At 51.3% G+C, this 72,089-nt stretch overlaps 1 pseudogene; it reads right to left on the reverse strand.

The window, feature by feature from the left end:
- Positions 1-27,189: 27,189 nt before the first annotated feature.
- Positions 27,190-48,023, reverse strand: LOC123627640 (annotated as a pseudogene).
- Between the last annotated feature and the right edge of the window lie 24,066 nt (positions 48,024-72,089).

Here is a 72,089-nt window from a genome sequence, read left to right on the forward strand (position 1 = left end):
GCAAGTAGGATCTTAGCCATCTCCTTATTTGCCTTATGTGCCTCACCCGCCTGGAACTTCCTATCTCCCTGTCTCATTCTTTCTAACTTTTCTTCCGGCGTCTCCCTATTGTTACAGACTTTTTCCGCCACTTCCAGCAGGTCTTTCAAAGTTTTCTCACTCAGCCTTTCTATTTTCTGCACTTTACGCCTAATGTCAGGGGCTGCCTGGTTAACAAAAGCCATCATTACTGCCGCCTTGCTCTTTTCTGCAGTGGGATCTATGGGAGTGTACTGTCTGAAAGCCTCCATAATCCTCTCTAGATAAGCCGCTGGACTCTCCTCGGGCCCCTGTCGAACAACCCCTACCTTTGCCAAATTGGTCAGCTTCCGTGCCGCCGCTCGGAGACCGGCCATCAGAGTCTGGCGGTAGACCCGGAGACGCTCCCTACCCTCAGCCTCATTGTAGTCCCATGGTGGCCGTTCAAGGGGAAAGGTCTGGTCGATGACTCGAGGATTGGTGGTAGGCCTGCCATCTTCACCAGGGACTAGCTTTCGGGCTTCTCCCTGGATTTGCTCCCTCTCTTCTGTGGTGAACAGCACCTTAAGCAACTGTTGACAATCGTCCCATGTGGGCTGATGAGTGAAAAGGACCGAATCTAACAGGTTAATTAGGTCCCTTGGATTATCAGAGAATTCGCATTTTGAGATTTCCAATTATAAAGATCACTGGTGGAGAAGGGCCAGTACTGATGCACCTGTTCTCCATCCATTCCCGGGGGTCCCACAGCCCTCAAGGGAAGCGCTCTCACTGGTTCAGGATCTGGAGTTCGTCCAGTCTGTTGTCTAGTGCCATATGCCGGACCCCCTGTCGGAGGTCCTGTTCCCTTTTGGGCTGCGGGAGCCGCAGGAGCCACCTGAGCCACTCTGGGATTATAGGGTGGGGGTGTATGCCACTCTAAATCCATTAAATCTGCATACAGGTTAGAGTCTGGCAGTACAGGCCTTGTGGGCTGAGGATCCTGTTCCCCACTCTTCCCCACCTCCTTGGTAACTAAGGCTTGTGTCTTCTCCCTTGATGCTGGCAGGAGGGCCCTTAGCCCAGGTGGCGGATTCTGGACCAAATCCTGCCAGACTGTAATATAGGGGACTTGGTCTGGATGGTTGTGATGGCCATAGACTATCCCTTTTACCTTTTCAATAATCTCAGCATCAAATGTTCCTTCCTGTGGCCATCCTACCCCGAAGGCTGGCCACTCTGTCTCACACAAGGTGATAAATTTCTTTTTCTTTACATCCAAGGAAAGGCTGTGTGCCCTTTCCTTAGCATCTTTGAAACGATCAATGAGGATAGACAGAGGTGTTGTCTGAGTCTGACCCATGCTCACAAGGGTATTGGGGAAGGGAGTCCACTCAGGTGTCCGCCTGGCTGCGTCCCTTGCAGGAACTTAGGCGCGTCTTGGCTAAGGTGTACCCGTATAGAGCCCGGGCCCGGTCACTCCTTTTTAGGGGAGTGAATCACCGTTATGCCGTACGACGTCGCCACAGAACCGCAGGTTAGGACCCACTCAGATTCCGTAGCCGTAGCCGTGGAACCTCATACAGTCACACTTCATTCACTCAGTCAGACAGACAGACTTTACCTCTTAGAAGGGAGGGTCGATCCGGAGCCACGCTAGGACTCCCACTACGACCCAGTAGAAGAATGTAAATGCACACTTCTGTGGAGTACTCCAAGCCTGGGGTGCTACAGTGTATAGACCGACACCAAACACCAGGGCTAGTGAACAGAGGAGGAAGAGCTGCACCCAGAACACTGCACCTTCCAAGACCAGGCGCGTCATAGAAGCGAAAAAACACAGATGAGACGACAAAGTAATGACAACGGGGAGCAAAACAAAGACAGAATGACAGACAGCGGCCCCGGACTTATCCCCGCTCGGGGGTGCCTCCCGCAACAGACAACTTAGCCGGCTACCGTTTGGATTCCTCGTCAAACGGATCCACCTGGTTTCGCCTTTCTAAACACCGTTTCCACCGAGTGGCCCTGGACTTATCTCCCCTCTCGGGAGTGCCTCCCACTGACTACCGAGTGGCCCCGGACTTATCTCCCCTCTCGGGAGTGCCTCCCACTGACTGCCGAGTGGCCCCGGACTTATCTCCCCTCACGGGAGTGCCTCCCACTGACTGCCGAGTGGCCCCGGACTCATCTCCCCTCTCGGGAGTGCCTCCCACTGACTGCCGAGTGGCCCCGGACTCATCTCCCCTCTCGGGAGTGCCTCCCACTGACTACCGAGTGGCCCCGGACTTATCTCCCCTCTCGGGAGTGCCTCCCACTGACTGCCGAGTGGCCCCGGACTTATCTCCCCTCACGGGAGTGCCTCCCACTGACTGCCGAGTGGCCCCGGACTTATCCCCCTCTCGGGAGTGCCTCCCACTGACTGCCGAGTGGCCCCGGACTCATCTCCCCTCTCGGGAGTGCCTCCCACTGACTACCGAGTGGCCCCGGACTTATCTCCCCTCACGGGAGTGCCTCCCACTGACTGCCGAGTGGCCCCGGACTTATCCCCCTCTCGGGAGTGCCTCCCACTGACTGCCGAGTGGCCCCGGACTCATCTCCCCTCTCGGGAGTGCCTCCCACTGACTGCCGAGTGGCCCCGGACTCATCTCCCCTCTCGGGAGTGCCTCCCACTGACTGCCGAGTGGCCCCGGACTTATCCCCCTCTCGGGAGTGCCTCCCACTGACTGCCGAGTGGCCCCGGACTCATCTCCCCTCTCGGGAGTGCCTCCCACTGACTGCCGAGTGGCCCCGGACTCATCTCCCCTCTCGGGAGTGCCTCCCACTGACTGCCGAGTGGCCCCGGACTCATCTCCCCTCTCGGGAGTGCCTCCCACTGACTGCCGAGTGGCCCCGGACTCATCTCCCCTCTCGGGAGTGCCTCCCACTGACTGCCGAGTGGCCCCGGACTCATCTCCCCTCTCGGGAGTGCCTCCCACTGACTGCCGAGTGGCCCCGGACTCATCTCCCCTCTCGGGAGTGCCTCCCACTGACTGCCGAGTGGCCCCGGACTCATCTCCCCTCTCGGGAGTGCCTCCCACTGACTGCCGAGTGGCCCCGGACTCATCTCCCCTCTCGGGAGTGCCTCCCACTGACTGCCGAGTGGCCCCGGACTCATCTCCCCTCTCGGGAGTGCCTCCCACTGACTGCCGAGTGGCCCCGGACTCATCTCCCCTCTCGGGAGTGCCTCCCACTGACTGCCGAGTGGCCCCGGACTCATCTCCCCTCTCGGGAGTGCCTCCCACTGACTGCCGAGTGGCCCCGGACTCATCTCCCCTCTCGGGAGTGCCTCCCACTGACTACCGAGTGGCCCCGGACTCATCTCCCCTCTCGGGAGTGCCTCCCACTGACTGCCGAGTGGCCCCGGACTCATCTCCCCTCTCGGGAGTGCCTCCCACTGACTGCCGAGTGGCCCCGGACTTATCTCCCCTCTCGGGAGTGCCTCCCACTGACTACCGAGTGGCCCCGGACTCATCTCCCCTCTCGGGAGTGCCTCCCACTGACTGCCGAGTGGCCCCGGACTTATCTCCCCTCACGGGAGTGCCTCCCACTGACTGCCGAGTGGCCCCGGACTTATCCCCCTCTCGGGAGTGCCTCCCATTGACTGCCGAGTGGCCCCGGACTTATCTCCCCTCACGGGAGTGCCTCCCACTGACTGCCGAGTGGCCCCGGACTTATCCCCCTCACGGGAGTGCCTCCCACTGACTGCCGAGTGGCCCCGGACTTATCTCCCCTCTCGGGAGTGCCTCCCACTGACTGCCGAGTGGCCCCGGACTTATCTCCCCTCACGGGAGTGCCTCCCACTGACTACCGAGTGGCCCCGGACTTATCCCCCTCTCGGGAGTGCCTCCCACTGACTGCCGAGTGGCCCCGGACTCATCTCCCCTCTCGGGAGTGCCTCCCACTGACTGCCGAGTGGCCCCGGACTCATCTCCCCTCTCGGGAGTGCCTCCCACTGACTGCCGAGTGGCCCCGGACATATCCCCCTCTCGGGAGTGTGTCCCACTGACTACCGAGTGGCCCCGGACTCATCTCCCCTCTCGGGAGTGCCTCCCACTGACTGCCGAGTGGCCCCGGACTCATCTCCCCTCTCGGGAGTGCCTCCCACTGACTACCGAGTGGCCCCGGACTTATCTCCCCTCTCGGGAGTGCCTCCCACTGACTGCCGAGTGGCCCCGGACTTATCTCCCCTCACGGGAGTGCCTCCCACTGACTGCCGAGTGGCCCCGGACTTACCTCCCCTCTCGGGAGTGCCTCCCACTGACTGCCGAGTGGCCCCGGACTTATCCCCCTCTCGGGAGTGCCTCCCACTGACTGCCGAGTGGCCCCGGACTTATCCCCCTCTCGGGAGTGCCTCCCACTGACTGCCGAGTGGCCCCGGACTCATCTCCCCTCTCGGGAGTGCCTCCCACTGACTACCGAGTGGCCCCGGACTTATCTCCCCTCTCGGGAGTGCCTCCCACTGACTGCCGAGTGGCCCCGGACTTATCTCCCCTCACGGGAGTGCCTCCCACTGACTGCCGAGTGGCCCCGGACTTACCTCCCCTCTCGGGAGTGCCTCCCACTGACTGCCGAGTGGCCCCGGACTCATCTCCCCTCTCGGGAGTGCCTCCCACTGACTACCGAGTGGCCCCGGACTTATCTCCCCTCTCGGGAGTGCCTCCCACTGACTGCCGAGTGGCCCCGGACTTATCTCCCCTCACGGGAGTGCCTCCCACTGACTGCCGAGTGGCCCCGGACTTACCTCCCCTCTCGGGAGTGCCTCCCACTGACTGCCGAGTGGCCCCGGACTTATCCCCCTCTCGGGAGTGCCTCCCACTGACTGCCGAGTGGCCCCGGACTTATCCCCCTCTCGGGAGTGCCTCCCACTGACTGCCGAGTGGCCCCGGACTTATCTCCCCTCTCGGGAGTGCCTCCCACTGACTGCCGAGTGGCCCCGGACTCATCTCCCCTCTCGGGAGTGCCTCCCACTGACTGCCGAGTGGCCCCGGACTCATCTCCCCTCTTGGGAGTGCCTCCCACTGACTGCCGAGTGGCCCCGGACTCATCTCCCCTCTCGGGAGTGCCTCCCACTGACTACCGAGTGGCCCCGGACTTATCTCCCCTCTCGGGAGTGCCTCCCACTGACTGCCGAGTGGCCCCGGACTTATCCCCCTCTCGGGAGTGCCTCCCACTGACTGCCGAGTGGCCCCGGACTTATCCCCCTCTCGGGAGTGCCTCCCACTGACTGCCGAGTGGCCCCGGACTTATCTCCCCTCACGGGAGTGCCTCCCACTGACTGCCGAGTGGCCCCGGACTTATCTCCCCTCTCGGGAGTGCCTCCCACTGACTGCCGAGTGGCCCCGGACTTATCTCCCCTCACGGGAGTGCCTCCCACTGACTGCCGAGTGGCCCCGGACTTATCCCCCTCTCGGGAGTGCCTCCCACTGACTGCCGAGTGGCCCCGGACTCATCTCCCCTCTCGGGAGTGCCTCCCACTGACTGCCGAGTGGCCCCGGACTCATCTCCCCTCTCGGGAGTGCCTCCCACTGACTGCCGAGTGGCCCCGGACTCATCTCCCCTCACGGGAGTGCCTCCCACTGACTGCCGAGTGGCCCCGGACTTATCTCCCCTCTCGGGAGTGCCTCCCACTGACTGCCGAGTGGCCCCGGACTCATCTCCCCTCTCGGGAGTGCCTCCCACTGACTGCCGAGTGGCCCCGGACTCATCTCCCCTCTCGGGAGTGCCTCCCACTGACTGCCGAGTGGCCCCGGACTTATCCCCCTCTCGGGAGTGCCTCCCACTGACTGCCGAGTGGCCCCGGACTCATCTCCCCTCTCGGGAGTGCCTCCCACTGACTGCCGAGTGGCCCCGGACTCATCTCCCCTCTCGGGAGTGCCTCCCACTGACTGCCGAGTGGCCCCGGACTCATCTCCCCTCTCGGGAGTGCCTCCCACTGACTGCCGAGTGGCCCCGGACTTATCCCCCTCTCGGGAGTGCCTCCCACTGACTGGAAACAAAAAGAAGCGAAACCAACCGTGGGGGTGAGGGACGTCTCCTGTCACTCCCGACCGGCGACCCACCAGCGCGTCCGCCTAAGTCTTCTGCCGGTCTCTTTCCAGGGCCCAATCACCTACACCGTACGGATTTCAAGAGTTCCAACTCCTCCTCGGATCCAGATTCTGTTCCGGGGAGGTTTGGGATCCCGGACGAGCCCCCAAAATGTTAGAGCTGGATTCCCTCAGTCCCAGGAACAGAATGACAGAGTCACTGAGGCTGTAAAAGGCAAAGGAGTTTATTGACTAGTTCGAACTAGGGTCCAAGCCCTGAGCACCAATGCAGTGGTCTCTTTCCATGGGCAGGGATCCCGCGCAGCGGGAGTACATGTCTTTTATATTCTTTGCTGGAATTTGTTACAGCCAGTTACCTCTGACAAGGGGACATACGCCCCTCATAAGCTTATTCACGTATTGATCAGGCCTTGGCCCCCTTATCAGTAAGCTATTTGTGGTTGTTTTTCTCTAACTACATTGGAGCTTTTTTTTTTTTTTTTTTTAGCTCTCTATCACAACCAAGCGTTAAGCAAGCAAGCCTTGTATAGAAAAGCGGACTTTGGCTGTTAGCTATAAGTTAAGCAAGCAAGCCTTGTATACAAAAGCGGACTTTGGCTGTTAGCTATAAGTTAAGCAAGCAAGCCTTGTATACAAAAGTGGACTTTGGCTGTTAGCTATAAGTTAAGCAAGCCATCACAGAATTAACTAAAATATTGTTTCAGTCCTGTTCTACACCCTGACCGGTGATCGGTGCCAGCCTGCTTGTCTGTGTGGGCCTGGCTCTAGCCCGGACGGGCACTCGGGGCATGCTCTCTGTATGAATGCACAGATGAATACCACCAATACAAAGTGACATTACCGGGAAAGAAGGCCACACCCAGTGAACCCCACTTTGAAATAAACTAGGAGAATGTTAGCAGAAGAGAGTAGGCCACACGGTCCTGAACAGAGGCTCCTAGAAGGCAGTGGCACTTGATGCCCGACACTGTGTTTGCCATCATGTGCTACTGCCATGCGATGGAGAGCAGAGCTGTCACGTCTCTTGGAATACCTGTGCGCTTTCTTCAGAGGCATCAGACGAGTAGAAAGTGGTAATGGGATGACATCTCTTTTGAGTTTTCAGTGAATTAGAAATCTTTCTCGGAGCTTTTGACGTCCCTTTAAAAATACTAACATCAACAAGGAACCACCAACATGGACGAGCCCAAAGAAAATTTCTAATGGAGAATCGTGGCATTTTAGAGCTAAGATGAGCCTGTCCCAGTGTCTCATTCTTCACCCTAATTTTACCAAAGAGGGTCAACTACTCGCTGCCAGCTAGAGACAGAGAGTCCCCCGGCTCAGTGTTTTGGAGAATCTCAAGCTTCAGTTGCCATCAAAGTCATGTGTATATGACACCTAAAGGCTGCACCGTCAGCCAGAGCTGCAGAGGAGACCGAGAGCAAATTCACACGTAAAGACCACCTACTACCAGCTCATCACTGCTGATGCTGGCCCCGAGCTGGGCATGCCCACACTGAGCTGCATGTCAGTGTGTCAAGTTATTTGTTTGGTATCGTCTAAATTAGTTCTGCCATGCTGATACATTGACCTGATTTGTGCTCGAATGCCTTCATGATCGCAGGCCTGGCTGACAAGTGCTGTGTCAAAGTGTTGGGTCTGCCTCGGTGTTCCCTGGTCCTCAGTTCCCAGCCTTGGGGACGAGTCCTGGTATTGAGTTGAGCCAATGATGGAGTGATCATAAACACAAAGCCATCCCACACACACAGCGTGTATTGCAAAGCGAGAGTACGTCTCAGAGGGAGGGATGGGTCATTCTCCATGAGTGGAGAAAACCGGAAGTCTTAGCACACACTGTCTTTCATATGCTCACTAGTGTGTCCCGCTCTCTCCTAGGTGACTGACAGGCTGGGGTTACATAACAGGTTGGGGTTATATAACAGTTTCCTTTCTAGACATGCTTCTTCCCAGAAAACTTCATCAGAAACCTACCAGGGTTCAAAACTATAACGGTAATTAGATTGTAATGAGTCCTAGGTCAGTTGAAGTCACTAGGAGCTCCTCACTGCACTTGCTCCCTCCAGGAAAAAGTTCTCTGGTCACAGGTATCTGATACTACAGTTTCTTTTCTGCGTTCTGATTGGTCCCCGCTCTCCACCTTTAGCCACTTCCCCTGCCTGCCTTGCCCCCTGTTTGCCTGCCACACAGACCTAACAAAAGCGAGGACACACAGGTCTGAGCCCTGCTGGCCCTGGGGTGGGGGCCTAAAGGAGGTCTCAGATTTGTATTTACACTGTCAGCCCAGTAGGCAGCGTATGGAGACACGGTGGTAGGAGAGCTGTAATATTTATGTTACATTATATTTACTTAATATATAGCTATAGAAATATTTATTTCCTATAGTTATATAAATGTGTTACATATTAGTTTGATTTAATATGAAATTACATTTCATATTATATGTATATATACACACACAGTTCGTGATGGGGTATACTTTCCCTGAGCTCATCTATTTCATATCTCATGGGCCTTTTAAAGGAAAGTAATCTGCCATTTTAAAAAAATTTTTTTAAATTATTGATCTTAAATCAATAATCTAAAACTTTAATGTGGATCTAAAATTCCTTGAGGACAAAAGTTTGGAAGAAATTGTTCAGCACGAGAATTCCACTTGCATTATTGAAGGACAACATACCCATTTACAAAGTCAATGCATTTTCATCTAAAACGCTGCATGCATTCCAGAAAAAAAAATACGTCCTGGAGAAGCAGTTTCTTTTTTGCAATTAATTTTATCTTTCTCTGACTGTTTTTGGTTGACTAATCATGAGAAATCTCCCCTCGATGAGGGAATTCTAACTTTGATGGGGAAAAGAAAACTCCCAATTTCTCTTTAAGAGGAAGCCTGTGCCTCAGACGTGTAATCACCTTCCTGGAAGAACAGCATCTCCTGATTAGTGGATTTTTTTAAACTCAAAAAATTAGTCTTTTAATGTTTAAAAATCAAAACTGTTGCTAGAATTTATAAAGTGAACATATTTTAAAGATTACCTTTGTACGTTAAATGTCAACGTGGAAAAAATGTTATGATGGAGCTAAGCGTTGATGTCATAAAATTGAGTTTTTTACATTTAAAAATATATCTGTGGGCTGGAGTATTTAATGTCAGGGAGGCCTCTAAGGTGTTCCCCAGGACAGCAGAAGGTGTGGTCCAAGCCCTCTAACAGCAGCCCTGAAGATGCTCCATATCTCGATCAGTCAAGTATTCAAAGTCTGAACCCTCGAATATTGTGCACTACATGCAAATTATACTCCAGTCAAAAAGAAAGAAAGGCAGAGTGAGTCAGTGAGTGGAGCAGAGCCAGCTGCTCTCCCTGTCCCAGAGGCCCGAACTGTGCCCAGCTCTCGCACAGGGCTCTGAACTAGCCGGGCTCAGCTTTGGACGAGGTGCCTGAAGATGGGGGCAGTGGTCCGAGCTCCTCCTCACCTCCATGCTTGGTGCTGAAGGTGGGTGCTCATCGCCCCTCCTGACGTTCCCCTCACGTGGAGTGGAGCGCTCAGTTGCTTCCACTCATTGGATCACACCTCATCACCTGGTTGAATTTGGAAAGACAAACTGAAGGTACCTGGCTGTCCCCTCCCTCCTTCTTGCTCCTGGGAACAAGATGCTCGAAGACACATGCGTTCCGCTGCCCAGCGGTAAGTCCTGCAGAGGCAGACCTCCCGCCGGGACCACCTGTGACATTGGCGTGGCTGGGCAGGGAAGCCTAAGCTATGCCTTCGTTACTAGTCGCCAGCCCAGCAGACGTACTTCTCAGTGAGTTGCAGCCTCGGGCGGAATGAACGGGGCTGATGAGGAGGCTCCACAAAGACCCAGCGCTGAGCAGCACAGACTCAGCCCTCTGCTTCTCCAGGCGAGCCTGGGGCCCTTGCTTTCAGCCTCGCGAAACCTGGTAGAATTATTATGTAAAAGTATTGGCTGGTCTTTATTTGCTCACTTTTAAATGTCTTTCATTTCGAAGGAAAATCAAACCCGTTGTTGGGGTCTGAGAATGCTAATTCAGCCTGGCAAGGTGCCTCAGGCTTGTGATCCTAGCACTCTGGGAGGCTGAGACGGGAGGATCCCTTGAGGTCAGGAGTTCCAGACCGGCCTGAGGAAGAGCGTGACCCCCATCTCTACTAAAAATAGAAAAATTAGCTGGGCGTTGTGTTGTGTGCCTGTAATCCCTGCTACTGGGGAAGCTGAGACAGGAGGATTGCTTGATCCCAGGAGTTTGAGGTTGCTGTGAGCTAGGCTGACACCATGGCACTCTAGCCCAGGAGACAGAGCAAGACTCTGTCTTTAAAAAAAGAAAGAGAGAGAGAGAGAGAAAGCATGCTAATTTACCACACTCCTCCCTCTTAGGGCTTTGCGAACTGATACGGAAACCAGATGCAAATCAACAGATTGGCTTTATTCCTGGTAAGGCTGGATTAAAAATCTCGGCTCAGACCCAAGGTCCAAATGGACCCAACCTACCCGTAGCCACCCACCCGAGGCAGGCCAGCCGCGGGCCTCCCTGGCGAGGGCAGCACCGGGCCCCTTGGGCTCGCCCCGTGGAGGGGAGGAGACAGGTGCATCCGTGGCCAGCCTGTTCAGAACAGCTGTGAGAGACAGAGCACCCCACGGGGAGGAGTGGTGATCTCCACCTGGTGCCCCTAACCCTTAACGGGCAGCAAGACTCGTCATCTATGCTGAGTAGTTAGACGGGTGAGGAGGAGAAGGAAAAATGTTCCTTCCAATACTTCCGGAAGGTCAGAAGTTTCCTTTCCCTGGGCCAAGGCAGGGGCAGGTGGGGACAGGGAGGATAGGTCCTTTTTGGTAGGTCATTCCAGTAGGTCACTGAGAATGCTGTCATGGGCCAACCTGTCCTATTGAACTCGGACACCCCTGATGACCTGCTTTAAATTTAATCACCTCTTTACAGGCTCTGTCTCCAGGAGCAGTCACATTCTGAGGTGCTGGGGGTCAGGGCTTCAACTTGTGAATTTTGAGGGGTACACCATCCAGCCCACAGCAGCCATGAACTTGAATATATATATTATATATGTGGTTATGGGGTTTGAATAATAATTTGAGAGATGCCTTCTCTCCAGTTTAAATGTTCCTTCATTACCTCAGGATCCAGTTAACTTTATCTCCAGATAAACATGTGATATTTGCAGCCTCCAAGCTCTTAAAAATACGTAAATCCCCTTCCGTTTTTAGAATTCTAAGCAGGTTCTTGGTGAGCCTCTCTCTAGTATCAATAAAGAATTGAACTCTGGGCCTAGAATTTTCCAGCAGTCCCTGGCATGTAGCATAAGCAGAGGATCTTGTTCAACAATTCTGGGACACAAGAGGACTCGTTGGCAAGCGTTCACACTGGGTGACTTGACTCCAGGGACAGAGGGGAACAAGGGCTGGCACTACGCGGGGCTGGGAAGGAAAGTTCTGTCAGAGTCCACCGCCCATTCCTAGGGGTTGGATGGGGAGCAGTACGCGGGTCTGTCACCAGAGGGCCTCACATCGAGCCTCGCAGCCGGCCGGCCCCCCTTACATGGGATCTCCGCTGCCTTTTAGAAAAGGACCGTCAGTCCCGCCTTGCAGATGATAACTTTGCATAATATGTAGAAGCATTTAGATGGTCAAGGCAGCGGGACTATGAATCCTTTCCTTTGTAATCAGAAGTAAAATTAGGACTTTTGTTTCCCCAGCTCTGTAAAATGACCATGGTTGACATTGCAGGAGTCACCTCTTTTGAAAGGGCTGCATTGTCCCCACGTGTCCCTGGATATAGAAGACTGAGGGTCTATCTCAGTGAATTCTTAAGTGTCCAGGGAGGCTCGGGGACTGTCATTTTAGAAGGTTCCTACTGGCTGAAGCTCTGTGCACACTGTACATTCTGAGCAACGGGCATTTTATACCCATTTTGAAGATAAAGATAACTGAGGCCCAGAGTGGCTGAACTGCATGCAGATGGTGGAGTTGGGGTTTGAGCCTAGGCTGCTTGGCCGCAAATCTCATAAGCTGTGCTGTCACCCCCCAGGATACCCTTAGATCAATCCCAACCCTCTGGGCAATTTAGAAAGCTCTGGGGACCTTTATAATTGGCAGTGCATGGCCCCACCTAGAGCCACAGATTAAACTGGCCCAGGGGCAGGCCATCACTGTCACCCCTGGAGAGATCTGAGTGCTCCCAGGAGATTCTAAGGAGCAGCCTCTGGAGAACCACCGCCTCGGATGAAAAGCACGTGGGAAGGTCAGAGCTACAAAACGTGCCCTCAGCAAGGCGCGTGGGAAGTCATTCAGTAGAAACTTGCAGATCAGCTTGGCTTGGACAGAAACACCAGTCCCTGCACTGGCCTGGTTTGAGGGGTGAGGCCAAACCTTGGTGCCCCTATCAACTGCTCAGAACACACTGAGCCTGCCCAGGGACTGAGACTTGGGGCTGTGTTCCAGTCAACGAAAGGATGTGATTGAGTAGCTAAAATGTGCCAGGTGCTGGGCTGTTTTGGAGGGGACACAAAAAGAATAATTGCTCCTACCTTGTCCTTTGGAATCAGAAAATCTAGCTGTGGGGACACAGCCCAGCTTTAAAAAAAAAAAAAAAAGGCAAATATACTCCAATGTGTGGTAAGATCCAAGTGAGTGAAGGCCAGAGGAGAGCTGAGGTAGTCAGGGAGGGCCTCCAGGAGGAGGTAAGACTGAGGAGCAGAACGGACTTCAAACAGGATTCAGGATGTGGAGGGCTTTTCAGGAGAGGGCCAAAGAGCGGGCAGGCGCGAGTGCTAGCCAGGCTGAAGCCCAGGGCTGAGGGCAGTCACCCAGGGCACCGTCCTCTGTGGGCGTGGCCACGGAGGGCAAGGTCATTCAGGGGTGAGGACACCAAGGGCGTGGTCCAGCAGGAGCCCCGGGGGTCCGGTCAGGTTTGGGAAGCGGCGTGCAGATGTCATTCCCCAAGCACAGAGGCCGTTGGAGGTGTTGGGTAGGAAAGACCCACGAAGAAAGAGGTCTGGACAGAGATTCCTCAAGTGTGTGCCCACCTCAGCTGTCCTAGTGTCCCCAGCCGTAGGGTCCCTGCAGCCAAGCGCTGGGCCATAGTGACGGGCGGGTGCTGGGAAGGAGAAGACAGGCGTCTGCAGCCCTGTCCGAGTCCCCTGGTCCCCGACACTCTCTCCAAGGCTCCGGTGTGAAGTAGGTGACCCCTTGCCCGGGACAGAGGTATGTGCCGTTTCCTGCTGCTTCCTGGGGCTCTGCAGGCAGAAGGCAGGATGTGGTGGTCGCTCTGCTCTCGGGGAAGCCGGGCTCAAGCGGCTCCAGCCCCCCTTTCCCACCTGAGGCAGGGCTGGGGCCGGGGCCCACGCATGGAATGGTTCTCAGGGTGCGGCGGCAAGGCCTGTCTTTGCAGCAGACGAGAGCCCCTTCCCCCGTCCAGGGAGCGACCCCTCTGGAGGCAGCGGGCTTTCTCCCACCATCCTCCCTTCTCTGGAAACACCCAGATGCCCCGAGTCCCTGCCCCTGCCTGGGAACTGCGGGGGCCGGGAGAGCCCCTGAGCCCTGGCTGCGGCTGCAGAGGGCAGGGCTGGGCTCCTGGCTGCTGCCACTCGGGTGCGTGTCTTCGCCGTTTTCACTTAAGCTGGCAGCGTCTGTGGCTGTTTTGCATTCAGAAGAGCGAGAGCAACTCCGCTGGCTCTTTTTTCCCCACCTGCCGGCCCCAGCCCCGCTGCATCCAGCCGCTCCCTTCGGGCTGTCGCTGCCCCCGACACTAAAGATGGACGAGGGCCCCGTGCCTGACACTTGCCTTGAACTGAGCAGCATTTGCTTGGGCTCCCTGCATCACTGTCGTCCAGTCCGCTGTCGCTTGGTCTCCGCAGGGGCTGCTCTGTGCCTCCGCTGCCGGGCTCCCGATCCAGCCCCACCCACACCTTGCCCTTTGCCCATAATCTCACCCAAAACGGCCTGCCCTCACCCTCGCCCTCTGGGTGCGGGCAGGTTGACCACTGCCTCCCTCCCTTTAGGGGGGACCTTCTAGCCCACTTGTGGGCGTGTCTTACCCCCCCCATTATCCTCTGACTCTTTCCTCCCCAGGGTGTCGCGTCTCCTTCCTAGGTCTCTGGGTGTCCCCCGCCCTCCCGCCGTGTGTGACCTCAGCCACTCCTAGGCTTCACCTCCCACCATGCCTTAAACCTGGCTGCAGCTCTCACCTGGCCCCTCAGCCTCAGACATCTGCACCCCACACACCCTCCTCCTCCTCCTGGTGGCAGCCCCGGGTTCTCCTCTCGGGATCTGCCCTCTGCCCTTCTGTCCAGGAGGTTCAGGGATATGTGATGTGCCCACTGCTCTGAGAAAGGCGTGTGACCCAGAGACGGGCACGGGCCTCAGACCAGCCAGGAAGGAGAAACGCGGCCTCTCGTTAGGACGCACGGCTGGACGTGCCAAGCTGGTTGAATATAAGCTGAGCTGCTGGGGCCACTGCTGCCACGTCAGGGCCCCTGCCTGGGTTTGCAGGCAGCACAAAGAAAGCAGAACCGGGAGATGGACACGGTGGACTTGAACACTAGCCCTGGGGTTTCTGGATCTAGCCGCATGTAAAGCCACTTTCTGGACTTTTCCGTGATGCAGGCTAACACAGTCTCATTTTTGTCGAAGCTGGCATGAGTTGAATTTTTGTCACTTGCTAATAAAGGTACCTCGAACAAGATGGAACCTGCAATCAAGGTCCATTTGCCACCAGCTGCTCAGGCTGGCTTCCTGGCCCCCAGGGACAACGCTGACAGGTTGACCGAGCCTGCATCCTAATCTTCCTTAACCAAGCGGCACTGAGTGTGACCTCTCTGTCATTCCTCTCTTCCCATCCCACTGCACCGTCATTCCCTCCTGCCTAGACGATCGTGATCGTTTCCCCGCTGGCTTTGTGTCACACGTTGCTGCCAGGATGTTGCCAGAGCGCAGCTCTGACACGCTGATGCTCTCAAGAAGCTTCAGTGGCTCCCACCTCCCGCGAGAAAACAGCCTGGGTGCTCCAAGCTCTCGCAGCTCCTCGACTCGCCCTGCATCTCTTCACTGTTGCTTTGGGGTCAGCCAGAGGCCCCACCTTCCAGCCACGGCCCACGCCACTCTGACATGATGGGACACGCGTGGCCAGTCTCCCTGCTCCCTGTGCTCCTTCACGTGACCACATGGGTTGAAATCGTCCCTCCATGAATTTGGTCTACATGTCCCCGGCCAGCAGTGTCCCCACCTCTGAACGCCCTGCGTGCACCAGGCTTGCCACGCTGCTCAGCAATGTCCTTCTGGTGCTAGGGCTACTTGCGGACACCTTTGCTCCGCTGAGCTTCTGGAGGGCAGAGCCTGTGTCTTGCTGGCCTGAGATTTCCTCCCCTGTGGAGCCAGGGTCTGCGCACATCTGCCGGGTGAAGGAAGGGATAGATGCCTGCCTAGGACGCCGCCTGCTCCCAGCCCCACCCCCGGCCTCCAGCAGTCGGCTTCCAGGGGAGCCCCTTCCTCCTCCCCTGCCAGGTCCCCCAACCCTTCTTCCAGACATAACTGCTTCGCACCTCTGAGACTCCTGTCTGCAAACACTCTTCTTGCTTTTCACCCCTCAGTTAAACACACTAAAAATACGTATATAGATAATACATAACAGGAAACTTTGGCATGGTGTAATTTAATTTTAGTAAAAAGCAGCAGTGTGTTTTCTTCCTTTTCTTTGCACCCTCCCCCTGTTTCTCCCTCCCTCACCTGCATGCCCTTCTCCCTGCCCCCTGCTGGGCCCTCTGACCCCCACCCCTCTCTCCCCTACGGTCAGGAAGGGTTCACTGCCACAGCCAGCTTTCTCCAGCACAGTCCAGACCCTCCAGAATCAGGGGTAACTCGGACAGAGGGAGTGAGGTAGGAGAAAAGGCAGGTGGCAATATCTGGAACATTCCAGAGGACCAGCACAAGGCAGGTGTGGGAAAGATCTGCTTGCTGGTGTCGCCCCGTTGGGGACCACTTGTCCCGAGCTTCGAGGAAGGGTGGACGTCCTCCCGAGCATGGCAGGGCAGGGGCACCCGCACAGAGGCACCAAGAGCCCGACACTCACCATACGTAGCTGAGTCCTGGCCTCCACCGGGAGCCTGGGGGCAGGGTTTGGCACAGGCCTTGTGCGGTGAAGCTCCAAGGACGCCAAACCCAACCATTGGCGCTAGCTCCACTGAGCCTCACTAGCTCTGACCATGAAACTCGGTGACTGTTGCAGGAGGGCAGCAAATCAGCTGCGTTCAGATCCAGGACAGCCAGTAAGCCCTGGACGCGAGGTTAGCAGGACGGGCCCCCAGGACATTAGCGGCCAGGCCTGAAACACAGACGGGGTGGGGGCCATAGGTCAGCCCTTGGTATGGAAACAAAATTCTGGGCATGGACAGGGAGGGCCTCAGAGACAGGAGCGTGGACAGTGCCACCAGACCAGCAGGGAGCCCAGGCAGGACCAAGGAGCTCAGGGAGGCTGGCTGGGCTGAGCTCAGGGCTGGCCTCGGCAGTATGACCCAGGCAGTGGCCCAGAGCTTGTCTGTGCTTGGAAGGGGCCCTGTGCTTGGAGTCTAATGCTCTGGGGGCCCAGTCTTGAAACTCTTTATAATATTGTCTTTGGACCAGGGTTTGTGAGTCAAGTGCCACAGGACAGTGGAGGGAGCACTGGGGGATTGGGGCCTCGGCTCCCGCATGGTCCTGCCTCCCTCTCCCTCCCTCCCTCTCCTGCCTCTTGGGCAGCCCACTCCCCCTCTCTTGCCTATCAATTGCAGCCCCCAGGGTGTGGATGTAGGGAGGGTCGGGTGTGGGCTGCACATTCGGGGTTGTGGGCACTTGCACACAAGCATCCCCCACCCCAGGGAGTATGACCTTAGAGAGCAAATACAAAACACCATGACTCTCAGAGAGAAATATAGAAGAAAGGAAAAGGTTGTTTCCTGCTTTTTGAACAAAAGCCCCACATTTTCATTTTGCACTGGGTCCCACACATTATGTAGACAGCCCTGGCTAAGGAACAAGCGAGTATCAGAAGACAGGTGGCCTGAAGCACCTGCTCTGAGACTCAGTGCTGAGGTCCAGCCCAGCCACAGCTTCTTAGAAGTTCTCTTCCAGGGGGGGGAGGGTCTGAGCCAGAGTGGGGTGGGAACACCTGTGCTGATTTAGGCAGGTGAGTAAGGAGGCCCCACAGCGGTGCCTGAAGGAAGGTTTGGGCACATGTCCTAGGACTCAGATTGTTATTCCAGCCCAAACAATGGCCCTAACATGAATGTTTGCAAAGAATTTGCCTTAGTGTTAGCCTAAGGGTGAACTAGAAGTATACCTGAGGGGAGGAATCTGGGATAGTCTTTAACTTCTGGAACCCTGTTTTTCCTGGGCTTTAGCAAATTCTCTGGGAATTTGCTAAATAATGCATATGGCTGGGTCCCACCTCCTGAGATCCTGAATCAGAAGATCTGAAATGGAATTTTTAACAAGCAACCCAGAGAATTCACTTTTAACAGGAAAGTGAGTGGGTGAGATGTCCACACTGAGGCACCTGACAAGGGGGACAAGAAATGGCCTTGGAGGTTCTGTGCCAGCTGATGCCTCATGGAGCAGAGATGAGCCATCCCTGCAGAGCCCTGCCCAAACCCAGAGTGTTGGTGGTGTTTGTTATGCAACTGCAACAGTTGGGAATTCACCAAGTGACCTTGGAAATATATGCACTAAATATATATGTGCCAAGTCACATGTTTCCATGTTTCATAAAATCCATGTGCTCCTAGTTTTCTGTAACTGCTTTCGAGTGGACAACATACACCACCTATGTTCTGGACCTTCTGTTTTAGAATTTTTCTGGTGGGCAATTTCACCCTAACAAGACCACTCATTAGCTGGCTGACCTGGGCAAATCATTTCAATGCTCGTCCCTGCTCTGAAGGGGTAAGGATTTTTTCCTCCCCCTTCCCATTTCACTGGACTTAGGTGAAGACAAGAAACAAAAACTGCAGAACATTCTCCAGTAACACACCGAGAATGAGGAAGGGAAAAAGTGGGGCCCAACTAAACAACAACATTCAATGAATTAAAACAGTATCTGAGAAGTGAGATCACTAACTTCTTTTATTTTCCTGCAGCTCCTAAATTTTCCACACTGAGCAGGCATTTCTTTCATGTAAATTCCCACAAAGGAGCCCTGTCAGGTCCAGGGAAGAGGCAGGCGGGGCTGGATAGCAGCTGCAGCCCCTCGCTGGCCCCTTGGCCTGGGAAGCAAGTGCCACCAGCAGCACCAGCACCGTGTGTGGGACACTAATTCCTGCCCCGACAGCAGGGCCAGGCTGGAGGCAGCAAACAGCAAGCACCAGGGATGTCACTTCCCTATTCAGCTGCGGCTTCCTTCCCGTAAAAGTAAAACGGGAAAGGAGTGACCACTTGTTTCTTATTTAGGATGCTGACTTTGGCAGCCTAGAATTGGTGGGGACTGTTTTGTTGTTGTTAAAGAGCAACCTTCAATTACAAGTTTAAAATAAACCTGGTCATCCTCCCAACTCTGGCTCCTCGCAGAGGTGGTAACGGGAGGAGGGAGTGGCCCGAGAGCCCTGTGCCCAAGGCTCGGCCCCAAGATGGCGGGCAGGCAGCTGGCGCTGGTGCCCAGCAATCAGGGGGCCCGCTCGCTCCTTGGCCCTCTCAAAGCAGCCTTGGAATCCACGAGTGTGAGCAAAAATGCTGAAACCCCAAACAAGACTTTTGGGTGACTCATGTTCAGGAAGTGACCATGTCTCCTGCAGGCTGGAGTGGGAGCCCTGGGAACAGAGCCCGGGATCTGCACACTCTAAATACCGTCTGGGCTTCGCGTCGCTCCTCCTGAGACGGATTCTGTCTTCAGGGGTCAGGAGCCACAGCGGTCTCTGCGGCTGGCGGCTCGGTCCACTTTCTTCTGAACCAAGCTTTGGGGTCCACACCAGAGCTTCTCAGACTTTACTGTGCACACAGATCCCTGTGTTAAAATGGGGGTTCTGACTCAGCAGGTCTGGGTGGGCCTGAGGTTCTTGTTTCTAACAAGCTCCCAGGGGATGCTGGTGCTGCTGGTCCTCGGACCATGCGCGAGTAGCAGAGCAGCGAGCGGCTGGGCCTCATCCTGGGTGCTAGGTCTGCACGGCCAGCTCCCTCAGCCCCTGGCCCTGTGCCCTCATCCACTGGAGGAGACTGTGATGCAGAGTGGGGACGTGTGACGAGCACCAAGTCCACGATGGGGTCCCGGGGCCAGGGGGTGCCCAGTAGGCTGAGTGGGAAGGCGTCTGGATCACAGAGCTGGAGGAGGTCAGGGAGGAGGAGGTGGCAAGGCTCCACAGGCTGCGAGGACAGTGCCTGCAACTCAGGTGATCTCCCACCAGCCCCTCCTGGAATGAACTTGCCCTGTGGAAGCTCTGCTGTGTTCCCATGAGACTCTGCAGAAACAATGAGAGACCCTAACATGCACCTTATGGACATTAACTCATCTAACCCACAAGGCAATCCCATGAGGCAGGTACTATTGCTATTCCCTTGTGAGGGATGGGAAATGGAGGCACAAGGCCATTCGCTGGCCCTAAGAGGCAGAGCCGGGATTTGCACACCAGCCAGCTTGTCCCAGGAGACGTGGCTCTTGGCCATTTCTCTACCCGGCCTCTTGAACACAGGGGCGGGCAGCTGGCTGCGTCTCCAGGCAGAAGGACCTGAGGTTTGGGGTCCCCTTGTCCAGGGCTGGTTCACCCCACCTGCCACCTGGGTAAACTCCCACATAGGCATGCCCTCCTCTGAGCTCCCACATGTACATGCGTGTTGGTTACGTTGTCTTTCCAACACGGGATGTTCTTCCCACTTAAATGAGGCACCCAGAGTAGTCAATTCGCAGAGACAGAAAATAGAGTGGAGGTCGCAGGGGCTGCAGCAGGGGGGGGGGATGGGCAGTTGGTGTTTAATGGGAACAGAGTATCAGTTTGGGAAGATGAAAATATTCTGGAGGTGGATGACGGTGATGTGACAGTGATGGTGATGATGCACGTAAAACGGTTAAGATGGTAACTTTTATGTTATGTGTTATTATTACCCTGAGACAGTGTCTCACTGTTGCCCAGGCTGGAGTGCAGTGGCGTTATCATAGCTCACTGCAACCTCCAACTCCTGGGTGCAAGTGATCCTCCTGCCTCAGCCTCCTGAGTAGCTGGGACTATGGGTGCGTGCCACCACACCCGGCTAATTTTTTTTCCAAAATTTTTTTGTAGAGATGGGGTCTTGCTATGTTGCCCAGGCTGGACTCAAACTCCTGGCCTCAAGTGATCCTCCTGCCTGGGCCTCCCAAAGTGCTGGGATTATAGGTGTGAGTGACCTCCCCTGGCCTGTTATGTGTATCTTATCACTCACACAAGCAACATGTGCTGTTCTAACTTGAGATCAATTGCAAGAGGTAACTGTCCCTTAAAGCTACTTCCAGGAGTGGGGGGTGGGGGGCAGTGACAAAAGGACACATCAGAATGGCCCTGCTGGGGCCGATGGTTGCTTCATGGGTGAAGAGCACCGACTTGGAGTGAAGTGGGTCAAAGTCGAAAGCAGCCCACCACGTACTAGCCCTGGCTCCTCCAGAAAGTCCCAGTTTCTCATCATTAAATCATGGCTTAACGACCTTCCTCAGGATTAGTGTGCGGGCCAGTTGGGCAGTGCGTGTGGGAGTGGTCCGCACAGGCAGGCGATGATACGTCAGACTCGGACGTCTGTCTGTGTTGCCTGCTCACTTTGTGCCCTGCTGTCAAAACCCGGCTGTCAAAAACGAGGGCAGGGCTATCTGGATTCACATTCACTCGGACCGCAAGCCCGTCCTGCTCAGGCGGCGCTGGCTGGCTGCAGCCGGGATCTCAATCCCAAGGCTGTCCCTCCCGCTCAGGGAGTCCCACCGAGGTCTTTTTGCGCTGGCCCTTGTTCCTCACTCACCTTCTCAGGGAGTGGCTGTCAGCCAGCGGTCGCAGCGTTTCCTGGAGCCTCTGCTGGGTGTGTGGACGTCAGGAACGGCAGGCGGGCCCGGGCCTGGACGAGGGCCGGCGTCAGGACTGAGGGGCAGGCCCAGTGGCTGGGGGGGCAGGGATGGGGGGAGGCTGGTGTTTCTTTGGGACCCCACAGACGAGCAGGCGACTCCAGTGCCCCTGCCAGCAGCCACTTGCTGGAAATGGGGTGCCTGCGTGGGGCAGACAGGTAGGATCACGGAGTCTTGTCCTTGGGAACATACCCTCGACCCATTATTTGTCAGGAGGGAAGGCCCCTCTTTTTTTTTTTTTTTTTTGAGACAGTCTCACTGTGTTGCCCGGGCTAGAGTGAGTGCTGTGGCGTAACCCAGCTCACAGCAACCTCAAACTCCTGGGCTCAAGCAATCCTCCTGCCTCAGCCTCCCAAGTAGCTGGGACTACAGGCATGCGCCACCATGCCTGGCTAATTTTTTCTATATATATTTTTAGTTGTCCAGATAATTTTTATTTCTATTTTTAGTAGAGACGGAGTCTCGCTCAGGCTGGTCTCGAACTCCTGACCTCGAGCGATCCACCCGCCTCGGCCTCCCAGAGTGCTAGGATTACAGGCATGAGCCACCGCGCCTGGAGGCCCCTCTTTTAAAAGTTAATTCCTAACACCTAGAGAAAGTCACGTTAACCTCCAAGACTGTGTTCTGCGTGGACTTCTCCGTAGCTCACACACCGTGTTTGATTACTCATCCAGCCTCACTGGCTCAGTTTGAAAACGCACCCTAAATCCAGCCTCTTCTCAGCGGCTTCACCCCCATCACTCTGTTGGAGCCACTCACACTTTGCATGAGTGATAAAGTGCACGTTTCTTTTTTGCTCTGTGGCCCAGGCTGGAGAGTGGTGGCTGCCACCATAGCTCATTGCAGCCTGGAACTCTAGGGCTAAGCGATGCGCCCGCCTCAGCCTCCGGAATAGCTACCACACCCGGCTATTTAAAAAAATTTCTTTGTAAAGAAGGGGCCTCTCCATGTTGTGCAGGCTGGTCTCAAACTCCGGGGTTCAAGCAATCTTCCCGCCTCAGCCTCCCAAAGTGCTGGGGTTATAGGTGTGAACCACCACGCCTGGCCCACCGCCATCTTTTGCCTGCAATACTGTGGCCCTGCTGTGGTGGTCCCTCTCTCTCCCCCCACCATCAGTGTGAGGCCGGCGTCCGCACTGCGCCCTCGCCCGCTGCTCAGGGCACTCCAGTCTCGCTGGCATCCTGCAGGGGCCTTGCTCTCCAGTGTCCCCTCTAGACATCTGCATGGGTGACTTCCTTACTGCTGGCTGTCCTTCAGGCCTGTCTGGCCCTCCTGCCCCCGCCCCCTCATGGCTTCCTCTTCCCCTTGGATGACTCTGACATTATCTTCCTCCTAATCTGTTTACTGTCCATCTCCCACTGTTGGTGCTTCAATTCCACAAGCACAGTCTGTTCTGCTCTGCGCTGTCTCCTCAGAGCCCACGACAGTGCTGGGCACACAGCGGCCGCCCTGCACACGCTGCTGAATAAATGCACGATCAAGGTTAACTGGGTCTCGGGAAGGAATAGACAACTGAAACGTCCCCAAAAGCTCAGTGTCGACCACCGGCCATATCCACTTTACTTCTGACACCTACAAAACAAAACTGATTTTTAAACATAGGCTCCTTTCCCTTTCCCCATCTTCTAACAGGTGAAGTAAACATGAGAGTTCAAAGGGCGGAAGCAGAGAGAGCCACAGGTGGGGCTATCGGTGTTGCTCGGGATTCTTCGAAGGCACTACAGAAACCCAAACCAAGGTTATTCTTAATGATGAGGCTCATATTAACATAAATCACTATCAGAGCCTAAAAATAAATTCTGCAAAATGTGCCCATTCTGCATGTGTCCAACTCCCTCCTCCAGGCCAGCCAAGGAAGAAGCCGACACGGGTTCGAGGGCCTTCACTGCTTGCACCGGCCCTGCCTGCCCTCCGGCCACGTCCACCCCCACCTTGGCAGCCACATGTCCCCCACCCTGCCGGCCAGTGCCTGGCACGAAAGGGTAGTTAGGCTCAGCCCTGCGCAGGGAGACGGGACGCCCTAGCATGAGGGCCTGGGGATGGAATGGTCTGCGGGGAGCTCTGGGGTCTCCGGAAGGGGCAGCTCATTCCCCTCGAGGCCGAGATGGCCCCAGCCCGGCTTCAGTTCCTCGGTGCTGGAAACAGAAGCGATAGTCCAGGGTGACAGCGTTTTTAAGTAACCGGCAGCTTTTAATTCCCTCGATGTCTTCACCTCCTGACTGCCTTCTCTGAGGTCCCCTGCACCACACACAGTGGTGGGGGGAGGGGGGGTTGGCTGCGGGGTTGGAGCTCCAGGGTCTTTGCTGTCTCAGCCGTGGGGACTGCCCCTTGCCTCCCAGTGACCAGGTGGGGATGGTCCCAATTCCATCAGGAAACAGAGTCCATCCACATGGGGGCTGTAAACGGTGCTCAGAGCGGCCAGCAGGACGCCCTCCAGGCTACAGGGCAGTCCCCCGTAAGCTGCTTTTGTTGTCACCTCTGAGTTATTTGGCTGTTTTATTTAATACAAGTCAGGACCTTCACTGTTATTTCACCACAGCCAGTCTCCTGGTGACGGAGGGGTCAAGGGACACCCAACAGAGGGGCTTGGGAAGGGTTAAGGACCACAGGCCCACAACTCTGGTCCGCAGCGACCTGGCACTTAGAAGTACATAGTGTATTACTCGATGCATAATTCCAGCGTATCCACAATTAGCTTCCTCCGTAACCAACTTCCTTCAGTGTTGCCTGAGAACCACTTCCCAGTCAGGGGACATGGGGTTTTGCCCAGTGCTGTTTTGTGACAGATTCCCCCACCGTGGGCTCTGAGCTGTCCCTCCCTGGCTCACTGAAACAGGCCCGCACTAGCAGATTTGTTCTCCCTCCACCTGGTGCTGACTCAGTCCCTTGCAATGGGCTTGGAGGAAGAGCAAGGGGCAAGGTGGACTTAGAGGGAGCACCGAAAACAGAATCGCTGGCTTTAGTGGCTCCTAAACAATGACCGAGAGTGGCCTGCACCACGGTGCTCCCCTCGGTCTCATCTGCTGGCCTTGTGCACCCAGGACGGAGTCTCTTGTTCTGAAGCTCAGATGGAGGCAATTCCAGTCTCTCAAGGCAGCCCCACAACCGCAGCCACTCGCTTGCTTAAGACGCTGCCCCGGTGACGGGGCACCCGGGGGCACCCGGGGTGCCCGCAGTGTCGGGAAGCAGGCCTGTGCGCCCCGGGCGGGCTGCGGTTGGGGACGGGATCACAGCAAATCACAGGACGGCCACGTGACCGGCAATCTGCCACTTTTAAAATATAACATTTATTGCTTAGATGGTTTGATACAGAACAGCTTTCTTTTCATTCTGAATTCGGAAGTTCTATACAACTGAATACAAGAGGAATAAAAAGTACCAAAACCAAACTTGTGATTCTCTGTTCATGTGGCATAAACCAGTTTTGTACATAACATGTAGCAGCAGTTTTTAAGTTCCCTTTGGAGAAATATGAATTCTACACATTTATTATTGTTTCCTGTTTAATGCATGGGCTGAAATCTCTAGGATCAACTTCCTTCTTGAAAGAGAGGAGAGGAAAGAGACGAACAGAGGGTCAGAACACATGATGAATCTTTCTGAAACTGGCATCCGACTGTTACGTAGCTTCCCCAGCGCTGCTTGGAAAACAGCCCCTTGGGGTCTTTTTTGTTTTGTTTTCACAGCCAGGTGTTTCATGTAGTGACTGAATCTCAGCATTGTGTCCATTAATGAAAGAGAAAAAACAAAAGAGAAGAAATTTGCACCTCAAAAAACTTTTCAGAAGATCCATATATATATATATATATTTTTGTAAAAGCCCTGAGAGAAGGAGAAAGAGAATCAAACAAAATGTATAGAAACAAATTAGCTAGACATGCAATCTAAGCTATGATTCACCCAGAGCTTAAACAAATCACAAATTTCACAGTTTAATATTGGGGGAGGGGCACAACAACAAACAAATAATACATTTCTCAACCTCACTAATAAAATATGGCAGGACCCTATTGACTACGAGGGTACAGATGAAGGCTAAATAAAGCTTTAAATCAATAGTGATTATTGCGAGCTGTGCCCCGGCTGCACACGGCCGGGCGCCGATCACTGCTACATCTCACCGCGGCGTAGCGTTTAGTCACGGCTTCTCCCCACAATATTGCGAGTTTAGTGTGGGGAGTTGCAGAGAAAAACAAAACACAAAGAAACCCCAAATAATAACAACAACAAAAATAACAATAACAATCGTAATAATAATAAAAAAAACCTAAGGGATGTATGAACTGGTTTTAACTAAGTAGACCAAGGGATCATTGGTTCTGATTTGCATTCACCTCTACAGTAAATAAAACTTCGTTTTTAAACTGGTTCATACATCCCTAATACAGTGAAAATCATATATACCTCAACCTTTTTCCTTTCATATGCAAAGATATCACTTTCCATTATCTCACGACTATCTACCTTCCTTTGAAGTCTGGTGGGTTGGATTCCAGCCACTAGACACGATGAAGTGGGGTACAGGGGTGTGTGTGGCTCTGTGTGCACAAGTCTCAGTAAAGGAGCCCAAGGGGCTGTGGAGGGCCGGGGGAGGGACGTGGAACAGGGGGACATGGGGCAGAGGGACGCCTGCCTCCCACGGAGCGCACACAGGGAGTCCCCGGCAGCAGGCCGGCTCGGCGTCCTCGAGCTCAGCTACAGTAGGATATATTCTCCTCGCTGCAGGCCCCAGCGAGGGAGTCTATCGCCTGCACAGGATACTCATGGGTCAAAAGAATCCTGCCTTTTTGCACCCAGGGGTTCGGGCTATTTAAGAAACTAGAACAGCACATTTATCTTCAAGCACCAACCCCAAATCGCAGGAAGGTAAATATAAATCTATTTCTCATCTGACACCTTACGTGTGTAGTTTTATCACCAGTAGTGGTATTTCCTCGCTTTGCAAATGACAGTAGCACAGCTGGGTAAGGCTTGGACTCACGGGGCTTAGCAGGAAGACTGGGGATACTTGCTCGTGAGTGACGTGCTCCTCACTGCCTTGCTTTCTCGAAAGCCATCTCTGCAGTGCTCTGGGCACAGCCTGGCTTCTCCACGCCTGCGCCCCAGACGCATGCAGCCTCGCTCTCCCCTCTCTGAGCTGCTCCTTGGCCGTGTTCGGGAGGGGCGCTCACGGCCCCTGCTGGGTACTGCAGTCACGGAAGAAAGGCTTCTCTGAGTGTAGCAGAAGAGCTGCCACCAAGGGGGCCAGCGGCAGCCACAGGCAAAAGTTTATATGGGGACCCGGGGGCAGCGCAGGTCTCCAGGACAAATATTGCCCATTTGTTTCTGCTGAATGCAGAGACCAGGAAACTGATGAACTAAAAATAATATTAATAATAACATTATTAATACATATACCGAAAGGGGAGAGAGGGAAAATCAAATATATGCCATCCATATATGTTTTCCAGAGTCAAGTTGCTGGGGGCAGGGGGGTTAAACTCTTCTCTGTGAATTAAGAACAAATGTCTTGAAACTTGAACAGTAACCACGTCTAATGCCGAAAGAATAGAAACACATACAAGGTTGAAGCTAGAATCTTCCCTGGTTTTGGCTTGAAACCATATTGGAAACCGTCATCAACCACATCCTGTAATACCAAAGACCAGACGACAGCTCCACAACATAGCAAACAGACAAAAAAAAAGGGTCTATTTGAGAAATTATCATCTTATCCACCTCTCTTCTGGTCACTCATGAAATTCACATCATTGTCTTCCAGTTATTGGCGACGGGTATCCAAGGGCATGTTTTTCTTCTGTTTCACAGGTTCTCAAGGACAAGCTCACACACACAACACAAGGGGAACATTAATGCTCAAATGAACAGGTCCTTTCCAGACAACTCATTAAAATATTTGTTTTCTTTTTTAAAGAAGTCATTTTGGAAAAACAACCCCCGCGATGAGGCGCAGGATCCGGTGAGTAGTTAAGGCACTGGGATGGGCACGCGGTGGCCACGCACGCCCGTGGCGAGGCTATGGCACTGGGGAGCGGCCACACTCGCGCGTCTCTCGCTCGCTCCCCGACGGCGGAGGGCACCGAGGAAACCTCGTGAGTGCAGATTCGGACGCTTTGCTCTGCTGGCTTTTGTCTGTGTGCTGAGGGGGACGGGCAGCCTGTCATTCCATCCCCAGGAGCTGCGAGGCACCGTCGCCGGCCAGGGCAGGCTGGGCAGGCCTCTTGCTGCGCGGCTCCAGCGGGTCTTGCGCTGGGGCTGCGGGGCTCTCGGGGTCAGGGTCGCCCCGGCCAGGCTCGGCCGCCCGCCCCGCCGCGGCCTTCTCCCCCTGCGGCTGCAATCCTTGGCTGAGCTGGCCAAGCTCTCCTTCCGGCTCCGGTGACGGCCATGTGGTTGCTGGTGTTGGGAGCCGACTCGGCCTCGTTCTCCGAGACGGGGTTGTTGCCGCTGTGGGTGGACTCGTTCTCACTGTCCTCCTCACCCCGCTCGTCCTTGTCGCTGTCCTTCCCGTGGTGTTTGGCGTGCCTGGCTTTCTGGTGGATCCGCTGGTGGCGAACAAGGCTGTGCTTCAAGGTGAAGGTTCGCTCGCAGGTCTGACATTTGTACGGCCTCTCCCCTGGAGAACAGGAGAAAGAGATTGTGCGTCCGTTAGTGCTAAGGCCACCGGTACCGATGTCCCTGGGCAGTGCCAGGTGGGGATGAGGGCTCCCTCTCCTACTCAGCGAGAGCTCTCTTCTTCCTCTGAACCGGCAAACTGGAGAGGACACATATAGGGGCCACGCTTCTCTCCTGCTGCTCTCTCAACATGAGTTTTCTACAGACTCAGCCGGGAAACCAGAATCCCGGAAGCAGAGGACTCGGGGACACACAGACTGGCTTCGATCACAGCCTGGGAAAGAGTCTAGTGGTGGGACAGGCACAGACAGGAACAGGGGTCTCCGGGGCCTCTGCAGGGACAGCAGCACCGCTGCTGGAGGCAGGAGATGCTCCCCGTGTCTGATGTGGAGCACCCGGGCTTTCCCGAGGGCTCACGCACCGAGCCAGGAGCAGCTGGGACTGCCACCTGTCGAGCCCAGGAGTACCTCTGAGCCACGCATGTAGCCTTCACACCCCAGCGAGGGGCTGGTGTGGGGGCCACACACCTGCTGTGGGCTGTGCTGTGAGGGAGACGGAAGCTGAGACCAAGACCAGGGCCTGGGGCTTATTGAGGAGGGAGGAAGGATATTTCTATCTTTTGGCTTCACAAGCATAACCAGGCCTCCTTTCTCCTGCCTAAACAAAGGCTCCTGCTTTGGGGTCTGCAGCCTGCCCTCTGTGGGTGGTGGGCGAGCCCCGGGAGGAGCACGGGAGCCCTGCTGTGCTTGTGTGGCCGCAGAGGAGCCGGTCACCTCAGCCCGGCAGATACGCAGCCAAGAAAGGAAAAACCACCTGACCCTAACAGATGACACAGTGCCTTCCCCACAGGGGCCTGGGGCAGCAGGCGTCTTTCCTGCCACAAGACTAGCCCTGATGAGACCACGTGGCTCCATGTGCCTAGCGTTCACCTTCTTCTAGACACCTGCCCAAGACAGGGCAGCCACCACCCCATTCTACAGACAGGAAGACCGAGGCTCGGAGGACTAAGGGACTGATCCCAACGCTCTCAAAAGCACCACTGCTGAGGGACCACTCTCCTGCCTGGCTATAGGAGGCCTACACCACTTTCAAGGGCCAAAGGGACAATTCCTTCAACTCCTGGTTTCCCCGGGGCCTCTTCAGAGGGGACACCGGCAACCTCAGTGAGTGCCCTACTGGCAGCCGCCTGCACCGGCTTCCGTCACCGGGGGCCCAGCTCATCTCCCGCCCCTTACCTGCGTGCGACCGCATGTGCCGGGTCCGGTCCTGCAGCGACCAGAACCGCTTGTTGCACACGCTGCAGACTTTCTTCCTCTTGTCTGCCTTGCTGGTCATGCGTCTGGGGGAGTCTGTCTTTGGTTTCTTGTCGTCATCACTCTTCTCCGAGGACCTCTTCTCAGCCGCGCCCTCCCCATCGGAGGGGCCCTCGGCCTGCTCCCCGCCCGGGCCGGCTCCGTGGGCTTCTCGTCGGGCTCAGGGCTGGGCGGTGGCCTCTCCGCCACTCCACCCCCGCCTTCTGCAGGCGGCACACCCTTCTCCTCCCCGGGCTCCTGGCAGCCGTGTGCCTTCCTGTGGCGGCTCAGGGTGCCAGGAACTTGAAGCTCTTCCCGCAGGTGTCGCAGGCGTGCTTCCGGTCCTGCGGGCAGAGCCGCCGCCGCCTACAGTGCCCGCCTCGCCCTCGGCCAGCCGGAAGCCCCGGAGCTTGCTGGCGACGTCCAGGTCCGGGCTCTTGCTGCCGGCCGCGTCTTCCTCCGCCGTCGGCGTCCCCAGCTCTCTCCTCCGGGCCCGCTCCTCCTCTGCCTTCGGGTTCTCCTGGGCCCCTTCTCTTCCCCACACACAGGGGAGCCGATCCCCCCTCGGCTTCCTCCGCAGGGGGGTCCCCTGAGACTTGGCCGAGCCCAGCGGCTCCCTGGGATGGCGGCTGCTCCCTGTCCCTCGGAGGTGAGATCCAGCACGTCGCCTGCCGTGGCCGACGGCTCTGTCTGACTGGCTGTCTGTGTGGGCAAGCACAGTGCGGGAGGAGTTCAGAGGGGATGCCACCAAGGACACGCCTTCCAAGGATGCCACCCCAGCAGCCCCTACCCCAGACCCAGTAAGGACTTCTCTCACCCCACAGTCTCTACACCCCTTACATCCCCGAGGAGGACCAAGACGAACCTGGGCACTTCAGAAAGGCAAAAACAGCCTCCACATCCTCGCAGGTGGGTTCCCAGGGCTGGCTGGGCCTCCACTGCCACACACAGGGACGCTCAGCTGGCCCCACCCCGCAGGAAGGTGTGAGTGACTCAGGCAGCGCAGACAGGGGCTGCGAGGTAGGAGAGGGGTGCATTCCAGAGACTCGCAGCACTAGGGAGGTTGAGGAAGCCAAGTTGTAAGTTATTTTTCCAGTGCAAAGAGATTACACAAACATGCAACATTCACAGGACCACCCAGAATCCTCCAAGCATGGTCTCTGAAGAGTGTCCTAGGAAATGGCCCCAAGCCTGCATTCTGTGTCCCTATATGGCACATACACTCCTGCCTGAGAGCTCACTTCCAGGTAAAGAGTTCAGAAGCTACAGGAGGCGCATGCACACTTGAAGGTTTCCGCTGCTGTCAGCCCCGTGGGGGGGTGGGAACATCACAAAGGGAAGGGACCCCCTGAATGCCAGGGTCAGCAAGGGCACAGGGGCAGGGGAGCTGACCGTGAAGGGCTGTGGGTGGCTTGGAGATGAGGGATTCTGGGTTGCAGGCTCTCTTGGACCCTGACTTCCCACCTCTTGATTCGTTCCTATCTGTCCACTGCCCACAGCAAAATTACATGTGGGAAGTCCACCAGTTTTCAAGGATCCTCTTAAGGGAGGGCACTGTGGCAACATTAATGACACCCAACAGTGTCAAAAGCACTGCCTCGCCTTTTCTTGATTCAGGTTGAACTAGGACTTAATGACTTTTTTTAAATGTGCTGTAGCAGTGAATCCCAAGCTGGCCAGGACCTGCTGTTTAGCTGTAGGTTGAGTGGCTAACTTACTACTGCAGGGGTTCGGGAGTTCCTCGGAGACTCAGCCGAATGGGATTCCTTTTCTTGACAGCACATGTATTAGATGCTATAATATTAGATTCTCCATACGCCAGGCCTGATTACAGGGCTTGGGCCGGCACAGGGTCATGCACCTAACCTGGATTCGCACTTGATGTGACCAGACATAGCACAATGTCAACTCTCATCTATTATTCCTTTTTAATGACCCATTCGCAATCATTTGCCATCAAGGTGGCCATGGGGGCTGGGGTAAGGAGCTGGTCCTGCCTCCTCCCATGGTGTAAAGAGATAACAGCTGCCCTGCCTGGGGCTTCTGGCTTACCTACAACCGTCTGCACAACTTCCACTCATTTCATTTCATTCCTTTTATTCTGACTGCGCCTTTTGGCAGCCACTGTTTGGGTATCAAAGGATGTTTCAGAAGGAAACGTAACTATGGTGTGAATATAAAATTTTTGACAAGAAATGATTTCTGAAAATTATCTGAAAGCTTAAAGAATGTGATTCCTGATAGACGCACACCAATGTTTAGGCCACATTCTAAAGAAAACCTAAATGTTCATTTTCTTGAATCGTTTCAATAGAGAGCATCCATAGAATGGATTTTGGTATAAAATTTACCATAAAAATACAAAATGCTCAATCTATTTGTTGACTTTGTGGCATTTTTTTAAAAAAAGGTTTACTCTCCGGTTACTTTCTCTTTCTCTCAGTATAGTCTATGCTGTTTCCATTAATTTGTTTTTCTCAGCAAAGAACATGGATTATTTTAACTGTTCAGAACATATTTAAAACGATAAAACTCGAAAAAAATCAAAATGAACTCTGAAACGAAATCCAAGTAAATATACTAATCCAACTGTTCCTGCTTTGGGCCTTCCTTTGTGGGAACAATGCAGTGTTCACCCAAGTACAACACAGGCCAACTCACTTCTCTTCGGACAAAGGAGCCTTGGTTGTATTTTACCAAACTCCCACTGGGGGGAGTGTTTTAGCAGGGTAGCCCATGCCCTTCAAGTTCCAAGCAACTCCAAGTGATTTTTTTTTTTTTTTTTGAGACAGAGTCTCACTCTGTTGCCTGGTAGAGTGCTGTGGCATCAGCTTAGTTCACAGCAACCTCAAACTCCTGGGCTCAAGAGATCCCCCTGCCTCAGCCTCCCAAGTAGCTGGGACTACAGGTGTGTGCCACTATGCCAGGCTAATTTTTTTTTATGTTTTTAGTTGCCCAACCAAATTTCTTTCTATTTTTTAGTAGAGACGGGATCTCACTCTTGCTCAGGCTGGTCTTGAATTCCTGAGCTCAAGCAATCCTCCTGCCTTGGCCTCCCAGAGTGCTAGGATTACAGGCACGAGCCACCATGCCCAGCTAACTCCAACTGATTTTTAAAAATTACTTATTTATTATTTTTTAGAGATGAGGTCTTGCTGTGTTACCCAGGCTGGAGTGCAGTGGTACCATCATAGCACCACTGCACTCCTTGAATTGCAGCCTTGAACGCCTGGGCTCAAGCTATCCTCCCGTCTCAACTTCCCGAGCTGTAGGAACTACAGGCACGCACCACCACAGCGGGCTAATTTTTATTATTTTTTATAGAGATGGGGTCTTGCTATGTTGTCCAGGCTGGTCTTGAACTCATGGCTGCAAGCAATCTTCCTACCTGGGCCTCCCAAAGTACTGGGATTACAGGTGTCAGCCACTGTGCCCTGCCCCAACTGAGTTTTATTAGTGACTCTTGTGAACAACAGCCTTCACCTCTTCACATATCGTGAATACGTAACTTTTAAGGCCAGGTCCTATTTAGATACCTACCCTCCTCAACACCCAGAATCCTAAATGCAGGTAGCTGAGCTGATGACTTTTTATGTGAAATGCTATCTTAAAAACATGCATTTCTCCTCTGTCCATCAGTTCCTCATCTGTGCCATTAAACATCTAAGAAAACTGCTAGAGGAAGCAGAAGGAATCCTACTAGACTATAAACTTGAAGCTCCCCCTACAGGACGCTGGAGACTACCCTATTCAGCCCAACAATTAAAGCTTATTGCTTCCTAAACTGAAATGTTCCTCCACAGATGGGGCAGGCAACCAATCTAAATAGTTACCTGATTGGGCAGCGCACCTCGGTGGCAAGGACAAAGGGCGTCCCCCAAGGGCAAAGTGGGCCAGGACACCTCTCTGCCCAGGAGAGAAGAGTTTCAGTTTAAAGCTGAATATTCAATATGGTCCCATTTAAGGGAGACCCACCCACCACTGTGGCATTTGTAGCACTCTTTTGAGGGAAAATCTGGGGACATTTTATTGAACGACCTTATATGACTGAAAAGTCAGACCTACATTATAAAACATGTCAAGGAATTTTAACAAAATGTGATCTAGGCTAGGCATATAAGCCTAGAAAACTCCTCAAGAACTTCCTTGGTCATTTCCTGCCTTTTTAAAAAACATAGTCTTCCTCCAAAGCCTCACTTCTAGCTTCATGGGAGGGAGCCCATATGAAGTCTTCACCCCACCCCCATGAGCTTTACCTGGTTTTAAAATTCCTCCTCGAAATCACCAAACTCTACTTCCCTAACCCCCTTTCTCTCCCTCTGAAATCTCAGGCCTTTTTCTCACCATGGATTGTGGCCACAATTAAACCAAACATTTTCTCTTTGCTGGTTTCGCATTACAACTTTCAGTGACTTTTCTTTTTCTAGAGGATTTGTCCCTTCAAGAAAACCTGTACAATTTCTGGGGCAGGGTGGAGGTGGGGAAGGGCTTTGATGGGATTTGGAAAAACAAAAACTTTTAACTGTGAACTCATAAATACACCCATAGCGTAAAACCTGGTGCTGAGCTGAAGCTGAGACCGTGACTCCGACTTAGCTTTGTGTCTGCAGCTTCAAGGCTGCCCTCAGGTCAGCAGGAGTCCCAGTGAGCTCCCCTGTGGTCAAGTGGCTGAATGCAACATGCACACCCAGTGTGAGCTCCTACACTTTAAAGAATTGTTTGCAAACACGGGAACCCAAGGGCTCCCTTCAACTCCCTCCATTACCAACTGCTTTCCCGCCTTGGCAACTGCTTTGGGAAGAATCACACGGCCGCTTTCTAAACCAGGCAGAGAGAACACGTTCCAGACTAACAGGTAAGATGGTGGCCGGCGGTTAAATTAAACATTAGTAGGACGGTCTGCAGCAAATGTGTGCTCTGCCGGCATCGCTGTGGCTTTCCGTGGGTTGAAAAGCAGATCATCCTCGGCTCATGGAGATCTAAGTCACGGCAAGATTCTGTGGGCATCCACGCTTTTCTTTACTCAAGATCCTGGTGAATTCTGTGGAGCTGGGAGCTGGGGAAGGAGTGAGCAAACTGGCCTTCACTTTTATACCCTCAGAGGGTCTGATCCAGACCGGAGGGCCAGGCAGGCAAGCGCACTCATGATTAGCTTCCCCGGGGCTCGGCGGGAGGCTGGGGAGGGGCGGAGCGTGGCTTCCCCCGTGGTGACGGATGGCCTTCCTGGAGGTGCTCTGTTCAGACGTGCCTGGCTCCCTCCGTAACTGAGGCACGAACAAGAGGGCTGGGGGCTAGAGCCAATGCCCCACCTCTGTCCACACCGACTCCTGGGGCAGAGGGCAGGGTGTCTCCCCAAACACACGCCACCCCCCCACTAAGGACACAATTACACCCCAGGAGAACACAGGAGAATCTCCCTGGCTTCAGGCAACGGGGAGCTTTCTAGGCCTGAAGGGCTGAATCCAGCACTGTCCCTACCCAGCGCCAACTGGGGCAGTGTCTGAGCATCTGTAGCAGGCTGTCTTTTGTTTTGTTGTTCTGGGGGGTGGCAGGTGGAGAACCCGGGCAGTCAGAGAGGACTGAATAGAGGACGCGAGTAAATGCAGAAGCTGTAAGGGAAGGAAAGGCGGCGAAAGACCTGTTGGGCAGCCGTTAATCGCTCTGGGAGGGCTGGAGGGGGAAGCACAGGTCGGCACAGAGAACGATACCCGGATTCAGGGCAAGCAGAGATATATTAAAGAAAGGACATGCAGAGTGCTTTTTCAAACAGGACACAGTTTTGTACCGGGAAGAGAGTTATTGAAAAGAGAAACACTGTGTTCCTTCCTACCCAGGGCTCACACCCCTGGTTCCTGCAACTGCCCTGGCATCCCGGGGGGCCCATCCCTGCTCCTGAGCAGGCTGCAGAGGCTGGGGTTCCCCAAACCTGTGAGCTTTCACATCCCTTTTGGACGTGTTCACACCAAGTGCTAAAAATTGTAGCTCTCCCCTTATATCCCGCCTCCCAGCAGCAGGAACAAAGGCATCTTCTGCTGGGAGGGAGACGTCTTCCCTGGCAGACCTGAAAAGTCACCTAGGGGCACAGCCATTGTTTCCCGAACTCCCTGGGCTTCTGGCTCAAGAGCCAGTCCTGCCGTTCATCCCACTGATCCGACCCAGGACTTATGCTCCCGACCCTCGTCAGGGCCCACCTTTCCGGGCTGCCAGCTCTGGGGCCTACTGGGCAGCCCCACCACGGCTCAGACACCGGGGTTTGCTGCAACTCTTAACTGACCTCCTGCCTCTCCCTCTCTCTCAGTTCTCCATCACCTGGCGGCACTACCTGTGCTATCATGGGATCCAACATCACTCTCTTTTGACTGGGGGATAAGCCCGTTTCTTCTCAGGGAACAGGTGGTAACTCCGTGTTTGCGCAACTGGTGGCATTCACAGTTAGATTTGGTAGAAAAGGAGGCATCGCATTTTTGACAAGGGAAGGGTTTCTGACCTGAAGCAGGAAAAAATATATATATTTATCTGGCTTTTTATTGCAATGAAAAAGAAAAGTCGCTTTTGATTCACTCTCCTGGGAATATTGGCATTTGTTTCCCCCCCCCCACCCTTTCCTTTCAAGAAAATAAACAAAACACATTTTTAAAAAGAATGAGAACACCAATAACTAAAATGGTCATTCTCCCTTCTCCTGAGTGGAAACAGAGTGAGGTTTTGACTTAAGAATACTGCAAGAAAGATAACAATGAAACCAAGATTTGTATGTTTACAGTAAAACAATGGTATTGCAATTAAAAGTATCACACAATAATAAAAGATAAAAGCAAATGCAGGGATTTTAGCAGCGAGAAGACACCTATGTTCTACCACAAAGAGAAAGACGCCCTTCGGTGGTCTCTAGTGTGGTGAGTACACTGTAATTACAGATGCTGGGAGAGCACATGGGACGAGCAAGCTGCCCAGGCCCTCCTGAATATCTTGGGGGGCCACACAGACCCTGCCCAGGGGGCCAGCTCCCTCCTGACCTAGGCGGGCTGTGGCCCTCCCACACTGAGTTTCCCAAGACAACTCCTGTCTGACTTGCCAAGATGTCCTGAAGTGACCTCTGCTCAAGGTCACTGTGGTCCTAGCTGGCAAGAGACAGGAGGTCTTCTCGTTACATTAAAGGCTCTTTGTTCCCCTCGCTTGGTAGTAAATGAGAGACCAGCACAGAACGAAGTCTGCATGAGATCATATGCTCCACTCGACAGATGTGCGTGCAAGAGAACACGCTGGCAGGCCCCGCACCGCCCCCACCCCACAGACCGGCGGACCGCTGCGAGAGGTGCAGCCCTCCCTCCCCTCAGTTTTCTGCTTTGGTCTGCCTATACTCTTTTATTTGGATGCCTTTTGTACTGTAAACACTGGGTTTCAAAATGCAATCGAAGCTCCGCTGCAACTTGTCCTGGATTCCTATGGATGGATGTGAGGGAAAGAGAAAGGACAAGAAGAAAGGGAGGGGGAGTGGCTAAGAAGGGAGGAGGGCAGGGAGGGGAGGAGGAGTGCCGGAGGAGTAGAGGAATGGGGACGGGATGAGGGGCTCCAGGAGAGAGAAGACAGTGGCAAGTCATTTGCTGTATCATCAGGTTCTTCCTCTCACTCCCTCTCCGCAATCACTAGATTCTGGTGTTCCAGTTTCCAATATTACAGGGCAAAAGGTTTTATGTACTGACAAACAGGACTTCAGAGCCGGGGTCCGGTACTGGTGTCTTATAACCTTGAGACTGCCACAATCAAACACGTGAGTCAACAGCTGGCGGGAAGAGTCAACCAGCACAGCTCCCTGGAAACACAAATCACGGGGCCTGCAGACTCCGCTCCAACTGACATCCGAGGAAGCCTGAACCACTGCAAGCGCCCACGGCCACACACCACTGTGCCTGTATGGCAGGGGCCTGGCACCCAGGGTGGCCAGAAGGGACGTTGTCTCAGAAGGAAGGACTAGGCTCGACTGGCACTGCCACGCTGCACAATTCCAAGGGGCACTGTTCATACAGTGTGCGAAGGTGTGGACCCAGCACCTCCGACGTGACAGCTCGGCCACACTTGTGCAGCAGGAGTAGTCAAAGAGCGCTGAGCTGAAAGAGGCTTTAAGATGATGCTTCCAAATCCCCTGGGGGGCTTTTTAAGAATACAGATGCCTGCAACAATTAAAGGGCGAATCAGAAACCCAGATACCTGGTCTGCGTACTGTTGAGGAGCTCCTCAAGGGTCCCTGCACATAATGTGGAAAACCCACCGAATGCTTTAAAACTGCGGTCACCAAGCCCTGGGCGGCAGACCGGTACTGGTGGTGGCCTGTTAGGAATCCGGCCGCACAGCAGGAGGTGATCGGCAAGCGAAGCTTTATCTGTATTTACAGCTGCTGCCCGTCACCTCCTCCCAGGTCCATGAAAAATTGTCTTCCATGAAATTGGTCTCTGGTGCCAAAAAGGTTGGGGACTACGGCTTTAAAGTGTCCCCTCATGTAGTTCTGCAGGTGTTTTCTGCTAAATTTGTAAAAAAACATTCACGTTAAAAAAAAATACATATCATACTTTTCATTGACTAGTCTGTAAAGTATTTCAATGTTCATGGTGCATCTTTCAAATTACTTCTTGTTTTTCATTAAAAGTGGAACGTGGTATTTAATAATTTCAAGTAAGAATAAAACACTTTTCCTTTAACATTTTATCGTTAAAAGTGTTTTATTGTTAAAAGGCAACATTGCAGCTTCTCTGAGTCTGACCAGGTGGAGCGGAAGGAAACCAGGCCTAGAGGAAAACAAGGCAGACACTGCTATGCCAGGATTCTTGATTTCAAAGAAACCGCTGGCTTCTCGCTGCCACCTATTATTACATGATTACTCTATAACTGTCACACCAGTGAATGTGTCACCTACACAACTGGTTAGGACAGTCAGGCTGACATCCTGTGATGAAGATTCCTATGAATGCTAAATGCAGGAGAAAATTTAATGATGCCAAAATACTAAATCCAATTATGAAGCTTCCCAAAGTGTACCCACAATGAGTGACCTGTGTACCCAAGGCCTATGACATCGCCTCCCCTCCACAATGTGAGTGTCAGCACTATCAGCCAGCTAGCTTTCATTCTCACAGGACAGACAAGAAAGGAAAACAGGCAACTTACACTATTATCCAACAGAGGTAAGAGCAAGGGAAGAGTGAACAGCAAGAATACGTGTGCCGAGATCGTGACCTTGGCCACCGAGACCAAGAACGCAGAACTGAAAATGTCACTCTTCACTTTTCAAAGAAAATCAGGGTTAGAAAGCTGGGTTATAACAAGGATGGAAAACCTGGGAGTTACTTCTGTTTTTTTCTTAAAAAGAAGATACAACTTGAGCCTCCCCCCTCCCCCCGCTCGCTCCGCCCCCGCCTCCGGCTTCCTCTCCTTCCTCTGCCACCCTGCTGTGAAGGCGCCTGTCTTTGGGTACTTGCTCTCTGGGTTTGGCAGAGGTGTACATGGGGCTGGGTTAAAATGGCCAAAGCTGCCACTTAACAAAGTTAAAAATAGCCAAATACAACTGGTGTGGGAGGGGCTGTCCACACCCAGGTTTGGACTCCTGGATTTCAACTCCGACGCTCGCCGCCCATCAGCACTGGCAGGCTGGGAGCAGCGCTGTCAACGAGAAGAGCTCGAGGCGGCCACCCCTGAGCAAGTGAGTGAGCAGGGGAGCCCCGAATGGACGTTCCAGGGTCCCAACTCCGTCACCGCGGGACAAGGAACCAGAGCAAACAGGGGGAGGAAGAAAATTGGGACAGAGGCCGGAACGGACTGGCTGTGTTTTCTGGCACTCCCTCCTCCACCTGTGGCCTAAAAGCACATAAGATGCTCCCAGGAGGTAAAGGCAGAACAGTGCACTTTTGTCTCGTGAGGGGGTGGCACGTTCAGGGAGGGAAAGGTAAGGAACCAGGATCTGTCCCCATCAGCAGGAAGCTGCGGGCTGGGAGAAAGCTGGAGGGCAGTGGAAGGCGGAAAGGCAGGTGTGTGTGGGACCGTGGCCAGGGGTGTGAACAGTTGAGGGCCACGCCAGCTTCCTCCTCAGAAACAGTTCCTGGAGCCTGAGCCCGGAGCGGGAAAGGGCTGAGGCCATGCACTCCCTGCCCGCGGCCAGCAGGGGGCCCCTCGCGGGACGCTTAACATCAGCTCTACCTCTCGCTGGCCCTTTGCACAGTGGCTGGACTGCGGATCACGTGTGTGAGACAAAGTAGGGTAATTCCATGAATTTGCTGAGAGGGTGGGAGGAGGCCGACCTCAAGGTATAGACAGTGTGCTTAAATCGCAGTCTAAAACCGGACGCTGCTCAACACTCCTGGCTGGAACTCAGCCAGATGTTAACGCCACACTGAAAAACAAAAAACATCTTCCATGTATAACACCTTTGTTTGCAGGGCGGTTGCAGAGTCAGGGTTGAATTTCCGTACTCTTAACTCACGCCTAGGGAGCCAGGGGTCCGCAAAGCTCTGAGTGACAGCAGAGCTGCCCACCAGGAGGAGGTCAGCTCTGTGGCTAGAGGGGCCGCTCAGATGGTTTCCTCGGCTCTTTCTAGTCCTAACGCTCGATGGATGCACAATGTTCTCACTCACTGGCACAGAACACTCAATATGATGTGATTTCATAGAGATGATGCTGAGATTGTCCCTAGAAACCAAACAGTGAAGCACAGCAGAGGAAATTAACAGAGCCCAGTGGGCACCGGCCTTTAAACAGCGTCTGTGCAGGTGGCTAACAATTCCGCAGTCAGCAGGTCTTGAGGTAGTTAACAGCATTCTGACCCGTGGCAACATTCCTCCTCTATCTCAAACCACTTCCCAACCTTCTGCACTCGGACCTGTGAGGACACAGGGAGGCAGAGAGGGTGCACCCTGTCCACCTGCACATGGAGGACCAGGTGGCCACATGTGCCTTGACCCTGGGGCAGCTGCAGGGAGCTCCACCCTGGCTCGCACTGCAGCTCTCCTCCTCATCCCCAATGACTGCGGCCAGGTTATTCGCCTCCCCACCTAGGCCCCGATTTCCTCCTGGCCAGATGTGGACAGCATCGCCCTCCCAGGACTGTCATGAAGACTGGCTCTTGGCAGGTTTCTTCATCCTACCCAGATAGGGCGTTCAGGGATGGGGCAAAAACATGCACATCTATTAAGGTTATCAGGAACTCTGAAGGGAGAAGAGGCAGAGTGGACTCATATTTACGTCTACCCTATGCCTTCTTACATGAACCTCCCACTTCCCAACGCTACCAAATTTTAAACCAACACTGACATTTTGGCATCAAAAGCCAAGTAATCCTGAGTGCAGCCCAGGTGGGAATGCCCATCAGGCATCTGCAAAGGCACAGGCACAACTCTTGAAAGGAAATCCTGGCCACCCCAGTCCCCTCACGGAGAGCATCCGTTTGCTGGGAATAGAAAGGTCCGAGAATAAGTGGCCTCGTCTGGGGAAAGTGTACACAGTAGCCACTAGGCACAGGCCTCTCGTCTGGGAGGCACAGGGAGAGGCGCTGCGGGAGGACGGGCAAGAGCCAAGCCGGCCATCAGATCCAGACCATCTGCTCTCTGAAAAGCGGTAACAGAAAGACTCACTTCATAGACTTTTGGCAGGCGACAAACAGGTGTCTCCCAAAATGAGTAGCCGAAGAGACTGCTAAGTGGGCCACCTTCTCTTGAAGATGTCTTTGCCTTCCTGAACTGCTGTTGTCATTAGAAGGCTTGCTTTACTTTGTCAGGCTTAAATTATTTCAATGGGAAGAAAATGACAGCCTGAGAAGGCAGTATGTACTTTGCCAATCTATTAACAGAAATCCTGGTTCCCGTGAAGTGAGTTGTCCCTGGACAGGCGCTCCTCATTTGCTACCAATCGACTCCTGGATTCGAGTCTCCACCACACCAGAGAGAAATGCCACATCTATGTGGCAATCTCTCGCCACCAGTGTGGCCTTAGAGAGACCCCAACCCTCCCAGCCATGACTCCCAGCTTCCCTTCCCTCCCCTGGCTCCACTCTGTGCCCCGCCTGCTACTGCACCTTGCATAGCAGAAGCAGCTTTCTATGAGCTTCTCCAAAGCTCCGCAGCATCATCAACCCTAAACGACGTGTTTCCACCTCGACACAGGGAATTCCCACTAGCTTCCCCTCACCATACAGCTGCTGCTGTAAATGTCCGATTCTCTGGGGTTGCCACAGTCAGCAAGTAAAAATCCAGGATGTGCAGTTAAATTTGAATGTCAGATAAACACCAAAAAATTTTTAGTGTAATGACTTTCCATGCAATATTTGAGATAATAGTAAAAAAATATTTGATGTTTCTCTGACATTAAAATTTAACTGTATTTTATCTGGCAATCCTACACCATACATGCAGTGCCATTTGGTTTTAGGCCCCATCTATTTTTTAATATTTGGGTTATAAACTCCAAAAGGGTAAAAAAAATCTTAATTTACCCTTATTTGATGATATAAATCCTATGAGAATATTCAAAAAATTATAATTAAGATGAGAGTTGTTATAGCCATTTGAATATCAGAAGTACCAAGTATAAAATTTTTTTAAGTATTTTCCTATCCTAATCTTCTCTTTAAAAATCAACTTCTAGAAACCAGTGTTTAAACAATATTTTTTAAAAAATTTAAAAATTTTTATTTTTATCAGAGACAAGGTCTCACTCTGTCACCTAGGCTGGAGTATAGTGACACAATCACAGGTCACTGCAGCCTTGACCTCCTAGGCTCAAACGATTCTCCAACCTCAGCCTCCTGAGAAGCTGGGATGACAGGTGTCCACCACCATGCCTGGCTAATTTTTAAAAACATTTTTTTATAGAGACAGGGTCTTACCCAGGCTAGTCTCAAACTCCTGGGCCCAAGCAATCCTCACCAGTCAGCCTCCTGAAGTGCTGGGATTACACATGTGAGCCCCCCAACTCAGCCTGAACAATACTTTTGGGATACCTTTTTGGCAATTTATGTCTGTTACTTAGAATATTATTTACACTTGGGTGTTTCTCCAGAACAGCCGACAATTTTAGTACAAATAAAATTGAAAAAATAATTCTACCACCACCCATCGCTGATTTTCACAATAAACAGGGGAAGGAAGATGCGACCACCTTAGTGAACTAAAAGAAAATGACCAACCTCACAATTTGCAATATTTCTCTTTAAAAATATATGGCAGCCAAAATAATTTCAGAGTGATCAAAACTTAAATAGCTGCACTGAGGACACCAGATGGAATGTCTTGTGTCAAAGCACCGAGCTCATTATGCCCCAATACCTTCATACAAAGTCCCGACTCTGGAGCCACCTCCATGCTTAACCAGTAGAGAATCACACTACCTTCTCCAAGAGGGACGGGTGGATGGATGTGAGTGATCCGAGGGCCTATGACCACTTTCACTGAAAACACCCCAGGCTGAACACTTCCCTTCACCAGCGGCTCTGGGAGGGCTCAGCTCATGGCACAGGCCACTGTGGGTACTAAGAGCACGTGAAAAAACCTCACAGCACCACCAGGCAGCCTGTGGCTTCGGACACTGAGGAAGAAGCGAAGCTCGGAGTGAACGGAGCTGGGAGAAAGCCCCTCACTTTCCACCCCACCCCTCGCTCTCCTGCTGGCTGGAGCACAGCCTCCCCCAGGAAGTACAACTCACCGCCTGGGAGCCCAGCGGGCCCTCTTACCAGTGTGTGTGAGCATGTGCCTCTGCAGGGAGCTGGCCCAAGGGAAGACCCGGGGACAGTGGGGACAGTTGATCTTCTGCAGGCAGTTGGTGTAGGAGTTCCGCTTTGCCCTCAGCAGCTTGTCTTCTGGGGGGCTGCCCTGCTCTTCATCACTGGGCCCGTGGTGGTCTGCGGCCACCTCATCCTGAGCATCCTCCTCTGCAGTCTGCAGAAACGGACTGAACCTGTTGGTGTCCGTGGTGGCCAGCATCTTCTCAATGCTGGTAAACTCCCCGCTGGAGTCTAGGTCCACCCCACCACTGTTGGCTCAGGGTCGGCTCCTTGTCCCCCTCTTGCGGCCCCTCTTCTTTGATGAGCCACCTGGCCCCTGCTCTGTGGGTGAGGCCACCTCCGGGCTGCTGGCGGGAGGGGGTGGGTCGGTGGACTCTTTTGGGCTTGTGGCGGGGGCAGTGGTGGCTTTGGGGGCAGAGCCTCCTGAGCCATCCAAAGCCATGTTACTCCCAGTGCTCGTGGGTCCCGGGTCTGTCACCTTGGTTTTCAGCAGGGTAGGGGCCGAGGACACGGATGAGATGATCTGGGTGATGGAGGCCAGTGGGGGCAGCTCTTCCGTCATGGGGGGCTTTGGCAAGAGCAGAGGGGGCTTCGGCCGCAATGGCCGCAGCAAGGCTGGGCTGCTCAGGAGGGCTGAGTTGCCCAAGAGGGGTGGGCTGCTGACAGGAGCTGAGGAGTAGACGGGCACAGCCAGCTGAACGGAGCCCGGAGGGGCTGAGCGTGGGGATCCAGGGTGGTGGCTGTTGTAACAGCCGCTGCAGGGCCTGCAGGGCTTTCCAGTACCCCACTGGGTCCCAAAGTCGCTGGCAGGGAAGGGCAGACTGCTGGACAAGGAGAGGGCTGCTCGCCGCTCCCTGAGTCCTGATCCGGCTTCTTGGCTTCACTGGGAGCATCTGTATCCTTTTCTCCCTTCCTGAGGTTCTTGCGGATGGACAGGCCGGTGGGCGCCAGGGAGCAGTCATAGGGGACCAGGGTGGAAGGCTCAGGAAGGAGGAGACGTTTTCCTGCTTCACTTGGACCAGGGCCAGGCCCTTCTGAGAAAAGCCCAGGGGCTCGTTGAAGTCCACGGCACAGCTGCTGGGGGCTCCGACTTGACCGGGACGTGAGGAGACAGAGGCTGGGCGGGGCGCCCGTGAAGAAAGCCATCTTGGGGCTCTGGGAAGGCCACGAGGGGCTTGCGGTCCCCAAAGGCAGTGCAGCCTCCCTCCTCGCCCCTCCCCGAGGCGTCGGCCGACGGCGCCTCCACGGGGCCCAGGCCACCATCGGCCGCCAGCACACAGCTCTCGATGTCGTGCTCGGGCACGTGCAGGTGCTACCTGAGGATGTGGTGGATGCAGTTGCGTTTGGCCGCGAACGCGGCGCTGCACTCCTTGCACTCGAAGGGTTCGCATGTGGATGCGCAGGGCGCGGCAGTGCTCCAGGTCCTCCCCGCGCAGCCGGCACACGGTGTCCGGGGCGCAGAAGGCGTCCGCCAGCTCCGCCGCGCTGCTGCTCACGTACTCGATGTTTTTCTCGATCTCCTTGCGGGTGGCCTTGAGGTGCTTCTTGCATAGATGCCGCTCGCAGGTGGCCTTGACAGTGAAGGGGTAGTGGCAGGTCTTGCAGATGTAGGGCCGCTCCCCACTGTGAGTGCGCAGGTGGCGGATGAGCGCGGCCTTGTCCGCGGCGATGTAGTCGCAGACGTTGCACTGGTGCCGCGAGATGCCCAGGTGGGAGCGCACGTGCGCGAGCAGCGCCCCGGAGAAGGCGAACACCTGGTTGCAGAAGCGGCAGGGGCAGAGCACCTTGCGCATGGCGGGCGTCTTCTTGCCACCGGGCGCTGTCACGATGGCCTTGAGCTACCCCTCGGTGATCTCTTGCTTGATCTTGGCCTCCATGCTCAGCGGCGGCACGGCCTCGATGATACTGTCCTGCTCCAACTGCCTCTTCATCTCAGGCTGGCCGGGCAGATCCACCGGTGGCTGCTGCAGGAAGAGCTGCGTGGCTGCGTTTGGCGGGCCCCGGACTTGGACTGCAGCAGGTGCGCGTTGGAGGTCGCTTCCACCGAGCCTTTGAAGAGCTTCAGGGGTGGCGGCGGGAGGCTGGGGCTGATGCAGCCAGGGCAGGCCTGCTGGGCATTGATGAGAGGCGGGGGCGTGGAGGTGGCCACCACTGTCCGTGGTGTGACCAGGGGCTTTGGCTTCAGAGGGGGCATGTGCTTGAAAATCGCCTGCAGGGGGGCGGCAGGGGCCTTGGAGAGAGGCGGAAGACTGATCTGAGGGGGAGCCGAGGCTGCCATCTTCAGAATCTGCTGGATGTCCGCCAGCTCGATGGCTGACTCGCCAGAGATGGGCTTGACCAGGATGCTACTGTCTGGCTGGATGATGAAGCCCTTCTGGAAGGGCTGCAGGGACAGATGCTTCATGCTCTCCTTGGTCGCAGGGAGGACCGTGAGAGAACCGCCCAGGGAAGCAGCTTCGAAAGGAGACAGACTCAGCACGCTGGTGCAGCCGGGCTCCTGAGGTAGCTGACACTTGCTTGAGTGTCTGGAGCTGTATTGTTTGGTTGTCATCTGGCAGGGGCTCCGCAGCGGGGGCAGGCCTGATGTCTTTGGTGTGCTGCAGGCCCAGGAAGGCCAGGAAGACCTTCTGGTCCAGGGCGTCACCAGGCAGGCTCTTGGCCTGCAGTTTCTCCTGCCCCTGGTCCTCAGCAGCGTGGGTCTGCTTGTGCAGGGCGAGCGAGGAGAACATGGGGAACGCCTTGTCGCAGGTGTCACAGACGAAGCGGTGCTGCTCACTGATGCATCTTCACAGGTTTGTTTCACACCAGGCCTGTGGGAACCACCGGCAAAAGCAAGGGCACAAAGGTGAGGATTGAGAAAGAAATCGCTAAACAGAGATGCACAAAGTATTTGTTACACAATTGCCCCAGTTTCTCCATAATATAAAAGGAGCTGACTGCTTGCTTGCTAACCCCAGATTGAGTAAGGAAAGCCACAAAAATGTTAAGAATCATGTTTGTTTGATGAATGACGTTACTCGCCAGGGTATCTCACCAGAGGACTGAGGTACATTTAAGTAACAATACCATGAAGGTAGAATTCTTTTTAAAAATAGGTGCCTTCACTTATAACTTTGACTCAAAGGATATAAAAGCAATTCATGTAACCAAAACATTTGTACCTCTGTAATATTCTGAGATTGAAAAAAAAAAAGTTTCAGAAAATAAACTCTCAAAGATAGGAATCTGGCCCACTTAGGTTAAAAGGTATTGGTAACTGATAGTGGTAGCTCATTATTTTCATAGGCAAAATATGTATTTGTCTATTTTTATTTCTTTTTGCTTGGAATGAAATGTCTTTGAAAAACCAAGTGGCTGTTACAATTGATTGTTATAGTGGGAATACTAAAAAGGACTTTGGTTAAAAAAAATGGGTGCCTTGCAAAACTAACTGATGGCGACGGAGGCTGGAGCACAGGCTACCTCTGTGATTGTGGGAGAGGGGGACATTGCCTGGGAGGGGCATGAGGGAAGGTCATCAGGGGCTGCATGGGTATACGCATATGGAACAATCCATTGAGCGTGAGGCTTGCGCACTTGAAGAATTTCACTGTTGACACCTTCTATCTCAATTTTTAAAAGTGGAAAAATAATTTCAAAGTAGTTTTAGTAGATGCTTTATAACAGTGGTCCCCAAGCACCAGGGACTAGTTTCATGGAAGACAATTTTTTCATGGAAGCGAGGGGGCAAGGGGGGGCAGGGAATGGTAAGCAGTGGGGAGTGGCTGTAAATACAGATGAAGCTTCCCTCCCCAGCCCTGCCGTTCACCTCCTGCTGTGCGGCCCAGTTCCTAACAGGCTGTGGACTAGTACCAATCTGTGGCCCTGGGGTTGGGGACCACAGCTTTACAAGCAGAGAACAAATAGGGTTTCTTTCTTACTCAGGTCAACAATGACCCAAATCATTTTTAATAGAAACTATAATATTGGAAATATTTATCTATAATGCAAATAATAAAGATTTTTAAAAATGCAAATTGAAATTATGATAGGGCTGAGATGGTTTACAATTCACAACTTTAAATGCCAAAGCCCCAAGAGCAGGCAGAAGGCAATGATGAGCTAGATTCACAGGCAAGCTAATAGGAAATTCAACCTAAAATAAAAGACCACCCATCCCTCTCAACCCAACAACTCAAGGAAGACTGAAAGGGCCAAGCTGAATTGTAAGAGAAAAGGTGTAATGAAAAAGACACATACCAACCGAGGTAAAGGAGGAAATACCAACCGAGGAAAGGAAACCTCCAGCTAAGGAAGTTTAGTCCAACTAGGTACATGGACCATGGAGGCACCTGCCAGTTGGTTCCATGGGCTGATGAGAATACCTGAGAAATGCGAGGAAACTTCCTACAGGAGAAGTCAGTGAATCCTAAGTCATGGAAGCCAGCAGGAATCGAAGGGTTGTTCTGTATGAAAGGCCTTCCCATTGCATCCCTGGGAAGCTATTTGTGGACAAGTGCATTGTGGCGCAGCAGTCCTCGATGTGTTCAGAAGGTGACGCAGCAAATGTCACATCTAAGAGAAGAGAGGGACAAGATATGAGGAGGCAGCTGAGTAGGAGTGTCCACAGCCCATGAGCCTTATTACATTTTTTGTTGCTTCATTTCAACTGAACAAAATAAAAATGATAGGATATCAAGAAGCGAGTCTGCATGGTTAGCACCAAAAAACTTCCTTTTTTAAAAAAAAAAATTGTATTCTACCAACTTCTGGATATCAAATCTTTGCAGGCAGCACAAGATGTACATATGACCCACACATCCAATGTCTATACCACAAGAAGACAGCTGGGAACCTGAAGCCACCGTTGCAGACCTGCTTGTTCTTATCCAAATCATGCAGTGTAGACAGAGGGATCAGAAGGAGATGTTTTCTCCCTCTTTTAGCTCAACGGATTCTAATTACTATGTAAATGTTTAAAAGTCAAAGAAGAATACATTTATGTAGCATCTAGAGCACTCACATCAGCATCCCTGGCATCTGATAGGGATAAAATGATTATTTTAAATTCTCCAACTGAATTAGAAGTGACAGTGATTGCGTGTTAAATTGTCATATTATCATCATCACCATCTGAAAGATAACCATAGCTCTCATCTACTGAGCCCATGCTAAGTGCAAGGCACCCTGCCAGGGTAGCAAATATGACAACTCTGGCAGGCAGGTACATGTCACGACCCTCATCTTACAGATGAAAACGCTGGGAATCAAAAGTGTTAAGCAACGTGACTGAGATAACATAGCCAGTAAGAAGTAAAGACAAAATGTGAGCCCAGCTTCCTGCTGTCTCCCCTTCCTTGAAAGACTTCACTTTAGAGGTGATCTTCGCTACCCTAAATGTTCTGGGCCACACAGATGCATAGCAAACACCACTTTATGACACTGTCTCTGTTATTCATACCAGTACCAGTGTTGACTTTTAGGTCTTCGCTGAGAACTATATTAAAAATGATACAATAATTATGATATTATCAACATCCCCTAGACCTGCAATGAATACAGTGGCAACTAAAGCCACACGTGGCTGTTTCAGTTTCAATTAATTAAAATTCCTCCATCGCATCAGCCTCGTTATAGGGGCTCCAATGTGCTGGGCAGCACAGATGTAGCTCGTTTCCACGGCTGCACACGGCTCTGTCAGACAGCGCTGGGCGCCAAGCATCCCTCCGTGTATCGACACACAGATGTATTTGGTCCTCATAAAACCTCTAAGGTAAGCTCCCTTATCTCTATCTTACAGAGAGGTAAAGCAACTCGCTCACATTGGCACTGCATATACCTCAATGGAAACTTTTTTTGCTTTGAAATTCTCTGAAAATAAACAGATAACAAAATCACCCACAAAGCAGCCGAACTCACTTTCCCCAAGTGCTGAAAGAAAGAAGCGCCAGGTATGTGCAGCCGTGCTCGCCCTATCACGCCGTGGCGGGTGCGGCAGACTCAATCCCACCACGCAGCCACCTCTCCCGGCTCCTCTCCCCACGGAGATTCCTGCCGTCAGCCAACCGCATTTAGAACGTGGGGTTCCCACGAGCCACGCATAACACAACGCTTCTTTTGAGGGAATTCTGCTGAGCTCACCAGTGTGGTCAAGGCACCGGGGAAAGGATGGATCCAGATAACCCAGAACACTTTTAGGGACTGGAAATCCTCAAGCTGGGAGCCCAGATGCCTAAGTTCCCAGAGGTCTGAGTCACAGGCTGTGAGACAGATTCAGCAGGGAAGCAGAACACGCAGGTTGTTTTCCTGGCTAGAACATGCTCAAGGCTCCAAGCTGCGGGGAGGGTGACCCTCGGAGGCTGCCCTGGAGATGGAGCTCCCTCTCTTCCACCACCCCAACGTCAGGCCCCCCAGCTCAAGCTCAGCTGCACACTCCGCATGGTCACCAAACCATCATCTTGTCGCCCGTCAGCTGAATGCTCTGTATGGACTGAAAGATGACAGAAATGTCTGAATCAGATATGTAATGAGTATTTATAAATGAAATATGGGGTACCTTTGATTTGTTTTGAAATTATCTGGGTTGGGGAAGAGACGGGACAAACTTGGCTATGAGCTAATAATTCCTGAAACTGAATGAGGGTATATGGGGGTTCCGATTGTTCTCTCTACTTTTGTGTATGTTTGAAACATTCCTTAATATGTCTAGATGAGAGAAATATCACATAACAAATGGCTAACGGAGTGGGCTGACTTTTTTGCCTCTTTTCCCAAGCTTTAACAATGTCCAGACCACTATCTGTAGCAGGTGTATGTGGGGGGTCAATTCATAAAAACTCCAGAAGACAAATCCCTACACGGAATGCCCTCGTGGCACATGCAGCATGAAGAGGCCCACTGCCTCAGCAAGACCGTGTTTCTTCCAGCACACCCAACACACGAGGGGCTGGGGCTCAGGAAGCCTCCACAAATGTGGGATTTATACTTGGGGCAGGCTGGGCGCTTATGCCTATGGCACCTTCTGGCTTGGCACTTTATGAACCCCAGAGAGTCCGGGGAGCTGTGGGGCCTGGAAGTTGGCCTGTGCCTTCCCTGAGAGGTGAGAACAGGGAGGAGAGGGAAGAAAGACTCAAGCCAAGCCAAGTATAAAGGCAGCGAGACCTGTCACCCCGAGGATCCTGCAGGTGTTTTCCCCCGAAGTCTACAATAATTCACTCTTCTTGTAATAATTAGCATTTACTACCTATATTTTGTGTAGAGTATTTGCAGAGTGCTTTAAATTAATTTTTATTAGTGCCGTGCACTGTCCTGGATGCTGGGGCATTGCGACACACACCTATACTCATTTCATCTGAATGATCCAGTGAGATAAAAAATGTCAGTGAGAATGAGTGAGTCTGTGGTCACTCGGCCACACCTGCAGTCCTGCATGTATCCCCAGCACGCCTCTCCTGAGTACAGCGGGACTCCAGCTGGCAGAGAAGGTTTGCTAATCAGACCAGTCAAAAGAAGAGCTCACAAAATAAATCATACACACCTTAAATATTGTATTTAACCAAACACATACACACATGATTTGTTTAAATTAACATGCCATTATGTATTTAATGTAAACATAAATGACTATCACAAAATAATGATCCTTACTATTATGGACTCTGTATTTACAAATTCACCTATTTGCTAAAATTTACTTGTAAATCCAAAATCAATACTTGTGGTGCTTTTGCGGTCATCACAGACGTGCAGAGTCATGATAATTTGGGTTGCCTGACGCACACGTTTCTAGCTGAGGTAGGAAGACACTACTCTGCCTTCATTTCAGCTCATGCTGTACATAAATGTCCTTTTGCTATCTATTCTGTGCCATGGTTTTCACATTTTTGTGCCTTTTTTGCTGGTGATTTCAATGTTTAAAATGTCCCCAGGAGTAGTGGAAGTGCTGTCTGATGTCCCTAAGCAAACGAGGCCACGGGATGTGCCTTGTGAAGAAAAGCACGTGTGTTACATGAGCTTCATCCAGGCACAAGGGATGGTGCTATCGGCCACTGAGTCCAATGTTAGTGAATCAACAATATATATTAAATAAGGTACCTTTGAACAGAAACACACAAAAAACAAGGTTATATATTGATCAGCTGATGAAAATGTGACGAGGCTCTCAGGAACCTAACCCTAGGAGCAGTGGTTCAGTGTTCACCGCTACTTCACAGAATCCACCCAGCACACCACAGAACCCACCGTGCAGACATTCGCCAGACTTCTGGGGGGGCCGAGGACTCGTGTTTGAGTCTTGTTCCACTGACTAAAGTTCCATGTCATCGTTACTGCATGAATCATATTCACAATACAATATCTTTGATTTCCAGTTTTACACTCTTTAAAGTGGAGCAAGAACTCAGATTTTTACAAACCAAGCTAAAGCACAACTCTAGATTTTTACGATCATTTCTCTCAACTGTGCACAGGTAGCTCACCTATCCTAAATTTGACAGCAGTTAAAAAAACTTTCTTTCCAATGTGCACTGCAAACAAGCCTTTCCAACTTAAGTTTCTACAGAGACTCTTCTTTTCTTAAACAATATTTCACTGGCTTACATAAAATTTAATTAAATTATAGTAAATGATTACAAGTGTTACCGACACAAACAGGCTGGGAAGAAATAATACTGACTCTCGGTAGCATGGAAGTCAACTACAAAACGGGGGCAGGTGGGCCTGAGAAGTGAGCTGCAAACATCCTGAGCTGTGAACCATATCTTACCAGTAAAATAATTTTTGAGTGTGTGGCCTGTATCTGTTTGCTGTTTAACTGAGAAATGTGTATGTGTGTATATATCTGCATATGCATTTATACAAATAACATATATTAGCATGTATATACATAATGTGCCAGGTATATTATAAAATATAAAAGTAGAAATTTTTTAAAAGATGAGATTTAAAAAAGTTCTATTTTTCCTCCCCATGCCCCGGAGATCCTCCTGAACACTCTCCATTTTTGAGACTGCTGTATTCGTGCATAGCCGAATGGCTATGAATACTTAGTGTGACATCAACAAGTAGGTTTTGCAGAGGGAATGGAGAATGCCTCTTATTATGGCAATTAGATTTAGAATGTGCTGTGCCTCTATGGCAGCAATGAATTTTTAACAACATGGAGCTTTCATCACTTATCTCTGTGTCTATCTCTTCCTCTATTCTCTCACTCACTCTCTAATCCCTCCTGTTTCTGGACAGAGATTCACACGTAGCAGGTGCTCAATCAGCATATGGCAAAACTACCCCGTACCAATCACAGCTCTGTGTCCCTGTGGGAGGCAGCTGTGGAGCAGTGAGGGGCAGGCGGATGGGCTCAGGGACCACAGTCACTAGGGTGGGAGTGGGGAGTTCAGATTGTGTGACTTTGTCTGAATTTTAGTTGCTGGCTATGTAAAATTTCCCAAACGTGCTTGAGATAAGATCCCCTGATGACCCTGTTAAAAAGGCAGATTCCTGGATCCCACCCCAGACCTGTTGAAATCAGAGTAACTGGAGGATGGGTGTAAGAATCTGTACATGAATAGGCACACCAGCTGACTCTTAGACAAGTTTGGGAAACAAATTATAGTGAGAATTAAGTGCAAGAATCTAGAATCTGGAAACATCTTAAGCTACAAGCCTATTAGAGCTCCCAGAGAATAGAAACTGCCAATACTCATCTTTGTAATCTTTCCCCTTTCTTCTCCAAGCCTCAGTTTCCCTTCTCATCTGTAACAGGGAGATCTCTGCAGTCACAGCGAGTAACAGATAACAAAGTGCTTTGAAGACTGCTAGGTGCAATTCCAAATTTAACCATTATTTTAGCTTGCTAGGAGAAAAAAGAAATGAGGAAAAGCCCATTTCCTGGAACGTTTTAGCAAATATGAAAATGCAAGAAAAACTGAGTTTTAATTTCAAATGGATGTGTTCTTTCTTTTCTCAAGAACTTCACAATCGACCTCACTCTTCTGTGTAATCTTGAGACTCATGGGGAGAAATTATTGTTCTTTCTGGCCAGCCCTCTGTCCTGTCCCACCTGCTTTTCACCTGCCTCTCAGAGAAAAGGGCTCGCTCCCCCGGCCCGCACACGCGCTCGGCTTCCTCACAGACGCTAAGCACGGTCTGGAGGCACACGCCGCACCTTCTTTCACGTGGGATTTCAACCAAGGAGCTCTTATTTCACTTCTGAAAAGATACAGAATGTCATCTCACAACCAAGTGGCTCCAAAGTGGCAGGGAAAACAAAAATCCTTCTTTGAAACCAGAAGCACACCACGGGGTTGGTTAAAAGGAAGAAAGAAACACCCACAGAAAAAGACCTGCCTCCCTGCCTCACTCGGCACCTGCTGATAGATCTTAAATAAAACCAGCAGAAAACCATCGCCCAGAAACATTTGGATCATCCTTTATCAGGCAGAGACACTCAGGTTCAACCAGCCTTCCCAAGGCCCCTGGGAGAACGCTTTGCAACCTTGTTTCTAAGCAGCTCTTCAAGGACAATGGAGGTCATTGTAAATCTGTGGACCAAGTTGCTGGATGCAGAGCCAGCGGCAGGCACCAGGGTATTTGCAGACCTCACTTGGGCTTCATTAAGTCTGCCTTCATTAAGACCCCTGCATTGGCCAGTGGTCCCCACAACTTCCTCCTCACCCCTGTTGTGGTGTGTAATTCAACCCTGCCGAGAACTTATAAAGAGCATGATTACAAAATACTTAGATGGGGTAGAACTACACTCAGAGTCACAGGAGAGGGGAGAGCTGTAGGACAAACTTCATTTGCAAGAGACCTTGACAACGTGCCAGAGGGAAATTGCACAAATCTGACTGGCTGCCTTTTGATTTTCTGGCAATAGAGACTGCCCTATGCTGCACACTGAGGGCAACTTTTCCAAATGGAAACTAGCTCCACCGTCAGTAAGGTCAATGTATTTTGTGGAAAGGGTATCTATCTGTAGGATTTAAAGAAACCCCATAGACCTTTCTAAAAACAAAACTTTCTTTTTCTTTTAAAAATCACATATGGAAATAGGTTACTCTCAGGAAAGGAAAAAAAAATTCCTCAGTGGACAAGCCTCCAAATGACAGTTGACGGTGAGATTACACATGGACCGCAAGACGGACATTCAGCCCAACCTCAGCTTACAGAAGCTGCTCAGAATACGTGAGCTCCAAACCACTGCTCACAGAAATAATTGTCTCTGTATCCCAAGGCAGTGCACAAGATCCGATTTCACCCAGAAAACGCCTGAATTCTAGCACGTTAGCCAATGTTTCTGAAGGAGGACGAGCAATTTTAATTTAGAATGCTGGCGTGGCTCTGACGATTCCCCACCCCCAGGTATGCCACCCCAGCCCCAGAACTGCGGGGTCCCGCTCGGCTGTGGCAGTCTGTTTCGGGGAGCAGGGGCTGCAGCCATTCTGAGGAGTGGGTGGCAGGGGAGGGCTGTGGTGCTGGGCGTGCGGAGGGGAAGCAGCTGCCTGCACCTTATTTCCTCCCTCCCTGCTTCCCGCAGCACCGCTTGTCACCGAGGGTCCTGGGGGTGTGAAGCACAGAGAGGGGGAGCCTGGGGACCCAGGGGAAGGAAACGCCTCCCAGCAGCATGAGGTGAGCCAAGTTTCCATGTGGCTTCCATCACTGGGGGTTGGGGGCCCATGACCAGAGAGAGCCTTTGACATGTGCTTAGAGAAGTACCTTTCAGTTGTCAGTGGTGTAGGCAGGTGCTGTCAACAGCAAGAATTAGTTCTAAACTCTCATATCCACAGCCCTTCCTGTCTCTTCTTCAAAAATCAAACAGACAAGCAAAACCCCACAGCACACTGGCTCTGGCTTTTGCCAGGCAGGAAAGAGCACAATGCTACTGTGGTCAGAGAAGTCTGACTCCCACAAGGGCCGAACTCCACTCTGTCCTGGAGTCACAGAGACCCAACCCTGTCAGCCACTGCTTGACCACATGCCTTGAGTCACCAAAGGCAGAGGGGACAGCAAGATGAAGGGTGGAATGAACCAGCTCCCACAGGTCAAGGAAACACTCTCATTGGTTGGCTGAGGTTTTGTCCTTTCAATTCTCAAAACACTTTAATGCAACAAATAATGTTCTCGTCTACACTCAGATTCACTCTCGGTCCTAAAAAAAAAACGGTAAAATCAAATTTTTAAAAAGTCATTGAACTGAGAACTCACTGTCTTAGAGCATGCCTAATTAGACAGGGCACTGCACTAAGATATCTGTTCTTTTGACAGCAAATGTCCTTATAAGAACACGGGATATTCTTCTTTCTTTATAAGGAGAAATGGTAAAGACCCAGCCCCAAATAAAGCCAGCATTGTGACAGCTCACAGTAGGGCTATGTTACTTATCAGGAACAACCAGCACCATTAAAAGCATCAGCCCTGAAATGAATCTGGAATCTGTAACCACTAACTGGAGCGAAGCAGTTGCCCAAATAACCTTCAGGAAGTGCCTAAAATGGGGAGGGAGCATGTATACATGCTACAGATTAAGGGTCAAGCCCGAAGGCAAATTCATCAGCAATGTGATTTATAGAAATAGAAAACAAGGACACCAAAAGTCTTCTTTTCTTCTTCTTCTTAACCTTGTGGCTAAAGAATTTTAAGATTAGCTCCCTCAAGTGCTTGCTACAGTAACATTTTATCATCTGGTGACCTTAACTCTCCAGCACAAGAGGAAAACCCTGAAGGCAACAAAAAAGGCTTAACAGAGCAGCCCAAAGAGATAATAAACCTCTCAGGTGTTTCCTTGAGGCCTCCTCACTGTTACATAATTCCATCAGTTCCCCCACTGCCGCAGCTGAGGGCAGACACATGACCTCCCCTAATCAGCAAAAATGGGTTAATTTTTTTTGTTTTTAAGACACTAAACATATTTTTGAAAAACTGCATTGGCAAATTTCAAACTTCAGAAAACTGATTTCTTTAGAATCCCAGGTTTCCCCAACAATCTTACAGAAAATGACACGTGGTTCTATTATTTCAAGGTGTCAAGTCCCTTCAAGTTTCTAAATATCTGCTTTTCAACACAGTTGGATTACAAAACTTGGGAGGCAGGCCTCAAATCAGACTTAAATAGCGACTTGGTTTCCCAGTCTTTACTGAAGCGAAACTAGATAAAAGTGGCTCTTTATAAAAATAAAGAGTGAAGGACAAATTGCTTTCATGTCCTATGTGAAGGACATCGTACTTGGGAGAAGCCCTGGGAATTTAACTCCTCAATTCCATTAAAATGGAATGACCACAGAGTGGCACAACAAACATTAACATGTTAGAAGGTTTAAAATATTAAAAAAGACACGCATCCTAAATAATAGTATCAGAAGAAAGCAGTTTGTTATCTGTTACAGCCTGAGGATTGTGAATTTTCCCTCTCTATCCTTACAACAGTCTTCAAATCTATTTTCCAGATGGGGAAACTGAGCCCCCACTCGCCGAGGTCACAGAGACGGCCATGGAACCAGCTGGCTTCACTCCACTCTGGACACTGCACATTCGGAGGACAGCTATTTGCAGTCACTCCAGCTACTGCCATGACCTGTGCAGCATCCTTGGTGCCCACATGGCTCAGCAGGGAGCACTTCCTAACGCTGCTGCTCCCACTCTTTGCAACCCCAATCAGCAGAACCTGCGAAATACCTGCTGAGAGGCTGCAATTCAAATTGGCCACTTCCTTGAGATACTGAATTCCTTCCTCATTATAGTGTTTTAATCGAGAGACTGGCATTGCTTCTTAAAAGGGATTTCATGCTTCGTTTTTTCCTGTTCTGTCTCCAGAGGCCAGAAGGAGTAAGTACAAACAGCCTCTCCCCTGGAGCCCCACCCGGCTCAGACATTCCTCTCCCCTCAGCCCACCCTCCCCTGCCCATCCCAGGGCAGAGAACTGACATCCAACAGCTGCACTAATCTCTCCCAGTTGCTGCGAGCCACAGTGATGGCCCTGTGACAGGGCCCTGGCCAGGTAGCCCTCCCTTCCCGCACCCCAGGAATCTGCACACCGCAGCCCAGTGCCCTGCTCCGACTGCTGAGCCAAAGCAGTGTGGCTGCAGCACGGGGCAGAGTCGGAGGGACCTCACAAGGCCTGGGCTAGTCCCCACTCTGGCCCTTGGGTGGGGTGGGGGACAGGGAAGTCCTGACCAGGGTGCCTCTACCTGCCGGCTGGAGAAGGAATCCTCCCCTCCCAGAAGGCCCCCAGTCCACAGCTCCCAGAAGTGTTTTAAATGTTTCCACCTGGCCAAGCCTCAGATCCCTAGACTCTTAAATGAAAGATGCTGACACATATTTTGTTATACCTTCTCCCTATTTTTCAGATGCCATTCAACAAAGGTGGGACCAATGCCATGTGGATGAGTCTTAGGGTCTCTCTGCAGGTGGTGGGTGTGCAGTGAAGGGAGGTGAACATTCCTTGGAACAGTGAATAATTCAGAAGAAAGAAGCTTCCAGCATCTCCCTCTGGTGGCCGCACTGTTAATATGCATGGCAGAGGGGTGGCCCTCAGCCTGTCCTCCCAGCCGCAGCAACGCTCCCGCTCCCCACTCAAGGAGCCAGGGGTGCTGGCCAGAGCCCCCTTGGGCTGCCCACGTACCAATTCCTGACACAGATTTGAGGGCACCGCCTTGATCTTTAAAATCACTTCAGAGACGACCAAGATCGATAATGTGACCGGATGGAGGAGGCCCTAGACCAGGAGGAAACACAGTGAAGCACCACAACCTCTGCTGTAAAGCCTGAAAGAGAAGCTTTGCACCGACCAGACCCCTCTGCCTGGACAACGGGCAGAACATGCCCTTCTTGACCCTGAATCTGCCCCGCATTTTGTTTTATAACCAACCACCCATTTGCTAGTTGTCTGACGAGCCTATAGTCCATGTCTCAAACGCTACTGTTGTCCTCAAGCCTGGGCAAGTGCCTGGCACACAGGAAGGACTGCATCGCTTGTTAGATATATTTTAACTGAAATAATGTGAACATTACTTATTACATGATCTCCTTTAATCGAGGAGACATCTAAGATTGTACAAGAACTTTGGCCAAGTCTCAGCCTCAGCAGCAGCTGCGTTGACACGGTGACCATCCAGCCACCGCCCCACCCGGCCCAGAGACGAGGCATTCACACACAAGACAGGGCCCTCCGTGCCCACCCCAGCATAGGTGGCTTGTCTGAAACCTGCTCTGTGGGCTGTTAAGCACTTGAATTGTGGCTGGCTCGTATCGAGGTGGGCTGGGATTGTACCACACACGCTGGATTTCAAAGAGTCGGTATATGAAAGTGAGAATGTAAACCACATCGATAATAATTTTTACTTAATCAGTATAAAAATTGACATATTTTCACTATATTGTGTAATCAATAAAGCATTATTCACTTTGTCTGTTTCTTTTTACTTTTTAAAACACGGCTACTAGAAGATTTCAAATGACACTCACAGCTTGGATTCTACTGTTCCTGGCCAGTGCTGAGCTGGACTCTCCCCCCAGCTGACTTCACTCACAGCAGGTGCGGCCACCACTCTTCTATTCGGATAGCCAGCAAGGTGTTCAGTGCCCAGGGAAGCCTTCACACAGGGGACCTCTGTGCACCCACCTGCTCTCTGAACACTCGGTCCCTCGCCTCTGATCCCAAACACCAGCTCCCTAGAGACCCGACACTGCCCCCTTGCCTGCCTTCTTCCCTCGTCTCAGGAGCTGTGTGGAGGGGGATGATTTACTGCTGGTCGTGCCAGGGCGCAACCAATACCCGGCCCTAAGAGCGAGCATCTCTACAGGCAGCTCCGTGTCTTCCTTTTGTCCCACACCAACGCTTCGTTCCCTGGCAGCACAGCGGGTCGAGGGCAAACGGACTTGGTGTTTACAGGAGTTTGGATTTCCAGCGCTTTTCATTAAGGAACAGCGGGCACCGTGCCAGCTCTGGTGGGCGGGGAAGGGAGACGAGGGCAGGAGAGAGAAGGCAACAGCTGTTCGGAGTCACGAACTTTCTGTCTGAGCTGGGAGCATCCCTCTGTGGTTCTGCTGCCCTCGGGGTTTGGAATGGAGCTGGTGTCTATTTTAGTTCTGGGTTAACAACACTCTCTCCCACCAGCGACCGTCCCAGGTCACCGCCTGGCGAGGCCCCGCAGGCTCGGGCGGCCCGCGCCTCCTGCGATAGCAGGCTATTACGGGAACGGCAGAGCAGAGAGGAGAAAAGGGAAATTATGTTCTGCAATCAACTCCTTTTGGTTTCCAGACGGCAGCCCACCCGCCTGGCAACAGTTACAGACAGAGCCGCCGGGCGGGGGACGGGCTGTTCACCTCCACATAGGGTGCCGGGGACCTCTTTCCACCAGCCGTCCCCTCGCCAGCTGCTGCAGGGCCAGGGGACGGGAGGCTGCCTGGAGGGGCTGAGTCTCCACCGAGCTGCACAGCCTTCCCGGCCGAGCCCCCGCCGAGCACAGGTGTTAGTGCTGAAGAGGTGGGGAAACCCCCCTGTTAGCCGGACGGCCCACCGAGCGGTCCCCGTCCCGCCGGGAACCGAGCGACCAGCATCCGGTGCAGCCCACCCCGTCCTCGCTGAGGGGGAAGCCCGGCCCCTCCCGGGAGCAGGTCCTCGCCCCGAAGGCCAGTCCCAGAACTGGACGGCTGTCGGGTGGGGACGCCGACGACAGTCCCCTGAAGAGGCGCGTCTGTGCTGGGAGCCGAGAGGACCTTTTTAGCTGGTGCTGGGTCTTCTCTCTCTGACTCGCCATCGTGACTCAGTTTCCCCTTGGAGGACAGCCGCCTGCGCTGCAGCGGAGACGGAGGAGCTGCAGCTGTGGCACTGTTAGGGTCCTTCTCGTGCATCTCCATATGTCTGAAAAGAACACACACACAGTGATCTAACAAAGCAGTCATTTCACTTCTTTCTTTCAAATTGCTTATATTTGGGATTGGTACTTAAAATATTTTAGTTAAGAGATACAGGGTGTAAATTATACAGTAACTTCTTTTTAAAACTTTATAATTTTCTTGAACCTCTCTTAAAGTTCTTGCAAGTGCTGTCCCGAAGCAGACTGGAGACGTCACCATTTACTTCCGCTGGAATACTTCCAGCAACAAGGACTTCTCCATTTTCACCGGTTGTCCTAGTAGTTAAAAACCATCTTCCCCATGTTGAGTCAGAGATTCTGTCCTTGCTTTAAATGACTACCTGTCCTCAGGGGCAACACAGCCTCTGCTACATTCTCTTCCATGAGGCAGCCCTTCCAACAGTGCAAGGGCATGACTGCATTTCTCCAAAGTTTTCCCTTTCCAAAATTAAACGACTCCAGCCTCCCCTACCCCAGCTCTGCCCGCGAGTCTGTCGAATTACACTGGCTGCTAACTAACCTTGGAACACTCGCCAGTTTGCAGATATCCTTCAAGAAATGCTGGATCCAGACACAAACACCAGGATGCACAGCTGGGACTACGCCCTCCAGAGGCTACATAAACGGAGTCTGGGTTGGTTCTGCTGTGTGTGTTTGGCAGGGTGCTACATCCCCCAGTTCCTGCTGTTGTCAACAATGATCCCCATGATCCTTCGTGCAAAGTGCTGTCAAACCACATCTCCCTCACTCCGTAACTGAGCCGTCACTGGGCGGGTTTTCACCTTCCAGATTGGCAAGGATAGGAGATCTTATGACATACAGCATTGGTGTGGTTCAGAAGACTGGGACTGTCACGCGGTGCTGTTGGGAGTGAAGATCAGTAGGCACCTTTCTGCAAAGTGGCTGAGCAACAGGATCAGAATTTTAAACACGTATGTCCTTTGCCCTAGTGATTCCACTTCTAGAAATTTGTCTTAAGGACTAGTAATTACACAAGTGTGCAAAAAATCTAGATACAAGGATTGATGTAACATCATAATTCACTGCTAGATAAGCTGCACAAACTCTAATGACGACACTGGTCCTAACACCTTAGACTGGCCACTCTGCTTTCCCTCTTGCCCTCCTGTGGTCCATTCTCTACACAGCAGCCAGACTGAGCTTCTAAAACAAAGGTCCAGGGCCGGGCGCGGTGGCTCACGCCTGTAATCCCAGCACTCTGGGAGGCCGAGGCGGGAGGATCACTCGAAGTCAGGAGTTCGAGACCAGCCTGAGCAAGAGTGAGACCCCGTCTCTACTAAAAATAGAAATAAATTATCTGGCCAACTAAAAATATATATACAAAAAATTAGCCAGGCATGGAGGCGCATGTCTGTAGTCCCAGCTACTGTGGAGGCTGAGGCAGGAGGATCACTTAAGCCCAGGAGTTTGAGGTTGCTGTGAGCTAGGCTGACGCCATGGCACTCACTCTAGCCCAGGCAACAGAGCAAGGCTCTGTCTCAAAAAAAAAAAAACACAAAAAAAACAAAGGTCCAATCGCACTTCTGCCTGCTTAAACTCCTCTGACGCTCCTGTTCTCAGAATTAAACCTGGCCCCCACCTACTTCCCGGACCTCGTTAGTCAGCACTCTTCATCCCAAGGCCCTTTCGGACACAGTCGCCCTCTCTGGGTCCCTAAGTCCATCCAGCTAGTTTCGGACTCTGGGACTCAGGCACTTGCTGCTCCTTCTGCCTGGGAGGCAGCTCCCCAGACCTTCCCAGGCCGGGCTCCTGCCGTCCAGGTTTCGGGTCACACACGCCTCCTGCGGCCGTCCCCGAGGCCCCACGCCCCACCCGTGCAGATGCTCTCAGGCCCCCCACGCAGCTCTGCTCCCTCCAGAGCACACCGCAGGAAACGAACAGATCCTGTATTTAGCCCTCACCCTCGACCGAAAGAAGTTCCATTCCAGCAAGAACCCAGCCTCTTTTCTCTGCACTAGGCCCCTGGACACACAGTAGGCAGTCACTAAGCATGGGCCAAAAGGCTGGATGGAAGACGAAACAAATAAATATCTGCTGAACCCTTGAACGGGGTGGGGGGGACGAAGGAAGGAAGGAAGGAAGGAAGGAAGGAAGGAAGGAAGGAAGGAAGGAAGGAAGGAAGGAAGGAAGGAAGGAGATATATGTAGAAAATGTCTGTTTCACTCAGAGTATCACTATAACGTGTCTTCCGGTTCCAAGACACCTTAGAATTTACCTTACTGAGCTTTAGTGTAAACAAACTCAATATGAGATTGTACAGTAAACAGTGCCCCACTGAAGGGACTTTAATGAAAAACACCCCAACAATGAATGCTGAAGATACATGTTAATTTGTTTTTTATTGGAATTATCTGCACTCACTCATTCAAAACAGTACCTATACTCACAGTAGAGAAAAGTTAATGTAAAAATCAAAATATTCTTCTATATTTGCATAAAATTCTAGAGTCTTCCTTTGAAGACATGACATTTCAACAGTAGGAATCCTGCCACACTGTGGTCTAGGGAAGGAATTTTATCAGAACTTCTGGAGTCAAGACAAGTTTTCTCCTATTCATAACACCCAGAGGGGCTTTTATAGTGATGAACAAACACAAATATTACAGATTTATTTTAAACTGGAGGGAAAAAAATCTAAAAATCTAAATCTGATTACTTCTTAGCACTGATAGGAGTCTACTTTGAATCTTGGGGTGGATACTGATTTTCAACTTCTAAGTTTTCCTCCTGTAAATGTAATCATTTGCTTTCTAGACTTTGAGAAGGTCCATTTTAGTAGGGTGGGCTGTTCGTGAGAACACTGAAGAGATCAGAGCTAAACCCAACAGTACAGCTTGTACGGGGGCTGAATGCCAATGCAGTAACCCCAGAGAGACAGACCAATCCCTAAAACCCCCCTCCCCACCTCCCGGAACGTCTTCCTTTCCAGTTCCAAATATAGGAACTTTCTGCTGACCTTTCTTAGGCATGTTCAGTCATTAGATTTGGGAATGGGGTTAAGCTCTTAGCCATTCAAGCACTGCTTGCTCTGAGCAGCAAGTGGGAATTTGGGTAAAGAAGCAATCTGAGTGGGAAGATGGCATAGCGCAGAGAGAACACACGATGCAATGAAGTTTTGGGGTGGTTTTTGAGCTGTACCACACTTTAGACGTTAGATCCTGGTTCTGCCACTTAGTAATCATGGGGACTTGACAGTAATTTAGGCTACGTCAGGTGCAGTTTCACATTTGTAAAACGGGGACAATACTGCCAGTCTGCTGGAACGCTGGTTTTCAAACTACAGGCCTGTGACCAGCAGCATGGGCATCTACCTGGGAGTGCGTCACCAATGAAAATCCTCAGGCCCCTCCCCAGACCTGCAGCCTGGGAGGCTCTGGGCCAGGGCCCAGCAGTCTGCATTCCAGGAGCCCTGCAGGTGACACTGAAGCCTGCCCAAGGGTGAGCCACAGGATCGCAGTGACCTTCTCCAGCCTTTGCACTGTTTGCAGTTTTGGTTCACGATTTGACTAGGATGTTGACATTTTTGGATACAAGCACTAAACCTCTCCCAGACCCATCTTCCAATACACCAGCAGTGTCTGCGTCAGTTTACCAGGCATAAATCCCTATCCAAAAAAGGCGGGAAATTTAACATTCTTAAAATTCTTCTGCCGACAAAATCCTCTGGGAAACTCTCAAGTTCAAAAGTGACACAAACCAAAGATTACAAAGAGAAGGCTAGCGGTAGCTGTCCTCACAGCAGGTCTCAGACATTCTTCAAGCTCTCCTGTACCTAATTTCCATGTGAAGGTTAAACCTCAGGAGAGGCTGAGACACTCCAGTATTTGCTAACTTTTCAGTCTTAATTTCTTCATAGGTTTATTAACAGAGGAGCTGAATTATTGGATCCTCTAAGCGGATGGCATTATAAGGAAGGCCACTCCATCAGTACCCAGGGCACTGTACACAAAGAGCGCTCGCCACTGCCTGGGGCCCGCCACACTGAAGGCAGCAGGCTCAAACAGCTCCTGGCAGCCTGGTGACAGCTACATCCTCATCCATACCTGGTGCTCGCTTTTCTTGTCCAACAAAGCCTTGTGATAACCAAAGAGGGAATGAGTAAGATTAAGAAGAATCAGAGCTATACAACCTACATTTCTGGCCAAAGAAAAGGACATCTCCAGAAAGATTTGTGCATGTTTTCATAACAAATGCCCAGGAGAGCAGTTTACAGCACAGGGCTGTAAGTGATGCCCGCAATGCCAATCAAGTTTGCTGCAAGGAGACGGGGGCTGGAGAGCGAAGACAGAGCGCGAGAGGGCGGGGGAGGACAGCAAGGCAACAACCCAGCGGTTCCTGGTGTGGCCCCACCTGTAAGTGCAGAGGCCCCTTCTAGTAATTCAGGTGTTGTTCAGGTTCAGTCATGCTTGTCCAGAAGGCAGGTCACACCAGCTGTGCCAGGGTGTGGAGGAAGGTTTGACGATGCGTAAGCACCTGTGCTGACCCAAGAGGCTGCACTCTCAGAAAAGTCCAGAAGTCATCCTGGCATGCAGGGTACACCTGTGTCTGCAGGCACGCTGTGGGAACGCGTCGGCTGGGTGGCTCCCGGGGCTGTTGGGATGCTCTGGGTGAAACGCCCTGGGCACTGCACCCACCTACTGCTGGCCGGTTAGATCCCACGTCCTCTGATGTGGACCACATAGCCGGCAGAGCCTACAACAAAGTGAAGTGCTTTGCACCTCTGTCTCCATACTGAAGTTTTTTCCCGTTGTCTCTGCTCAGGGAGGTGTCTGTAAAGATCACACCCTCCACGGCACAGATTCCCTCTATGAGACCCCTCTTCCCCGCAGTACTGGGGGAACTTGTCCCAGGAGTAGAGAATTTCTCTCTTCTGTTGACTGCAGCATGGCACTCTGATGGAGCCAGTGTACGGACAAAGCTAAATCTCATTCAAAGTTAAGGAACCTTAATTCAGAGCAGGGGTGTGCCAAGGTCCATTTTCACATTCCTCATTAACGAACGCTTGTGGGGACGCTCTATCTCCACTGCTCGCCAACCCTGAGCCCTCTCTGGCTCCAGACTCCGGGCCACAGTCCTTCCGGCCAGAAAATGTTCCTGCTCCCCCATCTCAGTCCCTCCGCAGTGCCTGGACAGGGCAGTTCCTCCTCTATCTCGGTCCTGGTTAAAGACTCTCTGGGAATCTTGGAACAAACCCTTCCTCACTGACGGACTGAGCCGGGATTATCGTGCCTGAAGAACACTTTTTCCCACCTCAAGGGCCCAGCCACCCCTCCCGCAGGAGAAGGACACCGGTGGCTGCTGCAGTTCGCCCCTCCCGACCCTCCGGAAGCCGCTGGCTTTAGATGACATATCAGAGATACCACCGGCCAGAACGTCTCTGGACGAAGGAGAAGTTTTAGATGAAAGAGAATAAACAGACAGACAGACAGACAGATTTGGACAAGGGTCTGAAGGAAGGTGCCTGAACCTTCAGGGGACTCCACGGGAAGAGGTTACAGAGCAGAACTGGAAGGAGAAAGTCAGTCAGTGGGGATTAGGCCCTGAGAGGCTTGGAGACCAGCAAGCAGAGTAGGTGGAGTGGCTGACGTCCCCCTTCTTCACATCTTAGACTGTCGGTGGGTTCCCAAGCTGCCGGAGGAGCCTTCTGACCACAGGAGCCCAGAGACTGCTACCGCCAGTGAGCGGGGAGGTCCTTGCGGACAGAGCACCAGGCTCCCAGCCTCCCCAGGGCACCTTCTGCCCCACAGACCCGAGCCAGATGGCAGGCACCATATTGCTTCTCTACCCGCCGGACACCTTTGACCTCCCCAGGGGGCTTCAACCCCTCAGGTTCCATCTTGCTCGTTTCTACACAGATATTTCCCAACTCTGGCCCAGGCTGCAAGAGCCACAGGGCTCCAGTGGGTCCCAGGTGATCTGCGTGACTCCAGAGCCCCCTCATTCTGGGCAGACTGCCTCCTGGAGAGAGGGTTAGAGATGGCCAGAGTTTGGACTTTCCTCCATCCAGACTCCCTTTCTCCCCTTCCACTCCCCGACACATGGCTGCTTTGAGAGACTACTGAGCCACTACATGGAGGCTTCCCCAGGAAATGGAGCTCACACTTTTCATTTTGGGGTCCTGCACCAGACTGAAGGGTGCTCAGACTGAGCTCCCTGTCCGCTGGCCCTCCCTGGTGCTGCTTGCCTGGTGACAACAACAGAGAGGGGCACACCCTGAGACAGAGGGACGTTGAAACAGTTTGGGCACACTGTGAGTGACTCAGGATCAGCATCCTTCTCCAGGGCGTGGTCAGGGATTGACCTCCTGGGACCCGGGGATGGGACCACAGGCCAGATCCTGTACACTCAGGTCTCAATTGCATTGCCCGGGGGGACAGAAGGAATATTTGTGAATTAGTCTCACAAGACATGGGTGCCTGCAGGGGAACATCAGTTCGGGAGAGTGCAGTATGTGTTCTAGCTGCTGTGTGCTTGTGGGGCGCCCCTCCTCCCATGGGAGGCCAGCCGGGATTCCAGGCAGGGAGCCTCCCAGCACACATCAAAGTTGTGGGGGGCTCAGCAGGCTTAAGGTCCTGCCTGCTGGCAAAGGCCAGAGAGAAACCACAAAATAGGGGAGGCTGGAAAGGAGCGAGGCCTACTCCAGACTGCCGGATTGAGGGTTTCAGACAGCCCCGCCTCCACATGCAGACGTTCTGGCTGAGTGGGTCCACTTCATCCCCTCCCTGGCAGCTTTGCCCAGGGGTGGCGAGCAGACCTTTGGTCCCTGCTAAAAGCATCTGTGGACCTTGAGGTCACGCTCACCCAACCCAACCATGCCCAGCCTCACTCCTCCACCTGCCCCTGCTGTGGTGGAGAAAAGGGCACACCTGGAAGTCCCAGGGACCCCCCACCACCTGAGGCATTAGAGTGCTTCTCCTGAGGAGCTAGAGCTGGTCACAGGACCCCCAAACAACATTGCAGCTTGTTCCTTCCAGCAAGTGCCACCTACTGTGAGGGAGGTCAATTTGCATGCCCTTTTACTGGATTTACTGACTTATCATACGGGGTGTGATCAGTTCTGACCCCCAAGCACCAGGTACTGGCTCAGAGATTAAACTGCACATGTCAGGATCTAAACAAAAGAAAATCCAAATGTAGGAAGCAACAGTTGCCCCAGATAATGAGGAATCAGTGAAAGAACCCTGGAAAAATAAAGAATCAAAGTGAAAGAACACCTGCAATGGATACCAACCAAAATCAGAATATTGAAATGACAGATGAAGAATTTGGAACATGGATGGTAAGAAAGCTCAATGAAATGTAAGATAAAATGGAAACGCAGCACAAAGAAAGCAGAAAAACAATGCAGCAAATGAATGAAAAATTCAGTAAAGAAATTGAAATGTTGAAGAAAAACCAAAAAGAACTTCTGGAAATGAAAAATTCATTCAAGGAATTACAAAACACAGTGGAAAGCCTTAAGGATAGGTTGGATCAGGCAGAAGAAGGAATTTCAGAGCTTGAAGACAACACCATTCAATTAAACAAGTCAGTCACAGAGATAGAGCAGAGAAATAAGAGGAACAAGCCAAGCCTACAGGAAATATGGGATTACATAAACAGGCCTCACAGAAGAATCATAGGTATCCTTGAGGGTGAAGAAGAAAACACAAAAGGGTTGGAAAACCTACTTGAGGGAATAGTAAAGGAAAATTTCCCTGGTCTTGCTAGAAATGTAGATGTCCAGGTACAAGAAGCTCAAAGGACTCCTGAGAGATTCATGGCAAAGAGGCAAACTCAATGACTCATAGTCATCAGACTGGCCAAAATAAAGAGGAACGAGGCCCTCCTGTGAGCAGTGAGGTGAAAGCACCAGGTAACTTACAAAGGAAAACCCATCAGACTAACTGCACACTTTTCAACAGACACCTTATGAGCCAGAAGGAACTGGGGCCCCATTCTCAGTGTTCTCAAACAGCATGATGCCCAGCCTAGAATTTTGTATCCTGCAAAACTAAGTTTCATATATGAGGGGGAAATAAAGACTTTCTCAGACAAGGAAAAACTGAGGGAATTTGTCAAGACAGGACTTGCCCTGCAGGAAGTACTGAGAACTGCATGATACACGAATCAGTGCGATAGACACCCACCAGTGTAAAACCTAAAAGCTAAAGGTCAAAGCCCAGATACCACAATGTCTCAAGAGACAAAACAAACCAACAAAGATCTACTCAACAGGATGAACAGAAGTCCATTGCACTTATCAATTCTTTCAATAAATGCGAATGCCTTGAACTACCCACAGAAGAGATATAGGCTGCACAAATGGATTAAGAAAAACATAAAAGCCAAGTATCTGCTGTCTTCAGGAAACACATCTAACCAATAAGGACTCATTCAGACTCAAGGTGAAAACAACATTCCATCCAAATAGAAATCAAGAGAAACTGCTGGTGTAGCAGTTCTCCTATCAGATGACATAGTCTTAAAATCAACAAAAGTAATGAAAGACATAGATGGTCATTATATAACAGTAAAGAGAATAATTCAACAAGAAGACATAACAATCCTAAATATTTATTCACCTACCATGACGGTACTCAGATTCATAAAGCATATCTAATTGATCTAAACAAAATGATAAACAGCAACACCATAATAGCTGGAGACTTCAACACCCCTCTGCCAGAACAGGACAGATCCTCCAAACAGAAAATTAACAAAGAAACAATGGACTTAATCAGAACTCCAGAGCAAACGGGCCTGACGGACATTTACTGAACATTCTACCTCAAAACCACTGAATATACATTCTTCTCATCAGCTCATGGGACATTCTCTAAGATTGACCATAGCCTAGGCCACAAAGCCTGTCTCAAAAAATTTAAAAAAATAGAAATTATACCATGCATCTTCTGCTATCACAGTGGAATAAAAGTAGAAATCAATCCTAACAGAAACCTCTCATTTCTACTCAAACTCATGGAAGCTAAATAACCTTCTCCTGAATGATTATTTCATAAATGAGGAAATCAAGATGGAAATCAAAAGATTCTTTGAACTAAATGACAAGAGAGACACAAGTTATCAAAATCTGTGGGACACAGTTAAAGCAGTCCTGAGAGGAAAGTTTATTTCCATAAATGTCTATATCCAAAAGACAGAAGAATCACAAATAGACAACCTAATGAATTGACTCGAAGAGCTGGAGAAAGAAGAAAAGACCGACCCCAAACCTAGCAGAATAAGTGAAATTAATAAGATCAAATCAGAACTAAATGAAATTGACAACAGGAAAATTATATGGAAGATTAATGAAACAAAAAGTTGGTTCTTTGAAAAGATAAACAAAATTGACATGCCTTTGGCTAGACTAAGAGCAGAAAAGAAAAATCTCTAATAAGCTCCATCAGGAATATGAAAGGAGAAATTACAACTGATGCCACGGAGATACAAGATATCACCTATGAATTCTACAAAAAGCTTTATGCACACAAACTGGAAAACGTGGAGGAAATGGACAAATTTTTAGAAACACACAGCCTCCCTGGGCTCAAGCAGGAAGAAATAGAATTCCTGAATGAACCAATATCAAGAACTGAAATTGAAACAGCAATAAAAACCCATCCTAAAAAGAAAAGTCCTGGACCAGATGGTTTCACACCCGAATTTTACCACACCTACAAAGAAGAATTGGTGCCTATCCTGCAAAAGTCATTGCACAACATTTAGAAGGTTGGAATCTTCCCCAACACATTTTATGAAGCCAACATAACCCTGATACCAAAACCAGGAAAGGACGCAACAAAAAAAGAAAGCTACAGACCCATATCCCTTATGAAAATAGATGCAAAAATTCTGAGCAAAATCCTAATCCAGGTGCTTATCAAGAATATAATCCATCACAACCAAGTGGGGTTCATCCCAGAGATGCAGGGATGGTTCAATATACACAAATCTACAAATGTAATTCACCGCATAAATAGAAGTAAAAACAAAGACTGTATGATCCTCTCAATAGATGTAGAAAAAGCATTTTAGAAAATTCAACACCCTTTTATGATAAGAACGCTTAACAAAATAGGCATAGACGGGGCCTACCTAAAAATGATACAACCCATATATGACAAACCCACAGCCAACATCATACTGAATGGGGAAAAATTGAAAGCATTCCCACTTAGAACTGGAATCAGACAAGGTTGCCCACTTTTTCCACTTCTATTCAACATAGTGCTGGAAGTCCTTGCGAGAGCAATCAGGCAAGAGAGCAAAATTAAGGGCATCCAAATGGTGGCAGAAGAGATCAAAATTCTCACTCTTTGCTGATGATATGATATTATATCTAGAAAACCCCAAGGATTCAACCAAGAGACTCCTGGAATTGATAAATGAATTCAGTAAAGTCTCAGGATAAAAAATCAATACGCACAAATCAGAGGCATTTGTATAGGCCATTAACAGTCAAACTGAGAACCAAATCAAAGACTCGATACCCTGCACAATAGCAACAAAGAAAATAAAGTACCTAGGAAAATATTTAACTAAGGAGTTAAAAGACCTCTACAGGGAGAACTATGAAACAGAGGAAGGAAATATCAGAGGACGTAAACAGGTGGAAAACTATACCATGCTCGTGGGTCGGCAGAATCAACATTGTTAAAATGTCTATACTACCCAAAGTGATCTACAGATTCAAGGCAATCTCTATTAAATTACCAACATTATTTTTCACAGATATAGAAAAAATAATTTTATGCTTCGTATAGAACCAGAAAAGACCCCATTTAGCAAAAGCAATTTTAGGCAGTAAGAACAAAATGGGAGGTATTAATTTAACAGACTTCAAACTATACTACAAGGCTGTGGTTATTAAATAAGCTTGGTATTGGCACAAGAACAGGGACACAGTCCAGTGGAACAGAACTGAGAATCCAGACATTAAACCATCCTCATATAGCCATCTAATCTGTGACAAAGCAGACAGAAACATACACTGGGGGAAAGAATCCTTATTCAGTAAATGGTGCTGGGAAAACGGGATAGCCACATGTAGAAGACTGAAACAGGACCCACACCTTTCACCTCTCACAAAAATCAAATCACAGTGGATAATAGACTTAAACCTAAGGTGTGAAACTATTAGAATTCTACAAGAAAATGTGGGAAAAACTCTTATAGACATTGGCCTAGACAAAGGATTTATGAAGAAGACCCCAAAGGCAATCACAGCAACAACAAAAATAAATAAATGGGACCTAATCAAATTAAAAAGCTTCTGCACAGCCAAAGAAACTGTCATGAGAGCAAACAGACAACCTACAGAATGGGAAAAAAGTTTTGCATGCTACACATCCGATAAAGGGCTGATAACTAGAATCTATTTAGAACTCAGGAAAATCAGCAAGAAAAAATCAAACAACCCTATCAAAAAGTGGGCAAAGGACATGAATGGAAACTTTTCAAAACAAGACAGAAGTATGGCCAAAAAACATATGAAAAAATGCTCAACATCTCTAATCCTCAGGGAAATGTAAATCCAAAGCACAATGAGATATCACTTATCTCCAGTGAGAATGGCCTTTATCAAAAAGTCCCCAAACAATAAATCTTGGCATGGATGTGGAGAGATAGGAACACTCATACAGTGCTGGTAGGACTGCAAACTAGTACAACCTCTGTGGAAAGCAATATGGAGATACCTCAAAGAAATACAAGTAGATCTACGATTTGCTCCAGCAATCCCATTATTGGGCATCTACCCAAAAGAACAGAAGACGTTCTATAAAAAAGACATCTGCATCTGAATGTTTATAGAAGCACAATTAACAATTGCAAAGATGTGGAAACAACCCAAGTGCCCATCAATACATGAGTGGGTTAATAAAATGTGGTATATGTATAGCATGACTATAAGAAAGCTATATTTTCTCAGCTATAAGAAACAATGGTGACATAACACCTCTTGTATTTTCCTGGATAGAGCTGGAACCCATTCTACTAAGTGAAGCATCCCAAGAATGGAAAAACAAGCACCACATGTACTCACCATCAAATTGGTTTCACTGATCATCACCTAAGAGCACATATAGGAATAACATTAATCGAGTGTCGGGCAGATGGGGGGGCAGGGATGGGTGTATACATACATCATGAGAGCAAGGCGCACCGTCTAGGGGATGAACACGCCTGAAGCTCTGACTTGGGGTGGGGAGGGGGGACAAGGACAATATACATAACCTAAACTTTTGTACTCCCATAATATGCTGAAATAAAAAAAATTAAAAAAAGAAAAATACTTCTATTTAGTAAACCAATTTAGAGATTTAAGAAAAACATCCCTCAAAGCCATTTTCACCATTTGCTTTCACCACCCTTGTGCATTTCACTCATCATGTGGGGAAAATCAAGCATTTGGCACTGAGGAATAATTCGGAGTACCAAGT

Source organism: Lemur catta, chromosome 26, assembly GCF_020740605.2.
Source record: "Lemur catta isolate mLemCat1 chromosome 26, mLemCat1.pri, whole genome shotgun sequence".
NCBI lineage: Eukaryota > Metazoa > Chordata > Mammalia > Primates > Lemuridae > Lemur > Lemur catta.